Source organism: Mustela nivalis (assembly GCF_964662115.1).
Source record: "Mustela nivalis genome assembly, chromosome: 8".
In the NCBI taxonomy this organism is placed as follows: Eukaryota; Metazoa; Chordata; class Mammalia; order Carnivora; family Mustelidae; genus Mustela; species Mustela nivalis.
This window is the reverse complement of record NC_139027.1, coordinates 81,831,638-81,892,585: the sequence shown is the minus strand read 5'-3', so window position 1 is coordinate 81,892,585 and position 60,948 is coordinate 81,831,638. Positions and strand designations below refer to the sequence as shown.

The 60,948-nt window shown below is 41.1% G+C and overlaps 2 protein-coding genes and 1 pseudogene across 6 annotated transcripts in view; 1 reads left to right on the top strand and 2 right to left on the bottom strand.

Annotated features, from left to right (window-relative positions):
* Nucleotides 1–15,017: 15,017 nt before the first annotated feature.
* Nucleotides 15,018–54,942, bottom strand: IL18RAP (interleukin 18 receptor accessory protein). 3 transcript variants are annotated; one of them, XM_082747146.1, is made up of 12 exons: nt 54,740–54,942; nt 41,452–41,566; nt 39,935–40,104; nt 37,604–37,919; nt 37,331–37,508; nt 28,463–28,613; nt 26,638–26,703; nt 24,744–24,867; nt 22,097–22,248; nt 20,832–20,969; nt 17,815–17,988; nt 15,018–17,020 (listed from the first exon to the last, which is right to left on the bottom strand). In XM_082747146.1, exons 3-12 carry the CDS (start codon nt 40,005–40,007, stop codon nt 16,656–16,658), a joined length of 1,737 nt encoding a protein of 578 aa, XP_082603272.1. In that variant the 5' UTR covers nt 40,008–40,104; nt 41,452–41,566; nt 54,740–54,942; the 3' UTR covers nt 15,018–16,655. The 3 variants fall into 3 exon arrangements, with proteins under 3 accessions (XP_082603272.1, XP_082603274.1, XP_082603273.1); XM_082747148.1 differs by having other exon boundaries at nt 15,018–16,755; XM_082747147.1 differs by lacking the exon at nt 20,832–20,969.
* LOC309872660 (L-lactate dehydrogenase A chain pseudogene) lies at nt 49,109–50,306 on the top strand (annotated as a pseudogene). Its single transcript has one exon. The product of its transcript is annotated as an L-lactate dehydrogenase A chain pseudogene (transcript).
* Nucleotides 54,943–58,153: 3,211 nt separating the features above from the next.
* IL18R1 (interleukin 18 receptor 1) overlaps nt 58,154–60,948 on the bottom strand; it is a 42,074-nt gene continuing 39,279 nt past the window's right edge. For both annotated transcript variants that reach the window (XM_082747155.1, XM_082747156.1), the window contains one exon: nt 58,154–60,922. In XM_082747155.1, coding sequence (XP_082603281.1) covers nt 60,567–60,922 — 356 coding nt within the window. In that variant the 3' untranslated portion in view covers nt 58,154–60,566. The remainder of the gene's footprint in view (nt 60,923–60,948) is intronic.

Sequence of the window (60,948 nt, the reverse complement as noted above, 5' to 3'; positions counted from 1 at the left end):
AGACCATCTTTTGGTGTCAGATCTAAGAACTCTTCACCTAATCTCAGGTCACGTTTTCTTCTAAACATTCTAGAGGTTTAGGTTTTACATTTAGATAGATGGTCTGTTTTGATTTAATGTTTGCATAGGGTATAAAGTTCATCTTATGGCATATGTATGTCCAATTACCAACACCATTTGTTTAAAACTCTGTACTTCATCACCGAATTACCTATGAAACATTATCAATAATGAATAGGCCATATTATGTGGGTGTATTTTTGCACTTTTGACTCTGTTCCATTGATCTGTCACTTTGCCAATATCACACTGTATTCACTGCTGTAACTTTATATCGATTCATAAAACTGGTGTGGTCTAATTCCTCCAGCTTTTTTTTCAATTTGATTTAGTTTTTCTAAATAATTTACCCTTCCATATAATTTTGTAATCAGTTTGCTTGTATCTATAAAAAATCTTTCTCGGATATTGATTGAAATTGTGTTAAATTTCTAAATCAATTTGAGGAGAATTGCTGATTTGAGAATATGTTGACTTTTTATGTCAATGAACATGCTATGCCTCTCCATTCACTTAATTATTATTTGATTTATTTCAAAAGTATTTTATAATTTTCTGCATGTTCCCTTGATTTGTCCCTAAGTAATCCTTTCTTGGAGGGAAATATTGTAACTAATACTGCTTTTTAATTTTTGGTTTTGAATTGTTTATTTCTAGAGATAGAAATATATTTTATTTTTGCATGTTAATCTTGTATCTTGGGATCTTCTTAATAAACTCACCTATTAGTCCCAGGATTTTGTTTTTTTTTTTTTTTTCAGCTTTCTTTCTACACAGAAAATTATGAGTCATGAATAAGGACTATTTTATATATTTCTTTCAAAAATGCATGAATTTTATTTCTTTTTCTTGCATTATTGCTCTGGTGAGGACTTTCAGTACAAGCTTGAATAGGTGGTGAGGACAAACATCCTTGCTTTTTTTCAGTTTTTTGGAGAAAGCAAACAGTGCGTCATGATCAAGGATGGTTTTAACTCTAGTTGTTTGTTTGTTTTTAACTATAGTGAGAAAGTTTGCTGAGAATTTTTATGATGAATGGTGGTAAATTTTGCCAGATGCTCTTTTGGTATTGGTTGATATGATTATGTGGATTTTCTTCTTCAGACTGTTAATATAGGGTTATATTGAAAGATTTTTGAATATTAAGCCAGTTTTGCATATCTAAGATATACCTTGGAAATCTTGGCTATGGTTTATTATTGTAGTTATGTAATTCTGGTTTCAATCAGCTCATATTTCTTGAATATTTTTGTGTCAGAGTTCATAAAGAATTTTAGTTGATAATTTTCTAATGCTTGGTTTGGTTTACTATTAAGAAGATTCTGACCATATAAAATGACTTTGGAAATGTACCCTCAGCTTCTATTTTCTGGAAGAAATTGTAAAAATGGGAGGAGGGTTTTTTTTATCTTTAACTGTTTGGGAGAATTAGGCAGTGAAAACATCTGGTTTGCTTTTGGAAATTTTAAGTTACAAACTTAATTTATTTAACAGTTATGTGCAATTCAATTTTTTATTTCATCTTGGATACATTTTGATAGCTTGTGGGTTTTTTTTAAAGAATTTATTTATTTCAGTTCCCTATACATGTCCATATAGTTAACCATAGTATTCTCTTCTTATCCCCTTAAGATGTTTAGGGTCTATTGTGTTACCATTTATTTCATTCCTGATATTGGTAATTTTTGTCTTCCCTCCTTTTTTCTTATAAATGTTGCTAAGGCTTTATCAGTTTTACTGATCTTTCCAAAGATCTGGCTTTTGGTGTTCTTAATTTTCTCAATTGTTTTCCTATATTCAGTATAATGATTATAATCATTTTGTGCTCTTATCTTTATTATTTCCTTCCTCTTCTTGCCAAAGTGGAAATTTAGATTATTAATTTGATATATATTCCTTTCATTTTTTTATTTTATAAAAATATAATGTATTATTTGCTTCAGGGGTACAGGTCTGTGAATTATCAATCTTACAGAATTCACAGCACTCACATTAGCACATACCCTCCCCAGTGTCCATAACCCACCCACTATATCCCTCCCCTCCCCACCCCCAGCAACCCTGTTTGTTTCCTAAGATTAACAGTCTCTTATGGTTTGTCTTTGTCACCGGTCCCATCTTGTTTCATTTTTTCCTTCCCTTTCCCTCACTACCCCCACCCTTCCTTTCAAATTCCTCATATCAGAGAGATCATATGATATTGTCTTTCTCTGATTGAGTTCTTTTGCTTAGCATAATACCCTCTAGTTTCATCTACTTTGTTCCAAATGGCAAGATTTTGGTTTTCTTGATGGTTGCAATGTATTCATATATATATATGTGGGAGGCAGGCCCCTGGCCAGGGCGGCCTCCGCTATTAAAAGATGGCGCCTGGCTAGTTGCCAGGTTAGGATTGCCTCGTGAGACTAAGCAGAACGCCCAAAGAGGAAGTAAACAGCATTGGTTGCTAGCGAAGTTGTTCATTTAGGTGCACAGTCTGATTCGCTGCCTTCTGTACCCTGCTCACTGATTGGTCATGTAAGCGTATATAAGTGTGTAGACTTGCGGAAATAAAGAGAGAGAAGATGCATCCGAACGGGGGCTTCATGTCATCCTTGCGGGCCGAGGGCGATAAATGGCGCCAGCACCTGGGAACTAAATAAAGGAATCTTGCAAGGTAATCCGCAGGAAAGCGGGGAGTAAAGGTCCGCAGGTAAGCGGGGACATTAGCCATGTTCAAAAGTGGGAATTCATCGGGCTCTCTGCTTAGCAGGGAGCCTGCTTCTCTCTCTCTCTCTCTCTCTCTCTGCCTGCCTCTCCATCTACTGTCAAATAAATAAATAAAATCTTAAAAAAAAAAAAGTGGGAATTCCGCAGTAAAGCGGGGAGTAAAGGCCACGTTCAAAAGTGGGAATTCCGCGGTAAAGCGGGGAGTAAAAATAGAAAAACCTTGCAAGGGAGAAGTCCGCAGGTAAGCGGGGTAAAACCACAACAAAGGTGGTGGGAAACTTGTACAAGACCGCAACAAGAAGCGGGGCGGCCATAGAGCTGGGATTTTCTTATCGAAACCGCAGGTAAGCGGGGAAGGGACCACGATCAAAGTGGTGGGAATCTTGTACAAGTCCACAATAAGAAGCGGCGTGGCCTTAGAGCCGGGATTTAGCGAGTCCGCAATAAGAAGTGGGGCAGCCCCGGAATTTAGCGGTGAGTCTTTAACGTCCGCATCTGTTGTCTGTGTGTTCATAATGGGATCTGAAGTATCTAAAGTGCGGTTGGAAGGGTCTTTAGAAGACCTGCTGAAAGCCAATGGAACTCCACTAAAAGCAAAAACTGCTCGGGCCTTTTTGAATACAGTGGAAAAGGCGGCTCCATGGTTCCTAGATGAAGGCTTGCTAAATATTCCTCAATGGGACCACTTAGGGGAGGATTTGAAGAAACAGGACAATAAAATGTCTTTGCCACCCGGGACCCTGGCAATATGGACCTTAGTCCGGGGATGCCTGGTGGGGCCTAAACCCAAATGTGAATCAGCTCTACAAGAGGGAGCAGAGGCATTGGAGGAAGTGAAAGAGGAGCGGTCTTCTCGTGCCTCAGAGGGTGGTAGTTCTAGTGAAGAGGAAGAAGAAATGTCAGGGGAGGAGTTAGACCGTAAAATGCACTCTAAGTTTGAACAGTTGAAACTGTTGACTCCAGAGACGCCTAGTGCCCCTCCGCCGTATAATCCTATGGCGTGCTAAGGAGCTTGTAGCTGCTGCACCACATGTGGTAGTGGCAGGGTTTCGAGCTGGAGAGATCATGACCTGGCCTCTGCCTTTCCGGTTTTAGAGGACCAAAACAACCAGCAGTATCATCAGCCTCTTGATTTTAAACTAGTTAAGCAATTAAAGGAAGCAGTCATGCAGTATGGCCCTCAGGCAGTCTTTACGGTATCTTTGTTGGAGACCATAGTGGGAATGAACTTAGTCCCTGAAGACTGGGGTAACCTAGCCCGTGCAACCTTGTCAGGAGGGCAATATCTAGTATGGAAAACAGCCTGCACGAATACTCACAGGACACTGCCCGCCGTAATGCAGTGGCTGGAAATCCTCAGTGGGACCTAGAAATGTTAATGGGAATAGGACCGTACATGGGAAAGCAGGCCCAAATACAATACAACCCTGCGGCGTATCTGCAAATAGCCACGGCGGCCACTAAAGCACGGAAGACAATTCAAGGCAGTGGGAATTTACAGGGTCAGCTGTCTAAGGTAATACAAGGACCAAATGAAGCATATGCTGATTTTGTAGTGAGGCTGATGCAAACAGCTGGTCGAATATTTGGGAGGTAGAGACAGCCATGCCATTGATAAAACAGCTGGCTTATGAGCAGGCTAATAATGGTGTAAAGAAGCCATCAGACCTTGGAAAAGCAAAGACGTGAGTACATATTTTAAAGTTTGCAGGGATATCAACGACAGTGTTATTCAAGGGCAGGTTATGGCTGCAGCTATCACTCAACGTTTACAAGGATTACAGGGAGCTCAACAATAGAAACATAGGGGTACTCCTAGAGTTTGCTATTACTGCTAGAAGCCAGGACACCTGTAGGAGCTATAGTTACCAAAGAAGAGAGTTGGACCTTCCTATTTCAAAGCTCCTCTCCCCAAGAAACCAGCTGCTCACAGTGATAAAAGCATTTCAAATGTTTCATCAAGAACCCTTCAACCTTTTATCAGATAGTAGATATGTGGTGCAAGCTGTCTCTATCATTGAAAATGTGGGTTCTATTAATGCCAGGTCTACTATCTCTAAGGCATTACAAGAAATCCAAACATTAGTTTGGGACAGGAAGGCTCCATTTTATATTGGCCACATATGAGCTCATACAACCTTACCAGGCCCCCTGACAAAAGGTAATCGGTTAGCAGACTCCTTAACCAGAGGAGAATTTGCCTTTGCCATTGAGGACCTGGTGCAACAGGCGAGACATTATCACAAGTTGTTCCATGTGAATGCCTCAAATTTAACATAACAAAAGCACAGGCACGGGACATAGTAGTCTCCTGCAGAAATTGCGTGATCTTACTACCTGCACCGTCCTTGGGGGTTAATCCTAAGGGTTTGTTACCTAATCATATATGGCATATGGATGTCACACATGTTTCAGAATTTGGAAAGTTAAGATACCTGCTCTGTAGGTACCTGCTCTGGAATAATTTTTGCCTCAGTGCATACGAGGGAAAAATCCAGAGATGTTATCGCCCATTGCCTACAGGCTTTCGCGGCATGGGGAAAGCCACGTCAATTAAAGACAGATAATGGTCCAGCCTACACCTCACAACCCTTTAAAGCCTTCCTACAACAACTTGACATTCACTTGATACATGGAATACCCTATAACCCACAAGGACAGGGTGTTGTGGAGCACGCGCATCTTACAATAAAAAGTGCGCTTTATAAACAAAAAGGAGGAATAGGGGACACCTTCAGGTCCCCTAAAGATAAGCTCAACACCATTCTCTTTATTTTGAATTTTTTAACGTTGGACAAAACGGGTAAATCAGCTGCAGACAGACATGCAAGTGATGCTGCTGCTTCCCTTAAGCCTTTAGTACTTTGGAGGGACATCCTCACAGGAAAGTGGAATGGACCAGATCCAGTGTTAGTATGGAGTAGGGGGTCTGTATGTGTTTTTCCACAGGAAAAGGAGGCTCCAATTTGGATCCCAGAGCGGCTGGTGCGTGCAGCCTTGCCTCCAAACACCAGTCATGATGCTGAAGATGCTGATGATAACTCTGGGACGCTACCCCTCCTGCGGCAGACTCAAGCCAGAGAGCTGTGAGCAGTGGTTAAAGCATGGCTATATCCTTTACCAGTGACTAGCTCTTCTCTCATATTCCCTTTTCTCCCTTTGATGCATGGCAAGTTTGTAACTTGCTAGGAGCATGTACTGATATCTCAGCAGTGTCCATGTTAAATGGTGGCAAATTCCTCAACTGTTCTTATAAAGAAAATGACTCTAGTACCTTTGAGACAACAGTTAATGTGTCTTGTCCCAATAATATTACTTATCAGCCCACTACCATATGGGTCTCGCCACCGTTCCTTTTCCTCATAACAAATGCTAGCGAGCTGTATGATACATTGAATTGCACTAAGAATTGCTATCTTTCCCAGTGCTGGAATGTCACGGCCTTCAAGCTGGCTGTGATTATGCGTATCCCTACCCATGTTCCTATCCCAGTTTCCATTCCAGAGGACAAGTTACCGGTGGTGCTATCCAGAAAGAAGAGAGATTTTGGTATCACAGCCGCCATTGTGACAGCATTGGCTATATCTACAGCAGCTTCCACGGCAGCAGCAGTCTCGCTTGCTGCAACTATACCCACTGCAGAAGCTGTGAACACCTTGCAGAAGGAACAGCAGCTGCCCTTCAAACAGACTCAGATCAATGCACATCTGCAAGCAGGAATCCTGATAGTCAACCAGAGAGTGGATTTGGTTCAAGAACAAGTGGACATATGGGGGGCCCTATTGGGACTGGGATGTATAGTACCCTTCCTTGCAATTTGTGTAACTCCCATAGCCTATACTAATATGAGTGACTTACAGAATGTCTCCCGACAGCTCTCCCAATACTTGTGGGTGAATTAGTTCGCAGAATTCCAAAACTATACTCAGCACATGGTACTAGGAATAACAAGGATAGATAACACCAGAGTTGAGCTTGCAACCCTCTCAGAGATAATCAAAACATTGCAAGATGTGTTAACCTTTACGAAACAATGGGCTAGCGTAATTAGTCTGATGACAGTCCTCATAGTGGGCTTGATTCTGCTAGTAAGGAAACTGCAAATTTGGAGGCGACAGCAACATAGGCAACAGCAAGCCATGGTGCAGGCCTTGTTAGCCATCGAGGCTGGAACATCCCCCCCAAGTGTGGCTAAGTATGCTGGATCGGTAGTCAACGATGGGTAAGATTGGTGGGGGAAATATACAAACCTAAGACAGGACGCAGATCATTGATATCTGCCGTCTGATGACGGGTAAGGATATTCCCCGCCACTGACAACCTAAGACAGGCACGATCCCTCCATAAAAGAAAAAAGGGGGAGATGTCGAAGGCAGGCCCCTGGCCAGGGCGGCCTCCACCATTAAAAGATGGCACCTGGCTAGTTGCCAGGTTAGGCTTGCCTCATGAGACTAAGCAGAATGCCCAAAGAGGAAGTAAACAGCATTGGTTGCTAGCGAAGTTGTTCGTTTAGGTGCACAGCCTGATTCGTTCCCTCCTGTACCCTGCTCACTGATTGGTCATGTAAGCATATATAAGTGTGTAGACTTGCGGAAATAAAGAGAGAGAAGATGCATCCGAACTGGGGCGTCTTGTCGTCCTTGTGTGCTGAGGGCGAGATATATATATATATATATATATATATTGTCTTCTTTATTCATTCATCTCTTGATGGATATCTAGGTTCTTTCCGTAGTTTGGGTATCCATACTGTATATCATTATATAGTATTATATTCTGTATAATGTTTATAGCAGGCATTGCTTCTATAAACATTTGGATGCAGTGTCCCTTCAGATCACTACATTTGTATCTTTAGGGTAAATACCCAGTAGTGCAATTGCTGGGTTGTAGAGTAGCTCTATTTTCAACTTTCTGAGGAACTTCCATACTGTTTTCCAGAATGGCTGCATCAGCTTGCATTCTCACCAAAAGTGTAGGAGGGTTCCCCTTTCTCTAGATCCTCACCAACATCTGTCATATCCTGACTTATTAATTTTAGCCATTCTGACTCCTGTGAGGTGGTATCTCACTCTGGTTTTGATTTGTATTTCCCTGGTGCTGAGTGATGTGGAGCACATTTTCATGTGTCTATTGGCCATCTGGAAGTCTTCTTTGCAGAAATATCTGTTCATGTCTTCTGCCCATATCTTGATTGGATTCTTTCTTCTTTGGGTGTTGAGTTTGGTAAATTCTTTATAGATTTTGGATAGTAGCCCTTTAGCTGATATGTCATTTCCAAATATCTTCTCCCATTCTGTCAGTTGTCTTTCAGTTTTGTTGACTTTTTCTTTGCTGTGCCAAAGCGTTTGATCTTGATGAAGTCCCAATAGTTCATTTTTGCCCTTGCTTCCCTTGCCTTTGGTGATGTTTCTAGGAAGAAGTTGCTGTGGCTGAGGTTGAAGAGGTGGCTGCCCGTGTTCTCCTTAAGGATTTTGATGGATTCCTTTCTCACATTGAGGTATTTCATCCATTTAAAGTCTATTTTTGTGTGTGATATAGGAAATGGTTCAGTTTCATTCTTTTCATGTGGCTGTCCCATTTTCCCAACACCATTTGTTGAAGAGACTTTTTCCATTGGACATTCTTTCCTGCTTTGTCGAAGATTAGTTGACCATAGAGTTGAGGGTCCATTTCTGGGCTCTCTATTCTGTTCCATTGATCTATGTATCTGTTTTTGTGCTAGTACCATACTGTCTTGATGATTACAGGTTTGTAATAGAGCTTGAAGTCTGGAATTGTGATGATGCCAACTTTGGTTTTCTTTTTCAACATTCCTCTGGCTATTTGGGGTTTTTTCTAGTTCCATTTAAATTTTAGGATTATTTGTGATCTAATCTGGAGAATGTTCCATTGCACTAGACAAGAATGTGTATTCTGTTGCTTGGAGATGGAATGTTCTGAATATATCTGCTATGTCCATCTGGTCCAGTGGGTCACTTAAGGTCTTTATTTCTTTGTTGATCTTTTGCTTAGATGATCTGTCCATTTCAGTGAGGGGGTGTTAAAGTCCCTACTATTATTGTATTATTGTTGATGCATTTCTTTGATTTTATTATTAATTGGTTTATATAATTAGCTGCTCCAATATTAGGGGCATAGATATTTAAAATTGTTAGATATTCTTGTTACACAGACACTTTAAGTATGGTATAGTGTCCTTCCTCATCTCTTATTATAGTCTTTGGCTTAAAACCTAATTTATCTGATATAAGGATTGCCACCCCAGGTTTCTTTTGATGTCCATTAGCATGGTAAATTGTTTTCCACATCCTCACTTTAAATCTGGAGGGGTCTTTGGATCTGAAATGAGTTTCTTGCAGACAGCATATCGATGGTTTTTTTTTTTTAATCCATTCTGATAAAATGGATAGTTTTAAAAATTTTATCCTGTGTCTTCTGATTGGGATGTCTAGTCCATTTACATTTAGAGTAACTATTGAAAGATATGAATTTAGTGCCACTGAATCATCTATAAGGAGACTGTTACTGTATATTGTCTCTGTTCATTTCTGGTCTGTTACTTTTAGGCTCTCTCTTTGCTCCTTTCAATATTTCCTATAGGGCTGGTTTGGTGTATGCAAATTGTTTTAGTTTTTGTTTGTCCTGGAAGCTTTTTATCTCTCCTTCTCTTTTCAATGACAGCCTAGCTGGATATAGTATTCTTGGCTGCATATTTTTCTCCTTTAGTCCTCTGAATATATCATGCCAGTCCTTTCTGGCCTGCCAGGCCTCTGCAGATAGGTCTGCTGCCAATCTAATATTTCTACCATTGTGTGTTACGAACTTCGTCCCGGCTGCTTTTAGAATTTTCTCTTTGTCACTGAGACTTGTAAGTTTTACTATTAGATGATGAGGTGTTGACATATTTTTATTGATTTTGAGAGGGGATCCCTGTGCCTCCTGGATTTTGATGCTTGTTCCCTTTGCCAAATTAGGGAAATTCTATGCTATAATTAGCTCAAATCTACATTTTGCCCTCCCCCTTCTTCCTCTTCTGGGATCCCAGTTATTCTAATATTGTTTCATCTTATGATATCACTTATCTCTTGAATTCTCCCCTTGTGGTCTAAGAGTTGTTTATCTTTCTTTTTCTCAGCTTCTTTATTTTCCATCATTTGTTTTTCTATATCATTAATTCTTTCTTCTACCTCATTTATCCTAGCAGTAAGAGCCTCCATTTCTTATTGCACCTCATTAATAGCTTTTTTGATTTCAACTTGGCTAGATTTTAGTTCTTTTAATTCTTCAGAAAGGAATTTTATTTCCACAGAAAGGGTTTCTCTCGTATCTTCCATGCTTTTTTTGAGCCCAGCTAGCACCTTGATAATTGTCATTCTGAACTCTAGTTTTGACATCTTACTAATGTCCGTATTGATTAAGGTCCCTAGCCATCGGTACTGCCTCTTGTTCTTTTTTTTTTTTTTTTGAAGTGAGTTTTTTTGCCCTGTCATTTTATTAGATAAGAATTGATGAATGGGAGAATAAATATTATGAGGTTAGCAAAGACCCCAGAAAAATATACACTAACTAAATCAGAAGAGAGAAGAAATCAGTGGGAGAAGAAAGGAGGGAAAAAAAAGAAAAAAATGTATATATTAGACTGGTGGATAGAACAGAGCCACACATATTGATTTTGGGTATATTTTGGTCTGTTAGAAGAAAATGCCTCACAAAATTTTAAAGAAAGAAAAACTGATATATACAAAAATAAGGGTAAAACTAATGAAGGGATGGAATATGACTGTAAAGATGAAAATTAAAAGAGATTTTTAAAAAGGAATTGTTAAGAAGTTGGTTGAAAAAGGAAAAAGAAAGAGAACAAAAAAATGTGACTAGGCTGGAAAGCAGAAGAAAGATATGTGCTAGATTTAGGGTACATTTTGATCTGTTAGATTAAACTGTATCCCAAAATTTTAAAGAAAGAAAAACCTTTATGTATACAAAAAAAATAAGATTAAACATGATTAAAGGATAGAATATGACTATACACAATGAAAATTTAAGAAGATTTTTTAAAAAGGTATTGATAAAATAGTTTTAAAAAGCTTAAATTAAGAAAGAGGAAAAATTTTAAAAAATAGAGTAAGAAAAAAATAAAATTTAAAAAACTTTAACTTTGAAAGACTAAAGAATCAATCGTAGGGATTTTTATGTGGGGCTTTCCCCTAACTCTGGAGTTTCCTGGTTCTCACTGATAGGTGAACTTGGTCTTGGCTGTATGTTCTTGCTGATCTTCTCCGGGAAGGGCCTGTTTGCAGTGATTCTCAAATGTCTTTGCCAGAGGCAGAATTGTACCGCCCTTTCCAGGGGCCATACTAAGTAATCTGCTTGGTTTCATGCTCATAGCTTTTGTTCCCTGAATGCTTTCCATAGGGCTTTGGAGGATGGGAATGAAAATGGTGGCTTCCTAATCTCCAGCCCGGTGGAGCTCAGGGCCCCACTCCTCAGTGCATTCTCATAAAAAAAGCAGTCAGTTGCTCCCGTCTCCTTGGTCTCTGGCTGCATGCTGATCTCACCTGGCCTGTAACTGAGCATTTCTATCTCTGGCACACAGTCCCATTTGGAGTCTCCAAACCCAGTAGATTCCTAACATGCTGCTCCTCCAAGAGGAGGAGGAAGGTGAGTCTCCTCAGATCTGCTACTTGTGGGGTCCCTGCTTGAAGAGCAGTGGCCAGACTGTGCCTTGGATGACAGTTTAAAGTAACCCAAAGTTGACAGCTCACTGCTTGGCTCAGTCTCTGCCACCGGCTTCCCCACTCCAATGCCTGGGGGCTCTGCCACACTCAGGTACCTCCCATTCTGTGACCCTGCAGGTCCTGAGACCACACTGTCCCCGTAAGGGCTTCACCTCCCCACACTTGGCTTAGCCTCTGGAGGGAGGTCCCTCAATGGAGCAGATTTCTAAATGTTCCAATTTTGTGCCCCACTGTGCTACCACTTGTCAGAAACCAGCTCCTCCCCCTGTGGTTTATCTTCCCATGGCCTCAGAATTACTTCTCCGCATGTCCTGCCTTCCAGAAAGTGGTTGCTTTTCTGTTCCTAGAATTGCTGCTCTTCTTCTCTTCAGTCTCCTGTTGAGTTTGTAGGTGTTCAGAATGGTTTGATAACTATCTAGCTAAGCTCCTGGGACCCAAGGATATTTGGTTTCCTATTCCTTTGCCATCTTGCTCCTCCCCCTATTTTCCTTTTCTAATATAAGATCTTAATACTTTAAATTTTCTGCTAAGCACAACTTTGGCCGAATCCTGCAAATTTTGATATGTTACATTTTCCTTCAATTCAAAATACATTTAATTGCCCTTGAGACATCCTGTTGCAGCTAGGAATTATTTAGAAATATGTTGTTTAATTTCCAAGTGTTTTGAGTTTTTTTTTCCTATCACTTTCTTATTAATTTCTAATTTAAATTTATTATAGAGAACATATTTTATGTAATTTTTAAATTTTTGGTAATTTTTGCTTTATGACTTAAGATATGGCCTATCATGGAAAATGTCCTATGTATATATCAAAATAATATGTATTGTGCTGTTGTCAGGTGTTCTGCTATAATTGTCAACTAGATTTAGAAATTACTAATGAAATGGTAATTGGTCAGTACTTTGTTCTTGCCTAAGTTCTGTTTACTAGTTTTATCAATACCTGAGAGGAGACTATTAAAGTGTCCTAGTGCAAGTGAGGATTTATGTATTTCTTCTTTTAGTTGTCAGTTTTTACTTTATTTTAGCTTGAATCTCTGTTGTTAGGTACATACATGTTTACGTTATTAAGATTGTTATATCTCTTTAGGAAATTTATCCTTTTAATCCTCATATGATATTGTCTTTATCCAGTAATTTTCTTTGCTCTGAAGTCTACTTAAGCTGATATTAATATAGGCACTCCAACTTTCCTTTAGTTAATGATTATATAATATATTTATATCTAACTTTTACTTTCAGCCTACCTATATCATTATATCTAAGATGTTTATTGTAGAGGGAATACAGTTGGGTCATTTTTTAAAGAATGTGTTCTAATAATGTTGGCCTTTTACTAGCTATGTTTATACATTTTGCATTTAATATAATCATTGATATGTTTAGATTTATGTCTACCATTTTGTTACTTTTATCTCTCAAATTTTTAAAGAAGACTTTATCTATTTGAAAGAGGGAGAGTGAATGAGAGAGAACATGACCAGGGAGAGAGCGAGAAGCAGACTTCCCTCCTGAGCAGAGAGCCTGATATGAGCCTCGATTCCAGGACCCTGGGATCATGACCTGAGCTGAAGGCAGTCACTTAACTGATTGAGCCACTTAGGCGCCCCTACCATTTTATTACTTGATTTCTGTTTGCTTTCTCGGTTTTTTTAATCCCTTTCTTTTCCTTCCCTCTTTTGGGTTATTTAAATAACTTCATTATTCTATTTTCATTCAAGCTTGTTTTTTTTCCTTTGTTTTAGCAATTGCCCAAGGCATTATATATAACATACTTATGTTATAACATATTTGTGTTTCACTTTCTACTTAGAATCAGTATTTTACCACTTCAAGTGATATGTAGATGCCTTACCACCATATAAGTTCCCATACCCTCATACCCTCCTCCTTTATGTTGTATTAACCTATATATTGTATCTACCTATGTTGGAAAACTTAGAAGATATAATTAGAAGATATAATTCTTTGCTTTCAGTGGATTATATCCTGAACATTTTAAGTATTTTGTTATGCAGATTTGGGTCTTGTTGAAATCCTATGTAGAATGTTATTTTTGTTTAGCAAGTATTTGACCTAGTGGATTCACACCCCAATTTCTAACCAGTCTTGTGGTTTCAATATCAGTTCTATTTCACTGTCTTTCAGTTCTACTCAGACTTACTATACATATACACTTTTCAGCAGTCAGTCTGGAACTCTGGAAGTGGCCTGTTCTGTAGAATTCTCAATATTATAGTATTCTATTTTGGGCCAGATCTGCACATATGTACATGCTTAAGGCTGAGCCCAGGTGTTTGCAAGCAACCTCATGTTTTGTTTTTCCGGGTTCCTTTCTGTCTTCAATCCTCAAGGCACTTTCTGATTCTAGAGGCCTCTTAACCTCTTTTTTTGCAGTTCTCTGGCTAGAGTGTTGGTGTTTATATACCCTATAGTGCACTTCTTCAACTGCTTCTATCTCCACACCTAAATGGTAAGAGGACAGAGAGACCAAAAAGAAAAATCAAAAGATGTTTGCCACACTCTCTGGGGACCACAGCTTCTTGCAACAAAGGGGACAATTCCCCTTCCACAGAAATGAAGGTCCTCTTACCTCTGCTTTTGTAGAATTGCATAGGGGCCAGGAAGTAAAAGAACATAGAAAGGAAAAAAATACAAGAGTGTTAGGAAACTCCTTTCCCAATCTTCACAGTGAAATGAGGGGGCTACTTCTGGAACCCTCTGTCGTTACCAACATCCACTTCTGGGTTTCAGACTGCGTTGAGTCCAAGCCAAGGGATATCAGAGGAAAATAAAATCATGAAACTTTGAATTCTAGTCCTCTCCAATCATTCTGCCTTGATTTACCTCTCAAAAATCCTGAAACTGACTTTCTAAGCATGTGATCCATATTTTATAGCTGCTATGAATGGGAGAGATAGGGTGGTGTGTACTTACTCCATCTTACCTAGAACTGCAATCTGGAAATAACAGAGATAGAAAATGTAGGTATTAAACCCCAGAAGATGCCAGGATGGCTGTGAGATTTGCCCGAGGTAACATCCAGGGTTAGTAAGGAGTACGCTTCAGTGTATATTAGAGGCAAAATGACCATCATCTAAACTAGGGCACCTTTTCAGAGTGAGGTTATTATAGAGGGACAACAGGTATAAACTAGGAACTGAACATATGTCACCTTATCTAGAAAATGAAGTGGGGAAGTTATGCTCTTTTCTCATTGTATTCTACTGAGTTCAACTGTTTAATTACCATTCATCTCCTATACATAGAATATTTGTCTCAGTTGCCTACTTTATTTTGGTTGATTTGCATGTAAGAAGTGTAAATCAACCTTTGTCCCTAAGGTTGATTTGTCATTTTCAATGTCTCCACCAACATAGAAAGAGTATATTCTGTAAAATGTTGGCTTAGGTAGTCCCTCCCTTGGTCTTTTCTGAGTATGTACATACCTGAGGCTCAGTGTGAGCTTCTGTTACGCTAAGAAAAAACTGTGTGCCACTGGATTGATAAGTTTTAGCAAAATTTATTTTCAAATAAAATAAACCTGGGTCAACTGGCCCAAAGAGGTTTCTGAGTCTTAGAGCTCAGTGAGCAGCTGGCAGGGAAAGCAGGGATGCTGGCCATCACCATAGCACAAGGGCACAATGACAGTGTGGATACTTTCCCCACTGAGACCCTACAATGAGCCTTCCCACAAGAAACTTCCTCCAGGAATAATTTATACCTTTTAACTCATCTTTAACTTCATCACTGAAATTCCCAACAAGGATGTCGCTTGATGCCAAAGCCGCAGTGGTTTTTCTGATGTGGGAGCCTCTGTGGAAAAACCACTCAAGAGCATTTCATACAGGCTCCAAGCAGTAGCCAGACAATGATGCCTTTTCACCATTCTGAACTTGGCTGGCGTTCGGACCAGGGAATGTGACACATTACATTTGAATGAGCCCAGAAGTTGCTTGTCTTCATTGCTCAGACGAATCATTCCATTCAGACAGGGATGGCAGAGGGTGAAGATTTTATAGTCCTCTGGGAGCAGAACACTGTTGTGACTATAGTTTGAACTCTCCTAAGGAAAATGAATTTACGAGAATGAGATCTGCCTTGGCTGTCAGGAAAACTACTGGCATATTGCCCTGTTACTCAGGACTCAGCTGAGATCAGTAGGTCAGGAAACACATGCAAGGAATGTAGCCTCAATGGCAAGCGGCTCAGACCAAAGCTCTATCCAAGCTCCATCCTTGTTGTCTTTTAAACAAAGTATACACTTCCCAGACTTGTACCTTGGCTGCTAACTCTTGTCATTGCCTTTCTACCTTTTACGTGCTAAGCTGTTCCTTGTCTCCTCATTGGCCCAGTCATGATGACCTGCTTGGTCTCTATTTCCAGTGGACCGGAGTAAGGTGGTGTTCTTCATGCCCTGCCCAATGGCCAGCGGGACAAGGAGCAGCTGCTCCCCTGGCCTTGTGTCCAGCATAAGACTACACCCCTTGCCCATCACAGGAAGTGCTCCTTCCTCTATTTCCTCTGCTCAGAGGGTGAGCTTCCCTCAAGGACAGAGTAGTAACTGATGGTGGCCCCATCTGCACCTGTCCCCCCCCCCCCCGGTTTCTGCCTTTCCCACTTACTTTCTTTGCTCCAGAGTCAGTAGGTGAATGTGGAGTAAGAACTTTTTTTCTTTTTTTCTTTTTAACAGAAAAGCTTTAGGCAAAGTTTAAATCAGTCACTTCGAGTAAAATAATATTTATTTGATTCCAAATAGATATAAATGTGTGTAGCAGGCCTGGTAGCCGATAAACACAAAGCAAAAGTGACTATATCTGCCAATTCAGCTCAGACCGCTTGGAAAGTCTGAGGGGCATTGTGTGCTGAATGTGTGCAAGCATCTGGAGAATGTACTCGCCCTCTGTCCAGAGCCTATCGGAGGCACTATCCAGAGCTTCAGGGTTATTCCCAGGCCTGCCAGGCTTGCACAGAGTCACAAAACACTTCCCATCTTCTATGAGCTGATCCGTGCTGTGTGTTCTGTCCATGAGTGTTCTGTCCATCCACATCTCTACTCACCAGAGACCGGGAGGAGATGGCTCAAGGTCTGCTTCACCATTTCCTAGGCTGGGAGCTCCTCCCAGTGGTTTCTGTTTCACTGAGTCATTTCCAGTGAAAAAATTCAGGGATACTTCTAAGATGGTTCCACCTGAATCCTTCCGAGTTTTTCACTGGCATATGGTAGCGTATCTGAGTCCAGAACCTGGAATTGGGAGGGACTGATTTTAAGTTTCTCCAAGTGACTGTGGGCAAAACGCGGAGAGCTCTTTTCACAAGATGAGGTAGAGACTCTGGCTCTTGGAAAGAACAGAACTTAATTAAAATTAGTTTCAGTGTTTGATCATCCAAGGCCAGATTCACTGCGGCTTGTAGTTCAAAGACACTGGGTCCACTGACATAGCTGGGGCTCAAGATAAATATTCCTCTTCTACTTTTCTTAATCACGTTCACAATGTCTTCTGCATACACTAGAAATAGAGTTCAAGAAACTGTTATCGCTAAACCTGGAGTCTCCATAACCCCGAATCTCTGAATCTCCCAGATCTACCCAGAGGGTTCCTTCCAAAGGCACTCTTGGGGAAGGAGAAAAGCAAGCATGGTTTTCTATGCCCCCTTTTCAGTATTAGCTCTGCTGACAGTTGAAGATACATTCTGGTCTCAAGTGACTCAGATTTACATGCCTCTCTTTGTGTTCCATGTCCTCAAACACTCAATTCCTCTAGGAGCAGAGCTTGTTGGCACAAGGCAGGCTGGGATAACAGGGGGGCATGGGATGACCCAGGCTCCCTGGTGGGATGCCTGGGGAAGAAGAAGGGAGGTACGGAGTGAGATCTGCACATCTAATGAGTGGCCAGTGTCTTACCCAGTGCTGAGGGTTGTGGCCAGTAGTCTTACAAAGCAGGGGGACCACTTATTTAGGATAACAGAGATGACATCCTACAGAGGAGGCAGGAACTCTATCTGTTCAGGAAGGCCTCCCTAGGCCTTTTCCCCTGCTTTCCAGATGGGAAATCATATTTACAAAACTCGTTTCCCAGTCATTTTTTCCAAAGATGGATTTATTTATTTATTTTGGGGGTGGGGCAACAGAACACGTCTCTGCAATACATGTTCTCCTGCGCTGTGGCCCAACCTATTCTAAGCTCATGGAACTTTCCAGAAGAGGTATATCCCAACAGAAGGAATGACAGGAAAGCCCACAGAGCACTTGTTTTCAACTGTCCATTTTGTTCTAGATCTTCTCTTGGCACACAGGACCTACCTCCTCCTGGGGCCACATCTCTTTCGAGCAAACACAAATTGTATCCATATTTGTTTTCCAGAACTTCAGGGAACAGATTCAGAGCCAGGTATTCCTCGCTCAGAGAGGAAGTGACCTCACTCCCAAAAGAGCTCCATTTTGCATAAGATACAAAAGCATCAAATACCTTTTTATCTGAGGAAGAAAAACAATTTAAAAAAAAAAGTCAACCATTTACCTATGCCTCACTATTGTGGTATCTCTACATGGGCTTTGTATCCTACTTTATATGGGCAAAAGTTAAGTTTCGCGTTCCTTACTGAATTGATGTCACAATAAAAAGCATCAGCTGTGTCCGTTTCAGAATCACACTGCTGAGTGGTGTCGATTATCCGACCAGATTTGAATTCTAATTTATGACGCACTCCCGCCTTTTCACTGAGGTCAGATCAAACAACTGTGGCTTATTGATTAAATCACACATACTCGGAGGTTCCTCTGAGTTTTCTTTGCACTGCACTGTTGCTGTCTCAGGAGTTACACATCAAAGACTGTTCTGTCAAAGCGTGGTAACATCCAGCGAGCAAAGCACTGCCAAGACCCAGCACTTTGCAGAGGACAGAGCCAACAGCACAAGCACCTATTTTAGAATCCCTGTGTGTGAAAGGCTGCAATAAGAACGCCCTGGTGGATGGTTTTCAAGGTTGCATGATATATAAAGTGCTTGGTGTCCAGCTCACAGTAGGCTCGAAGGATAAATATCCTTTTCCCCTGCTTTCCAGATGGGAAATCATATTTACAAAACTCGTTTCAGGGTATCTGTAAAGTCTCATGTGCCTCTGTTGGGCAGATTATGACAAATGCACGTTGAGTACTGGGATGTGCTATGTAACTAACCAACCAAGAGAGGGAGAAAATCTCTAAAGTTCACTCTTGGGCATCGGCATCTGGACATAATTGCGTCATATTCTAGTCCTTTGCACAATGACTGGCAAATAGAAATGTTATAGTAGCAAATGATAGCCCGGGGTGAGGGGGTGGGGGGCTGATGCTACTGGGGGCTGATGCTATTGCTGAACAGGACATAAGGAGAACCCCTAGTGGATGGAAATGCCAGCAGTAGAGAAAGAAGGCGGGGCGAAGTCCAGGACACAAGAAAGGGGGATGCTGAAGAATGCTGAAGAATGGAGGCCCAGGAGGCTCATCTGCAAAGTTCCTCACTGCCAGGCAGTTGGGGGGGGGCGGATATGGATGGGGCATGGCCAGCAGGGAAGGGCTGTGTCATTTAAATGTGTGACACGCCCTATTCACCTCTGTTCCTTCCATATCCCTGTGAAACTCCAGCAGGCTTGGATTTTTCTGTAATCTGGAAACATTAAATTTCTTTGGAAATGAAGTTAACGAATGGGAGTATTGGACTTTGCATAGGTCCTTTGCAACTTCGCCCATCTATGTGTCTCTAAAATTTGGGGTATCCAGCATTAACTTCTAAGGAAACAGCCATTTTGCTGTAAAACTAGATTGGCCACAGAAGGGCAATGAATAACCGTGCCTTAAAACCGGGTTCTGCCTCCTCAATAGGTTACTGTCTGTGCAAAGTGAAATGAGAAAGGACAAATTTAAAAGGTTAGTGATTGATTGGCTCTTTTGTACAAGCTCTAGAATCTTAAGATAAATATCATTTTAGTAAAAAAAAAAAAAAGTGTAAGTGTAAATATGATTTCCCATCTGGAAAGCAGGGGAAAAGGATATTTATCCTTCGAGCCTACTGTGAGCTGGACACCAAGCACTTTATATACCTGATATCATGCAACCTTGAAAACCGTCCACCAGGGCGTTCTTATTGCAGCCTTTCACACACAGGGATTAGTCAATGACTAAGACATTGGTTAAATAACTTGCTCAACTCATAAAAGCTAAAGAACCAATTTAAAGAAATAATTTTCAGGTGCCTCGTTAGTGCTGTAGGTAGCGCGTCAATCTCATAAAGAAATAATTCTCAAAAAACACTCTTGGCTTAAGGATTTCTTGAATGAATAATTGGTCCAAAGAAAGGAACAATTGATGCATCCCATCACTTGTCCTTTTCCTATAGATCTGACAGCTCCTCACTGCATCTCAGTGTGGGGCAAGCGCTGACATGGGAAGTAATTAGCCTGGGAATCCAGCAGAAGGCATCCTGCCCTTTCCAAGCAAGAGAATCATTCACTAAAACTGCAAATCTTCTGATCTTAGGGACCTCTGGGGCTAGAAAAACACTCAAGCAAGCTCTTCTATTCTAATAAGTACTATGATCCCTTCTCCTGGGGAAGTGTGCATTCATTGTAATAGTACTTGGATTTTATAGACTTTCATACTTCTTGAACATTGCCACCATCTTCAAAGCCCCTCATTTTATATATGAGGCTAATCAAGGTAATAGTTAATGGGGGCTCTAAACCAAATCGCCTGGGTCCAAATCTCCAATTCTAGCACCATGCCTGCAGTTCAGTTTTGGGCCCATGACTTCATGTCCCTGTGCCAGGCTTGCAGAATCACTGTGACAGCTCAAACCACCAATACACCTGACTGGCATGTGCTCAGTACTCAAGAGACAATAACAGCTGGCTTCTAGTGAATGTTTACTATGTGTTAGATGCTCTTCTAAATGATTATTATGTCTTAACTCAGTGAGTGCTCAGAGCATTCACTACAAAATGGTGACTACAATCCCATTGTACAGGAGAGGAAACTAAGGCATGGGGATGTTGGGTCATATGTCATATTGCATTAGGTTGGTGAGCAGAAAGATTATTTTCGAGCCCAACATGCTCTATCTACAATAGCATCGCTGGTCAGCAAGATTCCTGGTAAATGGACTGAGAAGAAGTTGTGCCTCCACCTGCTCCCAGCTCTCCCAGGTCTGAAGCCACCAGACGTAGAAGAAGGTCTCAAAGGCTGAGTGACAGGACCTTCTCTACCAGGGAACATCCATTTCTTGAGTTTCTCCCTCTAAGTTCAGAGAGGAAAATTTAGAAGCAAGTTGGGGGTCACCTTACCCCCGAGGGTCTCATCCTTGCTCTGGTAGGTTCGGTACAGCAGGACTATTTCAATCCAGTACATGTAGAGCAGAGCAGCTGCCGTCAGCATGCCTGCCAGGGACATGACGGTGCCAAGCAGGATGTATAGGAACACCACTGGGGGAAACATGGCAGCCATGAGCAAATGCAGAGACAGCTTTCCTGGGACAAGACCACATTCTAACCAATGCTATGCCCACCCAGCACCTTTTCTGATGCTATAATTTTATCAAAACCACTTCTCTTGGAAGCATCCTCTTGAAGCTGGAAACATGTACAATTACATCTCAAGGGCACCGTCTTGCAATGAATCGGAGACAATTCACAGGAACGGGCCATTCCTGATTGGGGTGGCCAGGGAAACTGATCATGGCCACTTTTAGTTACTTTTCTCCTATAAACTTCCCCACAACCCATTTACATCCTGTCATTGCATATTATAAATTATTTTCATGCACTGTCATCACCAGTAAAGTCTAAACTTCCTGAGGCGAGGAGCTATGCATGGCTTGGTTACATTTCATACCCTCCACCATACCTAACACATCAGACCTTCCACACCCCTCTCCTAGCTTGAGCCCCATTACGGAGCATCCACTATGGCCAAGCACAAATTATGTCTCCTGTAAGCCTCAGTAGCATTCAAAACTTACATTTATTCATGTATTAATTAATTTATTAATTGAATGAATGATATCAAGCTTATCATTGAGTGTCTTCTTAAAGAAATTTCAAAACTATTTTCTACCAGGAATTTCCACTCCACATTTACAAGGCTGGAGTGATCTGTGATGTTACACGTGCCACCCGGAGCAATAAGCAGGGTGACTCCAATACCCGATCATCATGTTCTCTGAATTGAGAAGGCAGGAAAAGAAAACCCTAACAGGGGGCTAGGTCCTTGCAAGGTACCTATTAGGTATTTGTAGACTGAATAAATGAGTAAGTGAATGAATGAATGACAGGTTTTTTTGTTTGTTTGTTTGTTTGTTTTTTTAACAGAGCTCTCATACATAGGGTATTGGTTAAGACGACCAGTTCCGGATCACTGATTTGAAACTTACTAGTGATGTGTCCTTGGTCAAAGTATCAAATGGTACAAAGTATCACTTCATACAAGTGAAGTGCAGAGTGGCGACTGGCAAGTATAATTGCTGTCATCATCATTACAATTCTTTAGGAAAATTCCTCTCCTCTCAGATAAAAGCAGTTGTGTGCATGGTGTGGCAACCTTCCAGGCTTACCTGCTTGCTTTTCTTTCAGTTGGAGGGACTGGGTAGTGTTCCCGATGGAGTTCTGGGCAAAGCAAATAAGCTTCCTGCGAAGCTCCCTCTGGGTAACTTCTTTGAAGTGGATAACGCGGGCAATGACTTTATCCTTTTTGGTAGATTTTACACTAGGAAAGAACGATGAACACCCTACTCATTCAGTAGCACAAACTGACCACCTTTTGCAATATTTGGCATTTATATTAGCTGCCAAACAGTTTGGCTTTCAGAAGAGCTAGGGGATCAAAGAGTAAAGGGAGATGCCCAAAGAACATAAGACTGACCATCTGATCACGGGGTATCATTTTGTGCTTATTGAATTTGCTAGGCATCATTTTATGCATTTATACCAGGATTTAATTTTTGGCAGGCCTCATCTGACCTTTATTACTCTAAGCATTTCCCTTGAAAACAGACAGTAAAGGGGTGCTTGGCGGCTCAGTGGGTTAAGCCTCTGCCTTAGGCTCAGGTCATGATCTCAGGGTCCTGGGATGGAGCCCTGCGTTGGGCTCTCTGCTGACCAGGGATCCGGCTTCCCCCTGCCTTTCTGCCTACTTGTGATCTCTCTCTGCCTTTCTGTCAAATAAATAAATAAATAAACAAACAAACAAACAAATAAAATATTAAATAAATAAATAAATAAAAATTTTTAGAGAAAGAAAACAGACAGTAAAAATACTTTAAGAATAAAACTGACTATTCCTTCACTTCCACCAGGGGTTTATCATGTATCTGTGCTCACTCTTTTGAACACTGAATGTGGACTATTGAGTCTCCTTCATGCCTCACCTCACAGGAGCCCCCATGAGGTAAGAGTATGAACACCCACAACTTGGGCACCTGACTTGGTCACCAACACTAACAGTAGGTAGATGACAGTTTAAGGTCACTCTGCTTGCAAGTGGCAGCCTGAGTCCTGGGCCTAATGCCATTCTGCCCCATCCAGGAAGTTGTAAGTCTCAGTATTTATTCACAGTCTGAGTTCTCTAAAGTTGCCAATCTATAGTCTGTCTTTACATGAAGGGATACTGTTTAAATAGATGGGGTTTTTAGGCTGTGTTGCTTGGACCCTGCAATACCAACTCATATTCACTGAATGCTTCTTACTGGTCAGGCGAGCATGTCACCTCTACTATATCAGCTCCCTACCAGGATCTTGGAAAGTGGACATAAGTGTCCATAGATTACAGGTGGTGGAATGGAGTCTTGCAGGGGTCAAAGGTCACATTGCCAATAGGTGAAAAACAGATATTCGAACCTGAGTGCTTTTGTAACTTCTCTTGTCTTAGAAGTTCTTGCTAAATTCTGTTATTGTTATCAAAATTTGTTCTTTACTTTTTGTAGTAATGTGTACTTTTCAAAATATTACATTTGTTCATTGAAATGTTTTAAGAATCAGAAGGAAGTGCTTAATGAGTAGACTATTACTTGGGAACAGATTTTGGAAAAACAAGAGACTCTTTTTAGTGACAGTCCTGACTGATTAGATCCAAACACTGAATCCTTCCAGGGACCAGAGTTCAGCTTCATGAGGTGCTGGATAGCTCTGAATAGCTAGAGTTCTCCTTTCTATTAAGCCAAACTGTCTTCCCAGTAAATTCTGTCCACTAATCGGGGTTCTGTGCTCCAGAGAGCAACAAACTAAGTCTAGTTTCCATAAAACGTAAGGACTACAAGACAGATAGCCCATCTCTTAATCCTCTTTTCCATTTGGATTGCTTCAACTGTTCCTCGCTTCACATCTTTTTGGTCAGACCCATTATTGTGCGTTTTCCTCCAGATACATCCCAGACTGTTAATAACTGAAGATTTGGATGCCTGAACCCACCACTACTCTAAATGGAAGGCGCTGGGGAATTGGGGTAAGGGGAGGGCAGCATTCTTTCCCATTGGCTGGACGTGTTACTTCTATTCAGGCAGCCTGGGTGGGTATGCCTGTCTGCTTGTCAGCCTGATGTGTAAAGCTGCATCAAACTGTTGCTACAAACTGAGGTTTACAAATATTCACAAAACTTAGATATTTTATGGCTTATCATAAACTTCTGTTTAAAATGAACCTGGGGGTTCCTGGGTAGTTCAGGGGGTTAAGCCTCTGCCTTCAGCTCAGGTCATGATCTCAGGGTCCTGGGATGGAGCCCTACATCAGGCTCTCTGCTCAGCAGGGAGCCTGCTTCCCCCTCTCTCTCTACCTGCTTCTCTGCCTGCTTGTGATCTCTCTCTCTCTCTCTCTCTCTTTCTCTCTCTCTCTCTGTGTCAAATAAATAAATAAATAAAAGTCTTCTTAAAAATTTAAAAAAATAATAAAATAAAATGAACCTGAACTTTCATTTCCATGCTTTTCTATTCACCACTAGTGGGCGCTAGTGGCCACACTGTCAACTCGGCCTGCCGGCTCACCTCTGGGTCTACATTTATTTTTATTAACAGTTAATGTTATATTTGTTTCAGGGGTACAGGTCTGTGAATCATCAGTCTTACACAATTCACAGCACTCACCATAGCACGTACCCTCCCCAGCGTCCATCCCCCAGCGCCCCATCCCTCCAGCATTTTTAAGGTTTCCAAAGGTGAAAGCATTTAGTGTGGATTAGAAATAATAATAGTCTGCTAATTTCCTTCTTACCTGATCTCCTCAGATGTTGGGACTTCCCACTCCCGGTCAGAATCTTTAATGTACCATTTTATTACAGGCATAAAGTCCTTTTGGTAGCCAAATCGTGCCGTGCAGTTAAGAGTTAAAGGCTTTCCTGAAAATGAAGGTGACGCAAAAAATAGGAAGTCCGTGAGAACGCTTTGTCCTCAGGAGGAACACTCCACCTCAAGATCATTCATGACTGCAGTCATGTTTGTAGGTAAAAATCAGGCGTGCCAGGGGTAACCAAACCTAGCTGTTTCTCATCTGGAAACAAACAAGAATGGGCAATACTTGTATCTCAAACTTGCGGCTATATGGTCATAGCATGACCAGCCTGTTCTTCTAACGCTGCTGCTGTTCACTACGAGGTGTGTCAACAAAGAACATTTTACTGCAGACCAGTATTTGCATATTAAATTAAAATTGTGAGAGGCACCTGGGTGGCTCAGTGGGTTAAAGCCTCTGCCTTCTGCTCAGGTCATGATCTCAGGGTCCTGGGATAGAGCCTGGCATCGGGCTCTCTGCTGAGCAAGGAGCCTGCTTACCCCACCCCCCACCCCTCTCTGCCTGCCTCTCTGCCTACTTGTGATCTCTGTCAAATAAATTAAAGATAAAATAAAATAAAATTGTGAGGTTATACTAATGTGTTTAAAGAAGAAATTATTTAGATATCCATCAATTTCCTGAACAATGCACTAAGGTAAGGATGCGTATTATTACATTATCCTCTTTCTACCCATTTTTTCCGTAAGGGCTATCCAGATACATTCTGCCTCAAACCCAAATTTTCACCTTAAAAAAAAAAAATCATCTTTGCATCTTAATAATGTCCCCCCCCATGCCCTGTAATTCTTCCAAATTCACTGGAACCATATGTAGCTTGGCTATTTTTGAATTATTAATTTTTTTTTTCTTTCCTCCTTCCTTGCATTCTTGTGATGCTGCTGGTTTTGCAAATTCCATTTCCATAATCAGGACACACTGATACTGCCATCTAGCGGTCTTTTACCATAGTACCTATTTTGCCATTTATAATTATAAATATTTTAGCATTTAAAAGAGTGCTTATTTTATTGGAATAGCCAGTACTTGGTTTTAAATTGAGCAGTTCTTATTTTACTGTGTGCAAAAATGTAGATGTTATTGAAGTTGATAAAATACAAAGAGACCAATAGGAAAGTCACTTAGCCCTCTACCCAAAAGAAGACGCTACTTGGGAATATGAGGGGATGTAGCGTTCCTCTATAATTATCTTAAAGGCCACATCAAACACCATGTTTGTAAAGATTCATGCTATTCAAGTTGGTAAATTGGTTAAACTTACAGACTCACCAATGGACCTAATAATATATGTAACACCTGCTTCTGGGATGAGTAAGGAAGAATCTAAAACCTATTGATCATGTCCACTGCACCAGACACTTAAGATACAATAGCCTATATTTCTTGATTCAACCAGATGAGGTCAGTTTTCTTCTTTTTACAGATTTAAATTCTGAAGCTTAGAAAGAATAAGTAACTCCGTAAGGTCACAAAAGTAGCCATATGCTGAGCCAAGATTCATACTCAATTCTGTTCGATTTCAAATATCAAGCCTCAGGATGCTTGGGTGGCTCATTCGGTAAAATGTCTGCCTTTAGCTCAGGTCATGATCCCAGGGTTCTGGGATCGAGTCCCGCCATGGGCTTCTTCCTCAGTGGGGAGCCTGCTTTTCCCTCTCCTTCTCTGCCTGACACTCCCCCAGCTTGTGTTGTCTTTCTCCCTTTTTCTCTGACAAATAAAATCTTTTTAAAAAATCCCGAGACTCTTTTCCTTATACCACACTTAGACCTGCTCCTAGAAGCACAGTGTCATCCAATGGCGATAACACAACCCACCTTACCAAGTTCTACTTCCAGCGTGTCCTTGATGGGATCCAGAATATCTGGTTTGTGACTAGTGTCTTTCACTAAAAGAGGAAAATAGAAATTATTATGTGCACTGGGAAATCTGAAAGCCTGCTCGCTGAAGATATGCATACAAAGGGGTACTTTGATCTCAATGCTTTGGGGCTCCCTCTTCAATTTCGAGTCATATTCTATAAGGCTAGGGACTTAGGTTTCCACGTGAAAAACAGTCCTCAGGGGTGCCTGGGTGGCTCAGTGGGTTAAAGCCTCTGCCTTCGGCTCAGGTCATGATCCCAGAGTCCTGGGATGGAGCCCTAAATCTGGTTCTCTACTCCTAGGGGAGCCTGCTCCCTCCCTCTCTCTGCCTGCCTCTCTGCCTACTTGTGATCTCTGTCAAGTAAATTAATAAAATCTTTAAAAAAAAAAAAAAGGAGTCTCCAAAAACGACCATGACATCAGTCCGCAGGTGTTAGCAAAAGGTGCATTTTCTTCCACACCAGTCCTGCTCAACCATTGCAGACCTGAGCCCCCATTCCTGTCTTCTCCTACAAGATTGCTTTTTAGCACCATCTGGCTGAGTAATTCAGAAGAAGGACACACCTGAGAAAATGCCCACGTCTCCCACCACTTCTTCCCATTGGCATTTATCCATGCTCAGTCTATCTTAAACTTTTTTTTAAAAAAGATTTTGTTTATTTATTTGACAGAGAGAGATCACAAGTAGGCAGAGAGGCAGGCAGAGAGAGGAAGGGAAGCAGGCATCCTGCTGAGCAGAGAGCCTGACATGGGGCTCGATCCCAGGACCCTGAGATCATGACCTGAGCTGAAGGCAGAGGCTTTCACCCACTGAGCCACCCAGGCGCCCCAGTCTCTCTATCTTAAAACAGAGAAAAATCCCTTTACCTCATTTCCCTGCTGCATTCATTCTCCTTCTCTATGCTCATCATTCTTTCACTTCACTCTACAGGTACTGCTTTGGCTCAAGACCCCAGTGACCTCCTGGCACCTAATTCCATTGGTCACAACGGAGTTTTTCTTCAGTTTTATTTCCCAGTACCCTTGGGCACTGCTGGGCACCATCTCTTGGAACCCTCTCGTCTTTTGCTTCCCTGCTTCCCTACTCTCCCATTCACCTTCTGCCTCTCTGCTCACTTCGCAGTGTGTTTGGGGGCTCCACTTTCTGTGTGGTTCTCATGCAAATCAGTTTTCTTCCTTGCTCTCTGCTGTGCTGTTGACTCTCTAGGCCTCTTCCCTACAAAAAGTCTTGAACCTTGAAATGATCTCTCTCCCAGGTCATCAATTTCACTTCCTTTACAGCTCTTCTCCCCATCCTTCCACCAGTCCCCAGTCACTTATGTAAATAATGACTGCCCTCTTCCCAGACCCTACGATGAGTTCTTGAACATCAGCACCGAGACACAGCTTCACTCCCTCTGCCCGGAGATACTTTAGTCACTCGCCCTGAAGCAGTTTCCCTCAGTGCTCTAGCTCCTCTAGGAATCCTACCCTTCTTCCCAACCCCTCCAAGTATTGCAATCCTCCCGGCCTCCATTCCAGGCCCTCTTCTCTCTGGACTCACTCCCTTGGTGACCCAACTTGTGACAATTTGAATGTGATCCAGAACTAAGCCTTTCCTGGGGGATGGAATCTAGGTTAATGAGAAAATTAATGTTTTCGTGCATTTAAGGCTTCCTATGACTACCAGTATAGGATTATCATTTTTTTTTTCAAAAAAGGAAACCATGACTAAGCCAAAGGAATTTACTTTAATTGGGTAATGGGGTTTCAAATCCCAGATCTTGATATGAAAATCTCTCTTACCGATGGTTGTCACTTGAACAACAGCTCTGACTGTTCGTGAACTTGTGTTAACTGACTCCGTGTAATCACATACATATGTGCCTTCCTGTTCTTCGTAAACTTCATCCACCAGGATTGAGTTGCTCCTTTCTTCAGGGAGTAGCTTTCCATTCTAATCCAAGGGACGAGAAAAATAAATAACCTTCTTTAGCCAAATAATTGTTATTAATATTAGTCACAACAATAGAAAAAATTCACAACTGAGAGCATCACCTAAGCTATGAAGAGCTTCTGTTCAGAAGCTATACTTGTAAGATTCTCATTGGCTCATGAGAGGCATTTTTATTTTATTTTTTTAAAGATTTTATTTATTTATTTGACAGAGAGAGACACAGAGAGAGAGGGAACACAAGTAGGGGGAGCAGGAGAGAAAGAAGCAGGCTTCCTGCTGAGCAGGGAGCCCGATGCGGGCCTCGATCCCAGAACCCTGAGATCATGACCTGAGCCGAAGGCAGCCGCTTAAAGGCTGAGCCACCCAGGTGCCCCAAGAGGCATTTTTAAATACGATTACTTTATCCATTGAGATCGAGGCATCAAAGCCGACTGATACACAAACTTACTTAGCCTAGTATTTCCCAAAGCATGACTTCAGGCCTCTGAGAATATTCTAGAAAACTCATAGTGCTTTAAGGAGTTGATACCTTGATGATTTTTTTTTAAACTGTGTGTATTTATATTTATGGAAACTGACAATAGTTTTTGTGTGTGTGTATGGGGCTAATATAAAGTTTCTTCTCTAAATAGATTTAACTCAAAAAAGGTGAAATTTAAATTAAAAGTATTAAGTAAATAACTAAACAGGTGTATACAGATATGACAAAGAATAATTGATGAGTGAGAAACAAAGAACTCATGGAGGACCCAAACAATTATGAACATTTCTTTCCCTTATTTAGCATATCCATCAGGGATGCTCTTCTAAGGTCTGAAGTTCTCCCGCATCTGAACTTACCATGCCTTCCTGCTCTCATTTCTTGCTACTGCCTTTCCACTTACTAGCCATTTCCTAAATAACCATGTACTTTTTAAAAGATTTTATTTATTTATTTGACAGAGATCACAAGTAGGCAGAGAGGCAGGCAGAGAGAGAGGAGGAAGCAGGCTCCCCACTGAGCAGAGAACCTGATGTGGTGCTTGATCTCAGGACCCTGAGATCGTGACCTGAGCTGAAGGCAGAAACTTTAACCCACTGAGCAACCCAGGTGCCCCAATAACCATGTTCTTTCTCCATTCATGTGTCCATACATCTCTCCAACCACTTTCCTCACCACTGGGTAAGCTGCAGCTCAGTCTTTAACTCTAACTCAAGAGGTAACTCTCGCGGAGGGAGTGACTAGGCATGCTCCCAGCAGAACCAGTCCCTACATGCTCCCAGACCTCCACGATTGCTCATAGCCCTCTGGTCGTAATTTCTGTGGACAGTTACCTCTTTCTACATCAGTGTAGAGAGAGCCTTTGTGCCAAGACACAGAGTTGCTCCTGGACACATTGGCAGGAATGAACATAGATCCCTCTCATCAGAGGATGTGGAGTTGTGACTGCCTTCTGAGATGGGGAGAGCACTCGGCAGACCCCAAAGAGTAAGCCAGAGTATGAAGCACTTGGGCAGCCCTGGCTCAGTTAACAAGAAGCAGGGATGCTCCCTCCAGGCTAATCAGAGCCTTGAGGAATATGCAGGAATCACTCCATTGAAGGTAAGTGCCATTTGGAAACATCTGAAATGGAGTATGGCTATAGGCAATAAAGCCACGGTGAAGAGGCTGATTGTATGTAGACGGATTTGGTCTTTATGTCTCTAGTATACCTAGTATACGGCAAGCAGGCCAGCATGAGTAAGCTCTTTGTAAATGCTGAGTGACTAAAGTATGTATAATTGAAAGGTCTTGAAGCTTAAGAGTCATGTAATCACTTTTTTATCTCTAGGAGCTAAAACATAGTAAGGGCTCGATGAATATCTGTTGCATGGTTGAATTGCACTATACCAATAATTCTGTAGCCCCCAACTTCCATGTAGCACATGGGCTTCCAGTCTCCAACAAATAGCCCCCAGACTGTATCTCTCATCACAGCAGTCCAAAGCAGAGATAATAAACACAAATAACAAAATAATAAGTATCTCTTACCTACAAAGATTAAAAAATTCTTTCTAATGTGATCACTCAAAGTATTCTCTGACTTGGACTGCACAGATGTAGAAGGAAACTGAAGTTTTGGAGTTCATATATTGCTCTGTATCCCAGAGCCAGCAACTGAGAGGACCAGGGGTCAATGTGAATTTTTCTGACTTTTGAGTTTCATGTTCTCATTGAGGAAAATCCCTTCCACTTCTCATGCTAACTCATAGGAGCAGGGATTCCCCTACTCCAAGTCTCCGGTGTGGTTTCTGTGGCCCAAGAAGGGACTTCCAGTAAGTTGGCAAAGAACCTGAGCGTCAGAATGGGTCAGAGAGGGGCAGCTGCAGGCAGGAAGTAAAAGAAAACAAACAAGGGGAGCAGACAATGTTAAATACAGATCAGCTGATCTCAAGGGTCAGGGACCCCTTCAAAAGAAGGGTCAGAGCCTGGAGTGATATTCAGAGATAAAACTCTAGAAAACACAACAATCACATAGAATGAGTGACAATTGGAGAAGAGGTGTGTCATAAATCACCCAAGAAAGTAATGGGGGAGCGGATGCAGAGTCATGATTGAGACCTCAGCTAACAACAGTGGGGAATGGGTCAAAACATCTGATTTTTTTTTTTTTTCATAAAAAGGTAAGTATGGGGGGACCTAGGCGGCTCAGTTGCTTTAGCATCGGCCTTTGGCTCAGCTTGTGATCTCAAGGTCCTGGGACTGAGTCAGGCCCCCTGCTCAGCAGGGAGTCTGCTTTTCCCCCACCCCTGCTTGTGGCCTCTATCTCTCTTAAATAAATGAATAAAATCTTAAAAAATAAAAATTAAAGAGGTATGACTTCATATGTATTCTTAAGACTTGATGAGATGGAACTAAAAGGAAACATCAAAGAAAACAGTTAAGGGAGAGGCCATTTGTGTCAAGAATGATGGGGAACCCATTCTGGTAAGAGGATCGCAAATGATTCCAGTAGGAAAGAGAGATGGTAATGGGGCTGTTTTGCTCAGCTGTGAAACAGTCTTGAACAAAATATGGAAGGAGGAACATCTCAATATGAACCTGTATGAAGAATGTCAGTAAGTCTTAGAATGGAGGCATGCAGAAAAGAGGAAGACACTAAAACCGGACTTTAAATGAATGTGTGAAGCAAGAAGAACACAGAAAATGTATTCTAGGTGGAACAGTTATTGAAATGTTACCCTCTACTGTCATCAAGCTCCAATACTACTAGGCAGTGCAGCCACCCCAGGGAGGACAATACACACAGTGTTATTCTATGGGAGTGGTTCTCCCCACCATTGGACAACACAATGGAGCTCCTCCTAGGGATTTTGCTATATGTTCTGGGATGACTCCAGGCCTGGGCATCTTTAGCCCTACCCTCCCTTATGGACTTGACATTCCCATGTCTGTTTTAATGACTCAGTACGTCCAGATCTATGTGAGCTCTTTGCATCCTTCATTGAATTCATTTCTACTGTCTCAACTTGCTAAATGTTGTGAATATTTGAGCCAGAAAGACCCAAAACATGAGTCATCTCTTTTATGTGCCCCAAAGTATTTCATTTTGTATTTTATTCCTTGAAGATATCACTAACATCCGCCAACTCTTTTCTGTCCCCAAAGCTAGTTCCCTGGATCAGGATTCATGCTCTTAAACTTCAATCATACCAAGAGGGACCCCCAATAACCATACCACATAATCAACCTACAGCTTTTTTTTTCAGCCCTAACCCTAAGTACACCTCTCTGCTCCCACTATGTTGAGCCACTCACCATTCATGTGTCCCTTGTGCTTTTGTTTTCTGTAACCCATCTGCCTTCTCCTGCAGCTTTAGTCTCCTGCCCTAATCATCCACTGACCACATTCTAATTGTATGTAATGGATACCCTGTTATCCATGGTGGGTTTCAAAATAAATTCCAATGGGTAAGAAAGGAGAACCCTCTTATCCATTAGAATTTATTTTGAAACCCACCATACTAAGCCATCATTCTCAGACTCATGTGACTTGAGGATGAGAGGCAGGCCTGATAGGTCTTACCAAAAATACTGAACAGCACTGAACAACCAGTCAGCTCAGCTATTGACTCTAGCTGATCCGCCCTCTTACACTGTTGGTGGGAATGCAAGTTGGTGCAGCCTCTTTGGAGAACAGTGTGGAGATTCCTCAAGAAATTAAAAATAGAACTTCCCTATGACCCTGCCATTGTACTCCTGGGTATTTACCCCAAAGATACAGATGTCGTGAAAAGAAGGGCCATCTGTACCCCAATGTTTATAGCAGCAATGGCCACGGTCGCCAAACTATGGAAAGAACCAAGATGCCCTTCAACGGACGAATGGATAAGAAAGATGTGGTCCATATACACTATGGAGTATTATGCCTCCATCAGAAAGGATGAATACCCAACTTTTGTAGCAACATGGATGGGACTCGAAGAGATTATGCTGAGTGAAATAAATCGAGCAGAGAGAGTCAATTATCATATGGTTTCACTTATTTGTGGAGCATAACAAATAGCATGGAGGACAAGGGGTGTTAGAGAGGAGAAGGGAGTTGGGGTAAATTGGAAGGGGAGGTGAATCATGAGAGACTATGGACTCTGAAAAACAATCTGAGGGGTTTGAAGTGGCGGGGGGGTGGGAGGTTGGGGTACCAGGTGGTGGGTATTATAGGAGGCACGGATTGCATGGAGCACTGGGTGTGGTGAAAAAATAATGAATACTGTTATGCTGAAAATAAATAAATTAATTTTAAAAAATTCCAATGGATATGCAGAATGGTGAGCTAAAACCAACAAATCAATTTAATTAGAATAAATGTAAAATCATGAATGTGGGTTACAAATTCTACTATGTTAGCACAAAAATGAATTGGCTCGATCACAGTTCTTGTGAAAAATAAAAAACAAAACAAAACAAAAGTCCCCTACCTGCCAACTAAAAATGAATTGACCACATTATGGAGCTGTCCCAAAGCTCATGCAATTGTAGATGGCATCGATATGCTGCTCAAGGCAAGGAAGAAAATTGTTTCTCTGTTTTCACTATTGGGTAGGCAACATGTGGCTTATAGCACTGAACAGATGTTAGGAAGTTGTGCAGGATTTTGAGCACTCTGAAATTGCTCGGTGAGAACAACTGAATGGGCTACTATACTGACCTTGAAAATACTTTTCAGAAATCAAATCAAAATGATCTCTACTTCTTCCCTACTCGGAATCACATTGATCTTTGGTCTAACCATAACCAGTCTCGCCAACCCATTGGTTCCCTGGGTCACTAAGTCTCACAAAATGCCAGGAATACTCGTGGCTCTGAGAAAAGGAGGCCAAAAAGAAATGAGAAGGAAAAGCAGCGAGTCTGAGTGCGTACATTCCATCAAACACAGGGCTCAGAGGTGAAGCAGCAGCCACGTCAGCATTGTGGCCAGTGAGTGTGGCATATGAGCGATAGTGTCCTAAACCACCAATGGAAAGGTTGCTTGGGGCACACATCTGAATGACAAAAAGACAGCAGGGTCGCTGACATTTGTGTGTCAGTGCCATTGCGGAAGAACTTCTCTGGCTGCCCTTTATGATTTTGCCCATGTCATAGCTTTGCTTAAAGAACATAAAATGCCCTCTCATTAAATGCAATTTTCATTTATTTAAGATGAAATCTGTGTAGACTATTTTTTATTATATTTTTAGAAAGTAGCAAATACGGTGAAAATGTTCTTGAAGTAAAGAACAGATAATTCACTTTAACTCTGACTTTGTGGTCATTTAATATTTCAGTTAAGAATCCCCAATTCCGGGACGCCTGGGTGGCTCAGTTGGTTAAGCAGCTGCCTTTGGCTCAGGTCATGATTCCAGCGTCCTGGGATCGAGTCCCACATCGGGCTCCTTGCTCTGCAGGGAGCCTGCTTCTCCCTCTGACTCTGCCTTCCACTTTGTCTGCCTGTGCTCGCTCTCGCTCTCTCTCTCTCTCTGACAAATAAATAAATAAAATCTTTAAAAAAAAAAAAAAAGAATCCCCAATTCCAACTGGGTGGCTCAGTTGTTAAGCGTCTACCTTCAGCTCAGGTCATGATTCCAGGGTCCTGGGATCGAGCCCAGCATTGGGCTCCCCACTCAGCGGGAAGCCTGCTTCTCCTTCTCCACACCCCCTGCTTGTGTTCCCTTTCTCGCTGTCTCTCTGTTAAATAAATACAATCTTTAAAAATACATATATATTTTTTTAAATTGCCAAGCCTAAATTTTTTGACGTGTCTATTAAAAATCGGAAAGCCCCCAGAGCCTCAAGCCTGTTGATTTATTTCAGTGGGATATCCTATACATCTGGCAGAGGCATCCCCGGTCAGGAGTTTCATCTGAATTCAATAGCACCATGTTTACATCTGCTGAGTCAGTGTTAGCATCCGCAATCTCTCCTGAGATGGCTTAGGTGTGACCCACCCACCACCGGAGGACTGGGGGTTCAGCATGAAGGAAAGGTGCATTGTGTATTATTTGCTGCCCAATGTCACCACCTCTAGTGATACACTCTTTCTGCGAGGTCTGGGACATATCAGGCTACTGCACACACGTACGTATGCGTGTCTGTGCACATGTGTGTGTGTGTACGTGTGCACGCAGGTGCATGTAGGCACACACACACACATACATGCAACTGGGAAACCTAACTTGAATGATGACTTATCCAAATCTGCATCAGAACGTACAATGATTAAGAGCCATTGTCTGCCCACTCTTAAGACAGATGCCTATTTACTGCTAAACACATCCCGACAAGACCTCAAGGATGTGAAATAAAGCTTCCTTCTGTGAATGTCATACCCCGTTAGGGTTTCTTTTATAAGAGCAATATATGCAGAAAGCTGACAACTATTGTGTGGCTTCTGTTTCCCTGAGTGAAAACAGCCTTCATTTTAGGGGTACAATCCTTGAAAATATAAATGCATTTGAATCTGAAATGACTGGGGCAAGTCCGCTTTACTGGCCTAGGAATAGCCTACGTTGACGTAGCAAATATCTGTCATCCCAGACCACAAATACTTTTGAACTCAGGGGAGTTTTGTTCTTAAGAGAACTGAAAATAGGGGCACCCGGCTGGCTCAGTTGGTTAAGCGGCTGCCTTTGGCTCAGGTCATGATCTCAGGGTCTTGGGATGGAGCTCTAAGTTGGTTCCCTGCTGAGTGGAGAGCCTGCTTCTCCCTCTCCCTCTACCTGCCACTCCTCCCCACCTATACACACTCTCTCTTTCTTTCTGTCTCTCTGTCAAATAAATAAGTGAAATCTTTGGTTAAAAAAAAAGAGAGAACTGAAAATAATGAACATAATCATGGCCTCTTCTGGCTAACCTCATTTTAAAGGTTATGAAATTAATGCGTTACTTAAGTTGGAATTTTAGTGAGCCCTTTAAAATACAAATGTGAGACCTACAACACATCACATCACTTGTTCTCTCTGTGTACTTATTTCTTTTTTTTTAAAAAGATTTTATTTATTTATTTGACAGAGAGAGAGAGAGAGAGAGAGAACACAAAGCAGGGGAAGAAGCAGAGGGAGAGGGAGAATCAGGCTCCCCACTGAGCAGGGAACCTGATGTGGGGCTCGATCCCAGGACCCTGGGATCATGACCTGAGCTGAAGACAGATGTTTAACCAACTGAGCCACCCAGGTGCCCTGTATGCTTATTTCTATAGTGAACATCATAATGCCTATCTACCCATTGTGTCAGTGGAATCGAGTGAGGAAGTAGCTTCTCACACCACATTGCTTGTACACACACGACTCTCTGATTGCTGAGTCTTGGAGTGCATAGAGCCACCAGATAAACATGGGTCCCTTGTGTGACCCTTTCAGTGGCAATTTAAAATGATATTTTTATATTTAACAAACAAGATTTGAAGTCATATTTAACACTTTAGGTGACTTTTCACAGCAGAGTATTGAAATTCCAACAATGATTCCAAATGTAGGAGGCAATGTAAATTCTATACTTTTTTCCACTGCCCAGGGGTCAACTACCATGGGGTTAGGTTGAAGGACATGCTTATGCTGCATTTATCTATCTGTTAGCATGTGTAAAAACTGTAAGACGCCATGGCAACATGAAGTGGTCTTTGTTATAAAGCTGACTCACATGCGGTTCATAACTCAAAATCATTAGGAACATTGCCTCTTCCTTGCCCTCACCCCCTTTCCTCTTTATAATGCCTTTCTGTACTCCCTGCCCCCCTCACCTGTGCAAGACACCTGTCACCTGGGCCACCTATATTTGCCATAACTGTTGTCTTAGATATGCTCTCTTTGGAAAGCACTCATCTCCTATTTTGTTCAGAAACCCTCTGGACCTCACTTATTGGTGTCTGCCTTCCCCCTAAAAGTGCCCATTGTTTTCCAAAGACACTAGAAATGAATTCAACTGGTCTTCTGCCTTAGTGGATGTTTGCAAGTTTATGTCTTCCCTCATGAATAATGTGCTCAAATTTTAGAAATTTTGCTGGCTCTGAGCAAAAGGCAGCTCTCCTACTTGCACTATCACACTCAATGGCTCCCTAGGAGAAAGACAACTTTCTTGAAGAAGGTCAGGTCTTCTCTGTAGGCACAAGTGTTTGCGAAGCTCTAGACCTCAGATTCACAAACCCACATTTCTATAAAGCATCTATAGAGATGTTACCATAAAAAACATACTCTCACATGAGTTTTGGAAAAGTCATTCTTACCTGGTACCAGGTCACCTCTGGACTTTGTGTGTCACTTTGGCAGTTGAGGCTGGGACAATGAATACGGGCAGTGCTACCAAGAAGAAGGTATTGCTCATGTGATACAGAGTTTTGTGGTATACAGGGTAGTTTTGTCTTGGGCTTAACTTCTAAGATGATCTTGACACAACAAGGGCTCCTAGGAGAGGTAATAAGGTCTATGAACATAAATGTTATATCCAGATAGTGTAGGATTGGGGAGTGTTTTCATATAAGAATGTATTTGGGACATACCTAATCCTGGGCCTACAGATATATGATCCAGGATTATGTATTTCCGTGGTCAAAAAGTGTAGGATGCCCTTTTCAATGACGTGAGCAGAGTTGTTCATTATTTCCCATGGTGAATCTCCATTTTGAGGTTGTAGATACCACTGGACATCAGATAGGTCCTTGTAACCACTCCAGGGCAAGTTTTCAGAACCTTGGGTTGGTGAGAGTTGACTTCTGTGGGATGAGTGGCATGTCTGTGACTCTGTTAAGTTACAAAATAAGATAAATTGCTCCCTCGTTGAGGAATATTCCCAAAGCAGGTTCTTGGTGAAGCAATCTGAAAGCCACAAGGAACCAAGCAACAGAGAGATGCATTAGGAGATGAAACTGGCCCTTGGCAATGAGTTTTTGGACATGACATCTATAGCACAAGCAACCAGATAAAAAAATAAAGTATCAGGCGACTGGGTAGCCCAGTCCATTAAGCATTAAGACCTGACCTTCAGGTCAGGTCTTGTTCTCAGGGGTCTGGAATGGAGCCCCACATCAGGCTCCCCACTCAGCAGGGAGTCTGTTTGTCCTTCTGTCCTCCCCACTGCTCACAATCTCTCTATCTCTCTGAAATAAATAAATAAATAAATAAATAAATAAATAAAATCTTAAAAAAAATTAGTAAGTAGAACTACATCAAACTAAAAAGCTTCTGCACAGCAAAAGAAATGATCAACGAAATGTAAAGATGACCTACAGAATAGGAAAAAAAATCTTCAAAGCTCTATCTAATAAAATATATCTGATTAACATCCAAAATACACCAAGAACACATACAACTCAAAAGCAAAACCAACAAACAAGAATGAACAAACAAAACCCCCAGAATAAACCACTTGAAAATGGGCAATGACCCTGAATAAGCATTTTTCAAAAGAACATATATAATTGACCAGCAGGTACATAAAAATGTGCTCAACATCACTGATCATTAGGGAACTGCAAATCAAAACCACAGTGAAATATCACCTCGCACCTGGCAGGATGGCTTATCGAAAAAAAGGAAGAAGTAAGAAATGCTGGCAAGGGGGTGGGGAAAAGGGAACCCTTGGGCACTGTTGGGTTTTTAAATTGATTAATAATCAAGATATGGAAATAGACTGTTCAACAGATGAATGAATAAAGAAGCTGGACATACACACACACACACACACACACACACACATATTATTCAGCCATAAAAAAAGAGGAAATTCTGTCATTTGCAATGACATGGATGGACCTTGAGGGCATTATACTAAGTGAAATAAGTCAGAGAGACAGATACCATATGATATCATTTACACGTGGAGTCTCAAAACAAAACCAAAACAGAACAAAAACCAAACTTATAAACATAATAAAAATAAGTAAATATATACAAATAAAATAAAGTGAAATTTAGTAACATTTTAAAAAATAACAAAAGAAACCGAACAAACTGAACAAATAAAATTATCTAATATTATTTTCAATGTCTAACCATGAAAAAGTAAAACAAATTAAAAAAAAAGAGAGAGATCAGATTTGTGGTTACCTGAGGCTGGCTGGGGAGTGGGGAAATTGGATGAGGTGATCAAAAAGGCACAAACTTCCAGTTATAAGATACAGCAGTACTGGGAATGTACTGGAGAACACAAGGACTCTAGTTAACACTCCTGTCTTATAGATCTGAGGGTTGTTAAGAAAGTGGGTTCTAAGGGTTCTCATCATGTTTAAAAAACAAGAAAGCTTCTTTTTTTTTCTCTATCTTTTTTTGGTAGCTATAAGACATAAAGGATATTAACTAAACTTAACGTGGTAATCCTTTCACTCTACATGTAAGTCAAATCATTTTGCTGTGTATCTTAACTTTGTGCCATGCTGTCTGTCCCTTATATCTCAACAAAACTGGAGGGGAAAACAATCAAACTCTAACTGACATTTAGAAAGAGTCCAAGATTTCATGAAGAATTAGGCTCCTTTGTTTGTCTTCTTCCCTGCTTCCATTTAGAACGTCATCCTCTGACTCCCTCCCGGTGAACTTGAGCTGGCCAGTAGCACAGCAATTGCCTTTTAAAGATGACCAAACTGTCCCTCATTCCTCTTCAGCTGCTCCCTCCGAACACTGCACTACCACAACTGGGCTCCTCACTGATGCGTGGCATCCGCTGAAAGCTGTCCCCCTCGCCCCCTGTCATTTCTCTCTTCCTGCACCCATCTCAACAGTAGGAAGGAAATTCTCTGTGTTAACAGGTCAAGCTGTTGATATATCAGATTACCTGACACTTCAAACCTTGACCACAAGAATCACAGTGTTAACATGAAAAGTGAAAACCCTACCTGAAGTAGTCATTTCTTTAATTCTCTCTCCTTTGACAAGCCAAAGAAATAACCAGCCCAAATAAAGCATCATTCTCCCCGGGTCCTGTCATCACTTCGATGAATTTGCTTTGTTGCCAGGCTGTGGAACGTTGTGTTTCAGAGCTCCTCCCTGAGAACCCTCTTCATTTCTGGAAGTCAAGAAGTGAGAAATGAAGAAATTAGAACCAGTGAGCAAAATGCAAGTCACACAGGAAGCCTTGAAAGGGGCGGGTCCTACCCAAATGCACCTTCCCATGCCCACAATGGTGTGTGGCAGTCTCTGCATGTGTCATTTCTGATACTTCTAAAGGAGGGAGAATGTCTCAAGCTCATGGTAACCACTTGGACCCTGTGTGTTCTTTTGGTGCCATTTCTTCAAGGACTTCTTTTTTTCCTTTTCTTTTTTTCTTTCTTCCTTAACATTATCACCTAACATGACTATTTCTATGAGTTAAATGAAACTTTTCCTGAAAAGGTGACCCAAGTTGATTAAAAATGTCAGAATCTTCATAGTTCTGGAAGCCTATGCTATAGCTTGTATGTGTAAGATTTGAGAATGTCCGCATGTCTGTTTTATTTACTTTACTATCTGTATTAACCGTTAGAGAATATACTCTCCATTCCCCAGATAAGAAAGGAAAAGTTGTCACTGGATAGCAATACTACATTATACTCTGTGTAACACTCTTGGGGTTGGTTGTAGGAATAAGGAACTTTATCTAAAATTTTCCTTAAAACACTCCAATACTGACTTAGGCTCTTTAAAGTGCAAGGGAGGCTGGGTTTGGGCGGGGAGCAAAACAAACCTCTGAAATAGAAAACGTGAGGAACAAGATCACCAGAAGAGAGAGAATGAGAACCTGGCCTGTGTTCATGGCACTTTTGTCCCCCCGACTGATAGGGTGGCCATTGGAATTTTCAAACCATTAATAAGAGATGAGAGATAACAGATGAGAGATGGGAGTCTTAGTCCATTTGGGCAGCTAGACCAAAATACCACATGGTGGGTGGTTTATGCACAATGGAAATTTATTGCTCACAGTTCTGGAGGCTGGGAAGTCCAAGTTTAAGTCACCAACATGGTTGTATTCTGCTGAAGTCCCTCTATCCAGCATATGGTGCCTTTTCACTGTGTCCTCATGTGGTAGAAGTCACTGGAGATCTCTCTAGAGTCTGTTTTATAAAAACACTAATTCTATTCATGAAGGCTTTACCCTTATGACCTAAGTAACTTCCAAAGACCCCACCTACTAATACCATCATTAGTGGTATTATCTTTAAAGGTTAGAATTTCAGCATGTGAATTTGGAAAATCAAGTATAGTGTGTAATATTTGGTTATTGTTTAATGTTGTCTCGAGCAGAAAATAAAAGTAATTTTGTTATACGACTACTTCATCTGTCCTTCTAGAGTCCTGAGCTACTATCACTAACATAAAAAGTATTCTGTATTACTCTGTGTGTTACTCTTAGGGTTATGGGAATAAGAAGACTTACCCCTAAGCTTTACCGAAGAATTCCACCTGAAACACTCCCATGCGGTCTCAGGCTCTTTAAAGTGGGGGTAGTGTGGGACAAAATAAACAGTCCTCAAGCATCTGTCCTCAAACATCTGAAGAACGTGAAGAACATTGTTAAATAAAAAATTATTCTGACACTTATTGAAATAATTAGAAAGACTATTATTCAAGACTATTACAATAGGAAAGAGGAATCAAGCTCAACTCAGAGGACAACAAGAACAAGGGAGGATATAGGCAAGGAACAAGGTGAGGGGGTCAGGGGCTGAGTTACTAAGGAAACATCAAAGTAGAAGGATTCTTACTAAACTAACCTAACAGAGTTCTTGCTCCAGGTGAGTCAAGGGCTTAGAAATTGAGCGTAGGAGGATGACTTAGCAGGATGCTTTGCTAAGACTAGGCTAGTAAGGCCAGACGTAAAACTAGGGTGGGGTTCGAGGTCTAGTGGGAAGAGGTCTCAGAGGAGCCTGACTAAAATTTGGTCAGGAAGAGTCTTTGTCAATACAAACTTGCAAGTAAGCAATTACGGGAGGTTGCAAGACAGAAACAAATACAGTGATGACATAAAAGAAAAAATAAAGAAGGAAGGAAGGAAGAAAAGGAGAAAAAAAGAAGGAAAGAAAGGAAAGGGAAAAAAAGAAAGAAAAGTTGCATTAAATACCATTTGGCCTTTTAAAAACCTTCCCATGATACCCACATTCTTTAGAAGCTGAAAAAATCGATTTCTCTCTTTTCCATATCTACCCTGCCAAGCAAGTTCCTTTCCTCACCCCTCCCTGCCTTCACTGGTCCTTCCTGTGATGACTGCCTCCACTCCCCAACCTTCCCAGAACATTTCTTTCCAGGCATCTCCATTTTTTTCTCATAAATACATACTGGGCTTTCATCATCTTATAAATTCTTCATTTCTGACCAGTTTCCAACACACACACACACACACACACACACACACACACACACACACCATATCTCTAACATCTTCAGATGCAGGAAAGATCAATTTTAATATCTATAATTTTTATTAATAAGTAATGTTTCTCTAAATATAAATTTTTTTTAAAGATTTTACTTATTTGCCAGAGTGAGAGAGCAAGGGAGTGCATAAGCAAGGGGAGTGACAAGCAGAGGGAGAAGCAGGCTCAGCATGGAGCAAGAAGCCTGATATGGGACTCCACCTCAGGATCCCAGGATCATGACCCGAGCCAAAGGACTCAATTCCGGGACTCAAGGATTAAGACCTGAGCTGAAGGCAGACATTTAACTGACTGAGCCACCAAGTGCCCCAAGTAATGGTTCTCTCACAGAAGCACTGAACCTGAGGCATCTTTGGAGACCCAGTTGGAGCGTTGCAAAGGAAGCCAAGTGACTCAGAAATGCTTCTTGGGGTCAGAGTTCAAGCCAGGAGCACCTGTAAGCTGCAAGGAGAGGGCAGATAGATTTCATGGAAGAATAGGAGACTGGAGAAGGTGGGTCAGATCCAAGGCTAAAATGAAGAAGAATAAACCCAAAAAGAAGAAAAGAAACGGAACATGGAGACTATCCTGGTACTAAGCACGGAGAGAGTCTGGCAGCAAAATGGGATGTCAGTGTCAGAAGCTATATAGAGTTGGCATGAAAAGGACTGAGAAGTGTCTTCTCTGTTTGGCTCCAATAGATCAGAACAGCTTGTGTCGGGGTCGGGGTGAGCTGACAGAGAGCAGCGCAAGAAAAGGAAGTAGCGTGACGGGTGGAGACAAGCCATGTAGTCCACAGGCTACACTGTGCAGGGAAGTCAGAGGCAGAATTTGAGCATTTATTGACAAGGGCAGAGCTTAGACACCATTCAGCTGTGAGGGGAATGAGCGAGCAGGTTGGCAGGTCAAGTACAAGTGAGAGTGAGGAAGTAGGAAAAGACAGACTGCCTAAAAGCACAGAGAGATCAGGCTTGGACAGGAGGCTGCGGGGCCATGCAGGGTAGGAAGGTCTATCCTGACCAGTTTACCCAGGTGGGGACCAGCGTAGTGGTGGCTGACCTGTTGAGAGGAGAGGATGCTTGGGAGAGGAGCGGCTTCATAGGATGGTGGAGCACCTTGAAGAGAGCCAGGCCTGGGGACGGGAGTCTCTGCGTTGTTTATCCCCACTGGTGACAAATGATGGCTCTTCTTATAAGGACTATGGTCGAGGAACAAGGCAGGATCAGCTACTGCCTTTCGAGATGTGGTCTCAAATTCTTTGCCTCAAAGAATAATCTCTCCATCTCCAACCTCTAGAAGCATCTTCCTAAAGAGCAAACCTGAGCAGGCCATTTCCATGTTGCATAATTCAATAGCTGCACTGCACATGAGATAAACAATTCATTCCAAGGTGCCTGGGTGGCTGAGTCTGTTAAGCATCTGACTTCAGCTCAGGTCATGATCTCAGGGTCCTGGGATCAAACTCCACATTGGACTCCAAGCACAGTGGGGAGTCTGTTTGAGGATTCTGTCTCTCCCTCTTCTTCGGCCTCTCCCCCTGCTCACTTGCGGAAGCTCTCTCATTCTTTCTCTCTCTCTCCCTCTCTCTAAAACAAATAAATAAATGTTTTTTTTAAAATATCCATTACAGCCACCATTTGCAAAACACTGTAGGGCTTGGTTCAGCTTTTTCATGTCTTACATTGCATTTCTTCTCCACAGAGACCTTGTCTGGCCATTGGAATAATAAAGTCCATCCTTCCCTTCTCACCACTGCATCAGCCGGCAGCCATCTTATTATTCACCTTATATGACCGTGTGTAGCTCACATTATGGTCTCAAAATACATTGTTTTAAAAACTTCTGCCCCAACAAGAATTGAAACTTCATGCCAGTAGGAGCTGGGTCTATCTTTTCTAGCCTGCATGCTCTCTCCAGGAATAGTGTCTGGATAACAACAAGGCCTGAGTAACATCTTGTTCTTAGTTTACCCTCACCACAGTATGATTGTTATCGCATATGCTGTGTTCTCCACGAGACTGGGAGCTCCTTAAGAGCAGGGATCTTGTTTCAGAAATCGTAGCTCCAAATCCTAGGGCAAAGCTTTATGTATGGGTCACAATCAATTCTCTTCTCCAGATAAATGCAAAACACTCAGGAAGGGTCAGAACGAATGCATATCATCTAGGTTTGAACATTAACTTGCTGTGTGACTCCAGTTAAGACACTTAACCTTTCTCTGTACTTCAGTTTTCTCATCTGCAAAATGAATTCTTTGGGTTGTATCGGTATTCCTTCACCTCAGACCAAGGGAATCTGAACTTCTGGTGTTTAAACTAGGAAACGTGTCTTTTTTTTTTTTTTTTCCTTGGCTTGGAAACCATGAGAACATGATTGCTAAGATCATCTCAGCTCTAACATTTTGTGATTCCATGTTTGAATGCCAAGCCTATAGCAAATTGGTTACCATCCCCAGCAACCTTCAGACCCCAGGAATTTCCATCCCAACATTGACCCAACAGAAGTTCTCCATGACACATGCATCTGCTGCCTAGGATGTCAGGCTGCCTGGAGCTGTTTCTAGACTATAGCTGTCTCTGGGACATCATTTCTCAAATTTTCCTGATTATAATAGTCACCTGGAACACTGATTAAAAAATGCAGATTTCTGGGCTCTCCAAATCATATTGAATCAGATTCTTGCAGAGAACCCTGGAGTCTATGTTATCAACAGGGGTTTCTATGATCCAAGAAGCATCCTTGGGAAGCCCCACTCAGAGACAAGAATAGAGCCTAGATAGGTGAGTCCATGCTGAGTTATAAGAGTGGTTGTCAGCCCAGTTGGCAACTGAACAACACAAGGACAAACCTATTCTGGAAACCCCATTTATATGGGATAACACACTATGTCATTTGTTCATCCACATCTACCTATTTAGGGCTATATAACATCTAGGTGATGACTCTCATTCCACCATCACCAAAATGCTTTCAGAATCATAAGGAATCACGTAAGATACATAGTATATGGTTTGTTGAGCAAGGGAAACTTAATCCAAAACAGTCTGTAGAGTCTCTCTTGAGGGGAGTTAAAACCATGGGCAGGTGTCCCTGAACATAGTGCACTGCTCTCATTTATTTTCTGATCACACATGGGAAGATGATTGTCTTTCTTATTTTACTAATGGGCAACCAAACCTCACACTGTTTGAAACAGTGGACCCCACTATTAATGATAATCACACATCTGGTAAGTATAAAAAGAATTTATGTCCAGATTTAGAGGGTCTCATAGCCTCTGATTTTGTCATCACCACATGATACCTCCTCACAGAAAGAGACAAGAGCCCAACAGAGCAACATGAAAATATTTTCATACTTGCTTTTTGAGAGCCACAATTCTTTTCTCAGAGGTTGATGATTCCTCACCTCCACTGGTCAAAGCTATACCTTCAACTATCTTAGGTTAACAGTGAACTAAAATTTTTGCTGACCAAAGTTTTTGATGGCATAAGGCAAAAGAGAAGAAAATGATGGAGAAGGCAGGTATCAATAGAGATTTAAGAATGGAAATATTACTGTCAAAGACAAACTATTTTAGGGAAACCTGGGTGACTCAGTCAGTTAGGTATCTATCTACCTTCAGCTCAGGTCATGATCCCAGGTCCTGGGATAGAGCCCAGAGTTGAGCTTCCAGCTCATCAGGGAGTCTGTTTCTCCCTCTGCCTCTCCCTTCACCCCCTACTCATGCTCTCTCTCTCTCTCAAATAAATAAATAACATATTTTTTAAAGTCCCTACTTTATAATTGCCCACAAAATCAGCAGTGACTACACACAGAGAATACAGGTACACATAGAGATTTGTTCTAGTGTAATAGTGAGTGTTTGATTCAACTAATATTGTTACGATTTTCACATGGTCCATGTTAGCTTTATACCTCTTTGTCTGGGAAATACAGAAAATCTACTGTATCGTCCCTGCTCTCACTCACTTGAGCTTATGATCACATCGAGACAAACATTAGAATTTGGCAAACATCTAGAGCCCTTCTACACTTAGCCAAAACCCACAAAATGCTCAAATCACTATACCTCGGTTTTTTGATAACTGTCATGGTTTATATAAAGTGAAAACTCTATATAAAGGGAGGTACAAATTTTCTCAGACAACACATTTGTTATTTAAAAATTTCATGAGAGGTGCCTGGGTGGTTCACTGGGTTAGGTGTCCACCTTTGTCTCAGGTCAGGATCCCAGGGTTCTAGGGTGGAGTCCCACTCTCCCTCTCCCTCTGCCAGCCACACCCTCTGCTTGGCCTCTTCCTCTCTCTCTCTCTCCCTCTGTCAAGTAAATAAATAAAATATTTTTAAAAAACTTGAAAAAGCTTTAAAAAATTTCATGAAAAGGAATTGTGGTAGAAATTCACTTTGAAAATTATTTAAGCTCCTTTCTCAACTTACATTTTCTGGTTAAGAGATCTAGTAAAAACAATTCTTACATTTATCACCTGTTCTTAAGACATAAAAAAAGAAGAAGGAACTTTGAGTCTTTATTTCAGTAACTGCCAGCTTTTCTATCTGAAGAACATGAGAGAATATCCATTTTCAGAGTTCTATTATATATCTCTATATATACCTGGAGGAAAAAAGAAAACATTTGTTAATTTGCAAATGACCATTGTCTTTGTCAAAACTTTGGCACACAGAGAAAAATCCAATGAACTGTTATCAATAGAAGGAAATGTCCTAAAGATGAAGCATTGAAAACTCTTCTGTGACCAACCACCTCAACTAGATAAGGTTTGTGGTTAGGTTTAGTTGAAAGAATGAGTAAGCCTGTTTCCTTTACAGGAATTTCCTGTAAAGAATATTAGCACTCAATTTCTCAACTTCTTTTTTTTTTCTTTTTTGTTTTGTAAAAGTAACCTCTTAAGTGTAACCCTTAAGATACAAGCTTAAGCCTTTCTTATTATCAATTTTAATTCTGGAAGAGGAAAACAATCTCTCTCCCACACTGTTTATATACAGGAATAATTTATCAACAGAAAGGGAAATAAAATTTAAAATCTAAAATCACCCAGGTGGGCGCCTGGGTGGCTCAGTGGGTTAAGCCGCTGCCTTCAGCTCAGGTCATGATCTCAGAGTCCTGGGATCGAGTCCTGCATCAGGCTCTCTGCTCAGCAGAGAGCCTGCTTCCCTCTCTCTCTCTGCCTGCCTCTCCATCTACTTGTGATTTCTCTCTGTCAAATAAATAAATAAAATCTTAAAAAAAATAAAATAAAATCACCCAGGTTTTTTTTGTACCTATTTATTAATAGAGAAAACTTCAAAATATAAAATATAATTAAGAGTGCCACCATTCCTTTGATAGAACAACTAAAATCACCTCATAAGGACCCTGAGACCCTGAGACCCTGAGACCACACAAGTCCAAAAGAGTGCTGCCCAGAAAGCATACTGGGTAAATCTTGATATCACCTTCCCTCAAGAAGCTCATATTCTGGCAAAGATAAGGCTGATTCATGTGAGTGCATCAGAGCTCCTGGACTATCTCTACACATAAATAGAGGAGAACAAAAAACACAGGTGAAGACCAAGTTCACTTTGAGACGAAGGCAAAAGAAGTGTTTACCTGAGGTGAGGTTAGAATGGTAGAAGAGGGAATTGGCAATTATAGCCAGAAATGGACCCCTAAAGATATCTGCCACTAATCATAAATCTGTCTGGGATTCAAAGAGAATATGACTGCTTTTTTCAGACCTATTCCAAGAGAGGTCATAAAAATAATAGGAATGTGAAGTCCCGGGCTCACAGTGTCCTGTGGGAGCAGCACGGTGCAAGAAGAAAGGCAGCAGACCTGGGAGCCGGGGAGAAACATGGGTAGGATGGAAGGAGAAGTCTAAACATAAGGTGTTGTTTATGATAGGTATTGAGTGAATCGGAGTGTGGAAACAGCCCTTCTGAAGTTTCAGAGATCCTAATGCAGACTTTGTTAATGAATTTGATCACTTTAATATTATTTGAATAGGTTTGCAGGAGATGGGCTATCCTGGTATAGGCAGAGAGGGGATAGCATCCCCAAAATGGCTGCCCTCAATTCCTCTGCTCCATGATGTGCATTCTGCTTTACATGTCCAGAAGTAGAGTCTATTTTCCCTGTCCTTAAATCTGGATTGACTTTGTGACTTGCTTTGACCAATAGAATGCAGTAGAAGTGACAATGTGCCAGCTCTGAACCAGTCTTTGAAAGATCTTCAGCTTTTACTTCCTCTCTTTTGGAAGTCGGGAACAATATAAGAATTCCAAATATCTTAAAATAATTTTCTGTAAGGAAGCCCAAGTTGGCCAGTTTGTAAAAACAAGGAGGGAAGAAGGGAGAGACAGGAAAAGGGAGAGAGAGAGAGAAGTCTAGTCAGACTATAGTTGTTTCAACCATTCCAGCTTCAGACACATGAGTAAAGAACATATTGAATGTTCCAGTCCCAACAGACACCATATGGAGAAAGGAAATGATCTAGCTGAGCCCATCCAGATTGCATAACTGTGAGTAATAATAATAAAATGTTATGTTTAAGCAACTAAGTTTTAGGATAGTTTGTTAGCCAGTCAGAAATAACTGAAACATATATTACTATTGGATGAATGAATTCTATTTCACTAGGGATAAATTGCCAATGCAATTAAACAAGAAAAAGCAATTAGAAGCATTGGAGGAGTGTCAGAGCCGCTGCCGCCAAGTCCGGATTCAGTCTCGCGCGCCGCTGACGCTCGCCCTCCCGACGTGCACTCCCGATTCCTTTTGGTTCTAAGTCCAAAATGGCAACTCTCAAAGACCAGCTGATACAGAATCTTCTTAAGGAAGAACATGTCCCCCAAAATAAGATTACAGTTGTTGGGGTTGGTGCTGTTGGCATGGCTTGTGCCATCAGTATCTTAATGAAGGACTTGGCAGATGAACTTGCTCTTGTGGATGTCATGGAAGACAAACTGAAGGGAGAAATGATGGATCTCCAGCATGGAAGCCTTTTCCTTAGAACACCAAAAATTGTCTCTGGCAAAGACTATAATGTGACCGCAAACTCCAAGTTGGTTATTATCACAGCTGGGGCACGTCAGCAAGAGGGAGAAAGCCGTCTTAATTTGGTCCAGCGTAACGTGAACATCTTTAAGTTCATCATTCCTAATGTTGTCAAATACAGCCCAAACTGCAAGTTGCTTGTTGTTTCCAATCCAGTGGATATCTTGACCTATGTGGCTTGGAAGATAAGTGGCTTTCCCAAAAACCGTGTTATTGGAAGTGGTTGCAATCTGGATTCAGCCCGGTTCCGTTACCTAATGGGGGAAAGGTTGGGAGTTCACCCGTTAAGCTGTCACGGGTGGATCCTCAGGGAGCATGGAGACTCCAGTGTGCCCGTATGGAGTGGAGTAAACATTGCTGGTGTGCCTCTGAAGAATCTGCACCCTGACTTAGGCACGGATGCAGATAAGGAACAGTGGAAAGAGGTTCACAAACAGGTGTTGACAGTGCCTATGAGGTGATCAAACTGAAAGGCTACACTTCCTGGGCCATTGGACTGTCTGTGGCAGATTTGGCAGAAAGTATAATGAAGAATCTTAGGCGGGTGCATCCAATTTCCACCATGATTAAGGGTCTCTATGGAATTAAAGATGATGTCTTCCTTAGTGTTCCTTGCATCTTGGGACAGAATGGAATTTCAGATGTTGTGAAGGTGACTCTAACTACTGAGGAAGAGGCCCGTTTGAAGAAGAGTGCAGATACACTCTGGGGGATCCAAAAGGAGCTGCAGTTTTAAAGTTTTCTAATGTACCACTTCCCTGTCTAGACTACGACAGGGTTTTAGTTGGAGGTTGTGTACATTGTCCTTATTATCTGATCTGTTACTTAAATAATATCAAAATGGCATAAAGAAAAAACATCAGTTTCCTAAATTTCTAAATACGAATGGTTCAGTAAACCCTGCAGCTATACCCTGATGCTGAATGATACCTGCCTTTATAGTCCTCAATGGGTTCATCTCAGAGGCACCACTGCCAATATTGCATATGCAGCAGGTGCTCTTCAAACCAGATGAGTATTTCCTGTGTGTTCTAGGACTTCAGGTTCCTTCACCCAACATGCCTAGTCCATCTTTTCCAGTCAGTCACATCCTGGGCTCCAACGTATAAATTCATTATTGCATGTATCGTGCGTAACTGTTCGAAAGGATCTTACTTCGTGTACCATGTATGTCAGAATATAGTGTACATTGCCATATAATGTAAAAAGACCATACAACCAACTAAGTGTTGTTGTACCAACTAAAATACCAAATAAAATTTGAACAGAAAAAAAAAAATAAAAAAGAAGCATTGGAATTCCCTTCCAGTTCCAGTGCCTCTAATTACTTATCTCTAATTAATTATATGTAATTGCACCTCCCTTTTTGGAGAAGATATGATTATCTGTAGAGAATTTAACATGAAGTAGCCAAAATCATTAAGAGAAAAACTATCAAACACTCCAGAAAGAATCAAATACATATTTAAACAAGGAGAAAGACATTCTATGTTCTTGGTTAGGTAGAAACAACCTCAAAAAAAAAAAAATCAATCCTCCCTATGTTAACTTAAAAAGTCTAATGTGAACCCAATAAAATGCTATCAGGTTTTTCTTTGGAATTAAGCATGCTAATTGTTAAGCTCATTAGAAAGAAAAAACATGTGAGAAATATCAGAAAATCAGAAAAATAGGAGCTTTGGGGTGCAGCAAGGGACATAGGCATTATAAGATATTGAAATATAATTTTAAATCTCTATAATTAAAACAATGTGGTATTATTGCATAAATAGAAAGTTGACCGACCAATAGAAAAGACTAGATGGTCTAGGAACAGATCTGATGGCATATGAAAGTTTAATGGAAGTTACATCAGTGGGTAAAAGATGGTATTTTTAGAAAACAGTGTTGTGCTAGCTGGACGGCTATGTAGAATATGTTGCAGTATATCCATTCCTTGCACTGCACACCAAAACCAATTTCAAATGAATTTAAGATTTTAATTTTTAAAAGTGAATATATACAAATATTGGAAGAAAGCATACATTTCTCTATAATTAGTAAATGGGTAAATACCAATAGTAAAGTAGAAATATTATAGATTGGGAACACACATATTTGCAACTACATTGCAGGGTTCTAATGGGTAATAGAGATGAACAAGATCATTATCTTTAGAGAAAACTTGGCAAAAGCTAATGTAAGTACTTTATGGAGAAATACCATATGGAGAAAGGAAATGGTCCTGGTATAGGCAGAGAGGGGATAGCATCCCCAAAATGGCTGCCCTCAATTCCTCTGCTCCATGATGTGCATTCTGCTTTACATGTCCAGAAGTAGAGTCTATTTTCCATGTCCTTAAATCTGGATTGACTTTGTGACTTGCTAATGGGAATTGCTAATGGGAATTCAAAAGGACAATCCCTATGAAAAGGCAATATTAAGCCAAAGTCCATATGTATTATCCTCTGATGCAGAGATCCTACTTCCAGCAATCTATCCCCCAAAATATTCTGGCAAAAATGTGAGAATATGTATGCATAAGACTATTCTTTACAACATAATCTAAGATTGCAAAAGACTGGAACTGAGATTATTGAATAAACTGTGGTAAAACTTCACATGTATCTCCAAGAAAGAAGGAGAAATAGCACCACATGCAAATAGGCAATGATCTCTGGAATATATTATGAAATGGGGAAACAAGGCAGGAAAAATTGTATATATTGTGCTATCTTTTATCTTAGAGAGGTGAAGGGATTTATATATATATGTGTCTTTATCTATATTAAAAATGGAAGGATATATTGACATCATTTTTAGAAAGGTTTGCCTATATGGGAGGGAGAAAACAAGCAGCAGGGAGAGGAATAGAAGCTGGATTTTTCTGCATGTATCTTATTTTATAGATTTGCTCTAGAAGGCTGTAACTATCTTGCATTATTATAAAACCAAACAAAATTTCAAGAAGCAATCCTTAAAAATCGAAATCAAAGAAATTGAACTATTTATTAAGTTGACAAAACTACATCAAGAAAAATAATTTCCAATGACTCCAGAACACAAGAACTTGTCTTTATTATATCCTAATGGGATATTCTCAAGGTATAAAATAGTACCTCCCCCCAAATATTGAATTTTTTAAATAAACAAAATATGGATAGCTGTGTTATTATTATAAATTATTCTGAGGCTATTATGTTTATTGTGAGATAAAGCAAATTAATAATGTTGGTCCTGGTAGACCCAGGTACTAGAAGCAATAGGCCTTTTCAGTCCTGGACAATTCCACAGTATAGGTTTTTCCCACTACTTCAACTCCAGACTAGTTCAGGAGCTGGTAACTACAGCAAGAACATCCTGATTGAGCAGATTTCTTCTTGTTTGTGGCAGGAGAAGCAGCTCCTTTGACAGCCCAGTTTTTTTCGTGACTTTGGAAGATATTCTTGGAAGGTTAGTCTAGGGTCTGTTTCTTTCCCTCTCTGAACAATTCTAGAACCGTTTCTGTTTAAACTAGCTAGAGTGGATTATGTTCATTACATCTAAACCATGACCTCTTCAGAGGTATTTTTTTTTAATAAAGTGACTATGTGGAACCTCAACATAAAAATGGATAAAAGCAGTGTTGGTCTAATTGAGGTATCTGGAAGGAATGAGCACTGGGGAGAAGAATGAACCCAGTTCCCATATTCCCCCTCACTCTACCTCACCACCCAGGATGGTCCCAAAGGCATCATGAGGATCCCTAGGACTCCCAAAACACAATCTGGAACTCTATTCTTAACATGTTCACCATTGATTATTAATCGTACCCATCAAGTTGTATGCCTTGATGTATAAATGGCGATAACATAAATCGCAATCATGGGGTGTGTATAAGAAACCACAAGATGGACTCTAGAGATAAAACCTTGTTGTCACAAGCCTCACATGCATGCTTCACCAGTAATGATCACAGTCCAGGCTGGGGGCTCTGAGACCATTACTGGTGAAGCATGCAGGAAGGACCATGTACCCTGCCCACAGCACACACACGTGTGCGCACACACACACACACACACACACACACCATTTCCTGTTAGATCTGTGGCTTTCTCGCCCTTTGAAGAGCCCTATGTTACTCCTAAACCCACTTCTCAGAGTAGCTTCTGCTCAAAAAGATGGCTTTCCCCAGACACTGGGTCTCCTCCCTCAGAGCTTCACTTCACTATTTCCTCCTAGAATTTAAAGCTACAATTTGACTTGGTCTTGGAAACTGGCTTTGCCATTGTCTCTGCTTTAGACAAGTATGTTGATAACTGCAGGGAAGCTCCTCCTCTCTGTGCCTCACTGACCATCTTGGCCAACCATCAGCATCAACACAGTGTGAGCTCCTAGTACCTGCCAGAGGTCTAACTCCCTGTATCTTGGCAGATGCCACAGCAGACATGCTCTAGTCAAGTGTACACTTTCATCCTACATAGGACTGAGTGCCATTTCCCTCCTTTATCCTTATCCTAGTAGCCTAGCAGAAAGGCTGAAGATCCTTTATACTCTTTCATCCTCCTCTGAGCTAGTTCCTAAGTAGCCATGCTTCTACTGTGCAGGCTTTGCCCTAGACCCCCTTTATATAAGGTGCCCCAACCCCAGGAAAGTACCATCACCCTCTAAAAACTTGTTTCAAAAAAACTCACTGTCCAAAGGCTTTCAACAACTGGAGGAGCAAGATGACAGAGGAGTCAAATACTTAAATATCCCCAGGTCCCAGGAGTTCAGCTAGATAGTTATCAAGCCATTCTGAACACCCACAAACTCAATAGGAGATAGAAGAGAAGAAGAGCAGCGATTCTAGGAACAGAAAAGCAAGAACTTTCTGGAAGATAGGACATGCAGAGAAGTGAATCTGAGGTGATACACGGGAAGATAGACCACTGGGGTAGGGGCCGGCTCCTGGCAAGTGAGAGAGCAGCGGAGCACAATATCAAAACTTTCAGAAGTCTGCTCCACTGAGGGATGTCGCTCCAGAGGCTAGGCAGGCTGGGGTGGGGGAGGGAGGAAGGAGTTGTGTGGAGCCCTCACAGGAACAGTTTGGTCTCAGGACCCTCAGGTTCACAAGAAGACCAGGAGTGTCTGAGTGTGACAGAGCTTCCAGGTACCAGACAGGGAAATCAGCTGTAGGGATAGAGCTGAGGAGTGGGTTCTCAGGTCAGGGTTACCTTAAACCATGATCCAAGGCAGAGTCAGACCACTGCTCTTCAAGTAGGGACCCCACAAGAAGCAGATCTGGGGAGACTCACCTTCCTCCTCTAGGAGGAGTGGCATGGGAGCACACTGAAGGAATCTGCTGTGTTTGGAGACTCCAAATGGGCTGTGCGCCAGAGACAGAAACATTCAGTCACAGGTCGGGTGAGCTTGGAGAGCAGCTGGAGGCCAAGGAGACAGGAAGGATTGACCCCTTTTCTCTGAGGGTGCACTGAGCAGTGGGGCCAGAGCTCTTGGCTCCTCTGGGCCAGAGACTGGGAGACTGCCAGTTTCATTTCCCTTCTCCAAAGCTGTACGGAAACCATTCCGGGAACAAAAGCTCCTAGTGTGAACCCAAGCAGATTACTTAGCCTGGCCCCTGGCAAGGGCAGTGCAAGTCTTCCTTCGGCAAAGACATTTGAGAATCACTGCTACAGGCCCCTCCCCCAGAAGATCAGCAAGAACATCCAGCCAAGACCAAGTTCACTGATCAATGAAAACCATGGAACTCCAGAGTTAGGGAAAAGCAACACATAGAATTCATGGCTATTTTTCCATGATTCTTTAGTCTTTTAAACTTAAATATTGTTCAATTTTATTTTTTTTCTTATTCTATTTTTTTTTCAATTTTTCTTCTTTTGTATTTTAACCTTTTAAAACTATCTTATCAGTACCTTTTTAAAAAGCTTTTTAAAATGTTCATTGTTATAGTCATATTCTATCCCTTCATTGTATTTAACCTTATTTTTTGTATATGTATAGGTTTTTCTTTCTTTAAAATTTTGGGATACAGTTTCTTCTAACAGATTAAAATACACCCTAAATCTAGTGCATGGCTTTGTACTAGTCTCCAACCTGGTCACATTCTTTCCTCTTTTTTTCTTTTTCAACCAACTTCTTATCAACTCCTTTTTAAATTTTCATCTTTATAATCATATTCTATCTCTTCATTGGGTTTACCCATATACATATGTATATGGGTAAACTCTCTCTCTCTCTCTCTCTCTCTCTCTCTATATATATATATATATGTGTGTGTGTGTGTGTGTGTGTATGGGTAATATGTATATATATATATGTATTTCTTTCTTTAAAATTCTGGGAGGGAGTTTCTTCTAACAGACCAAAACACACCCAAAATCAAGTGTGTGGCTCTTTTCTGTTCACCAGTCCAATATATATATATATATATATATATATATATATATATATATATATATTTAATTTTTTTTCTTTTTTCTCCTCCCCCTGATTTCATATCTCTTTTGATTTGGTTAGTGTATATTTTACTGGGATCACTGCAACTCTTTTAGTATTTTGTTATGTCAGTCATCAGTTCTTATCTGGATAAAATGACAAGGCAAAAAAACTCACTTCAAAAACAAACAAAAAAAAGAACAACAGGCAGTACCTATGGCTAGGGACCTAATCAATATGGACATTAGTAAGATGTCCAAACTAGAGTTCAGAATGATTATCAGAATGATTCAGAATGATTAGATTAGTTCAGAATGATTATCAAGGTGCTTGCTGGGCTCAAAAAAAGCATGGAAGATACTAAAGAATCCCTTTCTGGAGAAATAAAAGCCCTTTCTGGAGAACTAAAAGAGCAAAAATATAATCAAGCTGAAATTAAAAAAGCTATTAATGAGATGAAATAAAAAATGGAGGCTCTTACTGCTAGGATAAATGAGGCAGAAGAATAAGTGATACAGAAGACTGACAATGCACAGAATGGGAGAAGATATTTGCAAATGACATAACAGATAAAGAGCTAGTATCCAAAATCTATAAAGAACTCATCAAACTCAACACCCAAAGAACAAAGAATCCAATCAAGAAATGGGCAGAAGACATGAACAAACATTTTTGCAAAGAAGACATCCAGATGGCCAACAGACACATGAAAAAGTGCTCCACATCACTCGGCATCAGGGAAATACAAATCAAAACCACAGTGAGATGCCACCTCACACACCTTAGTCAGAATGGCTAAAATTAACCAGTCAGGAAATGATAGGTGTTAGCAAGGATGCAGAGAAAGGGGAAGCCTCCTACACTGCTGGTGGGAATGCAAGCTGATACAGCCACTCGGGAAAACAGTATGGAGGTTCCTCAAAAAGTTGAAATTAGAGCTACCTATGACCCAGCAATTGCACTATTGGGTATTTACCCTAAAGATACAAATGTAGTGATCTGAAGGGGCACATTTATAACAGCAATGTTTACAATAACCAAACTACAGAAAGAATCTAGATGTCCATCAACAGATGAATGGATAAAAAAGAAGCGGTGTGTGTGTGTGTGTGTGTGTGTGTGTGTGTGTGTGATGGAATATTATGCAGCCATCAAAAATGAAAATCTTGCCATTTGCTATGATGTATATATACATCTGTGTGTGTGATAGAATATTATGCAACCATCAAAAAATGAAAATCTTGCCATTTGCAATGATGTGGATTGAAACTGAGGGCATTATGGTAAGCAAAATAATTCTATCAGGGAAAGACAAATTCACATGCTTTCTCTGATATGAAGAATTTGAGAGGCAGGTTGGGGGTTATGGAGGGCAGGGAGGGGAAAAAAATGAAACATGGTGGGACCAGGGAAGGAGACAAACCATAAGAGACTCTTAATCTCAGGAAACAAACTGAGGGCTGCTGGAGGGGAGGGAAGGGATGGGGTGGTTGGGGGATGGACACTGGGGAGGGTATGTGCTATGGTGTGTGCTGTGACTAGTGTAAGACTTATGATCCACAGACCTGTACCCCTGAAGCACATAATACATTATATGTTAATTTAAAAAAAAAAAAAAAGAAAAGACTCACTGTCCCAACAGGCAGCTCCAAAGAGAAGAGACAACACCTCTCTCTGCCCCCAGCTGCCACACTAGCCAGTGGTGTGACCTGGGCCAACTCCCTCTACTTACCCATTTCAGCCTCCTGGGTTTGGACTATGGGGCGAATAAGCTCTCTCTTTGCTTTAAGGGGATATAACTTTATTTTAATAAATGTTTCCAGTACATAATAGAGATGTACTGGCTGGCTGTTGATGGATTCTCTGAAATGGCCCCCATAGTTTAAGGACACCTGTATCCCCAGAAAAGAATGACATAATTCTATCAATAATAGTTGTTTATTGGTTCTAGTTGAAAGTGTTTGCACTTAAACTTAAAAATATGCACATGAATTAACTGGCATGTGCAGAGCTAATACTCGTGCTGTGTATTGAGTGTCTTCATAGCTTTGGAGAAGGGAATTCTCCTTTTGCTCGGGAAGGAAGGTACAACAAAGAACGTAGGTACAATTTAATTTGACATTTAAAAAGGCAGAAGAAGATAGATGTAGGAGTCCATTTTGGATGACCCGTATCTTATTAAAATAGGTGGGAATATAGAGAATGGGAAAGTGGAATCTTCACCCGAGTGAAAAAGGTTATCAAAAGGCATTCCAAAATTAAGACCACTAGACTAATGGTTTATTACTGTCTTTTATTTTTTTATTTTTTTCAAAGATTTTATTTACTTATTTGACAGAGAGAGATCATAAGTAGGCAGAGAGGCAGGCAGACAGAGAGCTGGGAGCAGGCTCCCCACTGAGCAGAGTCCTGGGATCAAGGACCCTGGGATCATGACCCGAGCCAAAGGCAGAGGCTCTAACCCACTGAGCCACCTAGGTGCCCCTATTACTGTCTTCTAAAGCATATATTTATTATATGTATTTAACACACAATACAAAATATACTTAATGTATTTAACAGCACACACAATAAAAGAGAAGAGCAAAATCAGTCTTTGTTTTAGAGACACTGATGATAGCAAATAACATTTCTCTAGACCATATGTTTTCACACATAAAACATTCAGTTAGTAATCAAATTCTTTTACCTTTTTTTAGCTACCTAATTAGCACACAAAATTTTAAGCTCTACAAAAGTAAATCAGTTTCTCACACCAAAAATCTAGTAAAATCTCAATTTGTTAATTTTCAGCAATATCTACTACAGCTGTTTTTAACCATCTCTGCTTTAAAACTCTCTGGATCATTTACTCTGCACCCATACATTCTATCCACGCTTCCAGATTTACTAAACCTTTTCTTTCTGTGTAAGATGGCTATTTGTCACGCACTCAGTGATTTGGGCAGCCATGACTGCTGAACCCACCAAGAAGGGCTAGAGTGCTGGACTCACCTTAGGGTGACAGACACATACATGACTGCCAAAGTCAAAAGTTTCACGCATCTAACGGAGAGATATCTTCCGCCCTAATGACATGTTTCTCTCTATATACAAATGTCCTCAAGTCAAAACTGCCTTCCTTCCAGATCTCTTTCCTTTCTCTGCTCTCTGCCTTCTATCTTAGTTCACTACTAAATAAGTCATCTAACAATTAATAATAACAATACTAACAATTAAAATAACAGCAGTAATAGCCACATGTAGATTATTTAGTCAGTGACAAAAACTGTTGTAAGGTCTTTATTTGTATCTATTCATTTAGTTCCCCTGTGAAGTAGGTACTGTTACTATAAATTTTAATTTTAAAGATGAGGAAATGGAGGAGCAGATTGGTTCAAAAGGTTCCAGGCGTCCCCAAAGTGAGTAGCAAGCCCAGGATTCGAGCTCAAGTGTCTTGACTGCATAGCTCATGCTCAACCCCATGCCATGCTGCCTCCACCTTAAAGGTATTTTTTTTTCTTTTTAACAAATCAAACCAGTAACTATCCTATTTTGCTGTGGCTAATGTATAATACTGACTATTGGCTAATATGGAAGATATGATCTGACATCAGGTCTATAAACATTCTTGTTAAATCAACAAATGTTTTAGACCATTTTGAAAAACCCAGAGAATTATCTTAATTCAAATGTGTGCCTCTCATGAAAGATAAAACAGTCTGGGGACGTTCTCTCCAAACAGACCCAAATAAGCAAGCCCTGAGCAGTGCTTCAGGGGGTTCTGATAATAGTGGGTCTGCAGCTGTGGCCAGGACACATTAAACATGTCCTGAGGCTAAGGCCCTGTCACACCTGGGTCTCCAGTGCACATAGCCCCACCAGCTCTCTGCCATGTCTCAGGCACTATCCCAGATGCTTAGCTATAGGCTGCACTGGAGAGTGAAAGCACCATTCCTGCTATTATGTCACCTACCGGATCCCAGAAAATGCTTACAATCATTTAATTCAAGCATTAGCATTAAAAACATAGAGACAGGACTGGAAGAGATTATGCTGAGTGAAATAAGTCAAGCAAAGAGAGTCAATTATCATATGGTTTCACCTATTTGTGGAGCATAACAAATAGCATGGAGGACATGGGGAGTTAGAGAGAAGGGAGTTGGGGGAAATTGGAAGGGGAGGTGAACCATGAAAGACTATGGATTCTGAAAAACAATCTGAGGGTTTTGAAAGGGCGGGGGTGGGATGTTGGGGTGCCAGGTGGTGGGTATTAGAGAGGGCACGGATTGCATGGAGCACTGGGTGTGGTGCAAAAAACAATGAATACTCTCACGCTGAAAAGAAATTAAAAAAAAAAAAAAACATAGAGACAGGCCCTTTTTATAAGAGCCTAAGGTATTCTGCTTCATGCTCTGCCTCACAGTTGCTGAACATGAATTGAGAACGAGCACCTATAGCCAGTTATGGAGGAGGGAGAAAGAGGAGATGCATTGCTTTGGAATTCCAGGTTCCTCCAGGAGCACATGAGCGCAGCTCAGTGTTCAGTCTTATCCTTGGCAACCTAATGACGACTGTCGTCTTCGAACCGTAAGAAGGATTTTCAGAGAGGTAAACATTTTTAATAGGGCCTTTGTTAAAAACAGGCCCATCCACTCTGGGCCCAGAGCGTCAACAGTTCTTTCGTATGTTCAGCTTTCCTAAAGCTCAGGACCGTGAAAGAACAGGTAGGACTTCAGACTCAGCTCCATAGGGCTTGACCGTTTTTGCAGGCATCAGATAAAGAAGATTTTTCCAGAACCTTGAGTTATACGATGGAGGTTTATCAGCATTCCACTTCAGAACTCGGTGAGATTTCAAAAGCTGTAGTGACTGGGGGAAGAACATGAAGTCTCTCACAGGTGTAAACTCAATTAAGATGACTTTAATTTTCCTTTCTACCAGCGCTTCATGGAGTCCGCTTTCAAGTTCATACCTGACTTCATTAGACATGTAGCTTTTACTTAGGACAATGATCAGTCTTCGACTTTTTTCTATCAATGAGTGGATTTCATCAACAACAGCTGAAAATGCAAGATGTGGCATAGTA

Coding starts and splice junctions, on each gene's coding strand:
- IL18RAP (XM_082747146.1), bottom strand. CDS start 40,007: ATGATGCTTTATTTGGGCTGGTTATTTCTTTGGCTTGTCAAAGGAGAG. Junction 24,868..26,637: donor CACGCTGGAAGTAGAACTTG/GTAAGGTGGGTT, acceptor CTTCATTTTCAG/GAAAGCCTTTAACTCTTAAC. Junction 22,249..24,743: donor CCAACATCTGAGGAGATCAG/GTAAGAAGGAAA, acceptor GTTCTTTCCTAG/TGTAAAATCTACCAAAAAGG.